This window comes from Nycticebus coucang, chromosome 14, assembly GCF_027406575.1.
Source record: "Nycticebus coucang isolate mNycCou1 chromosome 14, mNycCou1.pri, whole genome shotgun sequence".
Taxonomy (NCBI): Eukaryota; Metazoa; Chordata; class Mammalia; order Primates; family Lorisidae; genus Nycticebus; species Nycticebus coucang.
In genome coordinates, this window is record NC_069793.1 from 58,783,340 (window position 1) to 58,855,428 (window position 72,089).

Genomic DNA, 72,089 nt, shown 5'->3' on the forward strand with positions numbered 1-72,089 from the left:
GACCCAGTCACTGGTATCTCTGCAGATGGCTAACCCAGTTGCCTGCAGTGAACAGACACTCCAGGGGTTTGCACCTGCCTGAATCGCAAGGAAGTCTGCCAGGCCCCCGCAGACTGCCGCTATTTAGCAGGAGGAGATGGGGCCTGACATCTTTGAGTGCTTGATGCAGGTGATGGGAAGGAGGTGTTCACTCAGGCTTATCCCCGTCCCTGATGGATGCTGTTAACAGAACAGAACAGAACAGACAACTTTGCGGGGTTCTGTCTCGGTTCCTGCCGAAATCGCCTACAGAAGACTGGCTGTTCTGAGTTCAAACGTCTTTGCTGCTGGAGGTTTGTGTCCTCTTTGCTGCTGAAGGTTTGCGTCCGATCACCTCTCTGGGTCGGCCCCGCCCTGGAAGCTTCTCGGGTTTGTGAGCAGTGTCAGAAAATCCCCCGCTCACCAGTGGCATCCTCTGGTTGCCCAGGGAGACGGGGGTGTGGCCTCAGAATATCCAGAAGTGAGCCGTTCTGCCGTTAAAGAAAAAACGGCTGTTGCTCTGCCTCCAGGGAACTGCCGCTCTGGTGTGGGCACTCAGCCGACCCTTTTCTCCTCTGTCTTGTGCCCCGGAGTCAGCACTGAGCAGCCGCAGTTTATGCTAGGTCCATACCCCTTGAGAGATCCCCCAAGAATCCGAACTCTTGGGGGACAGGCCCCCAGACCCCGAGTGGGAGTGGGGGGGAAGCTAGAGTTTCATTCAGTTTTATGCCCAGCTGTATTGTTGCCTGCCCGGGGAGGGCTGCTGCACCGCACCACAGGGAAGTGCGACCAAGGCTTGATTTCCCCTCAGCAGAGTGCCCTGTCTTCACTCACGTGTCTCAGAGTCAGCGCTGACCTGACGCAGCTCAGGCACTGTGCACTCCCCTCGAGAAATCACCCAAGGATCCGAACTCCTGGGGGATAGGCCTCCAGACCCCGAGTGAGAGTAGGGGCGCTCAGCGGGGAAGCTAGAGTTTTATTCAGTTTTGTGCCCAGCCGTAATGTTGCCCGGGGAGGGCTGCTGCACCACACCAGAGGGAAGTGCCGCCGAGGCGTGACTCCCCCTCAGCCTGGTGCCCTCTCCTCGCTCGTGTGTCTCAGAGTCAGCGCTGACCAGTCGCGGCTCGGGCACTGTGTACTCCCCTCAAGAAATCACCCAAGGATCCGAACTCCTGGGGGACATGCCCCCAGACCCCAAGTGAGAGTTGAGGGGAAGCTAGAGTTTCATTCAGTTTTATGCCTGGCCATATTGATGCACGGGGAGGGCTGCTGCACCGCACCACAGGGAAATGCCACCAAGGCGTGACTCCCCCTCAGCCCGGTGTCCTCCCCTCACTCGCGTGCCTCAGAGTCAATGCTGACCAGTCGCAACTCGGGGACTGTCCACTCCCCTTGAGAAATCACTCAAGAATCCGAACTCCTGGGGGACAGGCCTCCAGACCTCAGTGGGCAGGAGGGAAGTGTTGGGGATTCAGGGTTGCCAGCAAAGGATTTTTAAAGTTTTATTCAGTTTTATGCCCGGCAGGAGAACGCCACGGCACCCCAGTAGGGGAGGTAGGTCCAGTTTTTAGAAGGTCTCTCCCGTGGAGTGTAGTGGGAGGGCCTTTATTTTCTGCCCGTTTGTTTAATTGTGGGGCTCTTGAGCCGGTCTCATGGGGGAGGGGGATTCCCGTCCCCTTGGTGGTGGATTTTGTACCTTTTGTTTGCGTCCTTGTGATCACAGCTTGCCTCAGCAGTGTTGATGTGTGTTCTTCAACCTTCTCTCTTGGTGTGGCTCAAGTCCACCAGGATACTTACTAAGTTCCTGTTCCTTAACTCTCCTTCTGGACGGGAGCCTCTGTTGAAAGCTGGCTTCAGTCCGCCATCTTGTCTTCCTCCTCCCCAATAATTATTTTTAAAACTCACCAGGTGATGCAAATGAAAACCATGAGCTATTACTTCACACCTGTTAGAATGACTATTATAAATAAGACAGAAGATAACAAGTGTAAGCAAGAATGTGGAGAAAGGGACCCTTGTATTCCGTTGATGGGAATATAAATTGGTACTTCCATTTTGGAAAACAGTATGAATGTTTCTCAAAATATTAAAAATAGAACTAACATATGATCCAGCAATTCCACTTCTGGGTAAATATCCAAACAAATGGAAATGGAATAGAAGAGATATCTGTACTCTCATGTTTATCGCAGAATTTTTGACAATAGCTAAGCTCTGAAATCAACCCAAGTGTTCATCAACAGATGAATAATTAAAATAAATGTAACACATGTGCACATTGAATACTGTTTAGCCTGGAAAAAGAAGATCTGTTATTTATGAACACATAGGTGAATCTGAAGGACCTTATGCTAAGAGAATAAGCCAGAAACAAAAAGACAAAGACTGCACTATCTCACTTGTATGGGAAATCTAAAAAATTTGAACTTGGAGCAGCAGAGTTGCATGGTAGTTACTAGGGACTGAGGGAAGGAGGATAAACAGGAGGGGAGTGGAGATATGTTGATAAAAGGGTACAAAGTTTCAATTAGACTTTAGAGTAATAAGTTCTGGAGATGATCTACTGAACAAGAAGTAACTATAGTTAATAATAATGCACCATTTACTTGTGAATTGCTAAGACAGTGCACTTTAAATGTGCTCACAAAAAAAATGTATATGAGGTAATGAATATGTTAATTAGTTTGGTTTTATCATTACACAATGTATACATATATAAAAACATGTTTCATACTGTAATTTATAAAATTTATAAAATGAATATGTTAATTAGTTTGGTTTTATCATTACACAATGTACACATATATAAAAACATGTTTCATACTGTAATTTATAAAATTTCACTTTAAAATGAAATAAAAACTTCAAAACTTATGACCAATACTTTCCTTGATGGTAAAAGACTTAATGCCTTCTCCCTAGATACGGAATAAGATAAGGAGATCTACTCACCTCTCCTCTGCAACATAGTTTATGGAAATTCTAATAATAAAAGAAGGCAAGGCAAGGAAATCACAGCCATACAGATCAGAAAGAAAGATATAAAACTGTTACTATGGCAGATGATGTGGTTGTGAATGTAGGAAATTTCAACAAAAAAGCTTAGAACTGGCCAGGAGGGAGAGACAAGGAGGAGGAGGAGGACTCTGCAGAAAGTCCTCACCGGCAAGAAGGTCATCACCAGAAGTCCCTTTCAACCTTGGCTCCTGGCCTCAAGAACTGAAGAGCTGTGCCAGGACCTGTGATGGGCACCCTCCCACCTCCAGAAGAGCTGCACTGGGACCGGTTATCGCACCCTCCCAGACCCCAGAAAGAGCTGCACCAGGACCCTCCCGGACCCGGTAAGAGCTGCACAGGGACCTGCTACCCCACCCACCCGGCCTCCCCATGCCCTGACGAGGAACTTGTGGAGCCGCACAACCCTGCATCCTCCCTCCTGTACCCTCCCTGCCTCCACCCTGCCTCTGCGTGGAGCTCTTCTCCTGGCCAGAGACTTTTGGAGCCTTGGGTCCTCTGTGCCAAAGTCACTGGGCGCCAGGCACCCCCAGAACTGTGTGCACCACCCCCCACCCTGTTGCTGGATCCAGGGATGTCACACTCTGGAGCTGCTCCCACAACCAGAACTCCCTGGCTGGGCAGCCCCAGAAGAGCTATACAGGGTCACTCCCTATAAAGATCCAGCAACAATAGAGTGATTCCCCCGGGTCTAATCTCAGAAAGACACCACCCTAACTCTGAGGACGGCCAGAGTGAATGGTGAAAAACAATCATGACACAAAATCAAAGGAAATACTCTAGCAATATGAATAATCAGAGTAGATCAACTCCTCCAAGGATCAATGGGGCAGACACAGCACAAGATATCATGCACAAACAAATAGCTGAGATGTCAGAAATTGAATTCAGAATCTGGATAGCAAATAAGATCGAATTAGAATTCTAAGCAGTAACCCAAAAGATGTCTCAAGAATTCGATGAATTCAAAGACCAAATGACCAAAGATTTTGACACACTGAGACAAGAAGTTGCAGCCCTCAAAGATCTGAGAAACACAGTAGAATCCCTCAGTAACAGAATGGAGCAAGCAGAAGAAAGGATTCTGACATTGAAGACAAAGCTTTTGAATACTCTCAGACTCTCAGAGAGGAAGAGAAATGGAGGGAAAAAACAGATCACTCTCTCAGAGAGCTCTGGGATAATTTGAAGAAAACCAATGTTCATCTTATAGGGATCCCCGAAAAAGATGAAGTGTCTTCACAAGGCACAGAGTCTCTTCTCCATGAGATTATGAACGAGAACTTTCCAGACATGCCAAGAGATTCTGAAATTCAGATAGCAGACAGTTTCAGAACCCCAGCACGACTCAACCTGAATAAGACATTTCCCAGACACGTCATAATCAATTTCACTAAAGTTAATACAAAGGAGAAAATAATGAAAGCAGCCAGATGAAAGAAAACCATCCCACAAGGGGAAGAATTTTAAAATAACTGCAGATCTCTCTGATGAAACCTTTCAAGCAAGAAGGGGATGGTCATCAACTTTTAATCTCCTAAAACAAAATAACTTTCAACCCAGAATCCTGTATCCAGCTAAACTGAGTTTCATCTATGATGGAGAAATTAAATACTTTAATGACATTCACATGTTGAAGAAATTTGCCACAACTAAACCAGCTCTCCAGGATATTCTCAGACCTATCCTCCATAAAGACCAGCATAATCCTCCACCACAGAAGTAAACCCAACCAGAAAATTTTGATCAAATTCCAACTTCCACAGTCGCAAAAGGATTAAAAATGTCCACTGGACCCTCGAAAGGCTTATCAATATTCTCAATTAATGTGAATGATTTAAATTGTCCTCTAAAGAGGCACAGGTTGGCTGACTGGATACAAAAACTCAAGCTAGATATCTTCTGCATACAAGAATCTCATCTTACATTAAAAGACAAATATAGACTGAAGGTGAAGGGATGGTCATCTATACTCCAGGCAAATGGAAAGCAGAAAAAAGCAGGCATTGCAATCCTATTTGCAGATGCAATAGGCTTTTAACCAACCAAAATAAGGATTTATCCCAGGCTCTCAAGGCTGGTTCAATATACATAAATCTATAAATGTAATTCAGCACATAAACAAACTAAAAAATAAAGACCACATGATTCTCTCAATTGATGCAGAAAAAGCTTTTGATAATATTCAGCATCGCTTCATGATCAGAACAATTAAGAAAATTGGTATAGAAGGGACATTTCTTAACATAGCCTTCCTGGCATTTTCTTAGTTATTGTGCTAAGACATCTATATTCTACATTTACTAAGTTTCACATGTACTCTTGTAAGATGCACCGTAGGTGTAATCCCACCAATCACCCTCCCTCAGCCCAAGAAAGCCTTTTAAACAAATGGTTCTGAAGCACTTGGACACCTGTGGATTTGGGGCATCTGTGGATAAATGTCAGTCCAAGTCTCATATGATATACAGAAATTTACTCAAAATGGATCACTGACCTAAATGTAAAATTCAAAATTGAATAACTTGAACAAAAACATAGGAAGGAATATTTGGCATCTAGGGCTGGACAAAGATTTCTAAGAATTCACACCTAAAAATATTCTTTAAATAAAAAATTGATAAATTAGATTTTATCAAAATTAAAATATTTGATTTGTAAAATATCTTGTTAAAGGATCAAAATAGAACGTGTGAGAGTATACAGGACGACCATAAAGTTCAAGGGCAATTTAAAATAGTGTGCAATTTAAAATTGTAAAAGAACTTTATGGCCACCCTATATTTGCGAACCAGGCAGAACTAGGATCTAGAGTATATAAGGAACTCTCAAAACACCAATTTAAAGAGAATAATCTGTCAATTTGTAGAATATAAGCAAAATATATGAAGAGACATTTCAATGGAGAGATACATAGGTGGATAATAAACACATAAAAAAAGGGTTCCTTTTGGCTAGCTTCTAAGGAAATTCAAATTAATCCACAGTAAGATCATGATATAACTATCAAAAGCACTAAAATAAAAAATAGTGACAACATTCAATGATGGCAAGAATGTGGAAAATCTGTATCAGACATTTCTGGTAGTAATGCAAAGTGGAACAGCCACTCTGGATAACAGTTTGAAAGTTTCTTTAAAAAGTGAACATTCAATTGATGTATGACTCAGCTATTGCACTCTGTATTTTTCCCAGAGAAATTAAAATTTTATGTTCACATAAAAACCTTACACAAATGTCTATAGCAGCTGTGTTACTAATAGCCCTGAAGTGAATCTGCAGAAGATTATGCTGAGTGGAAAAAGATTCCAAAAGACTACATAATATGTGATTCTATTATAGTATAGCACTCCTGAAATGGCAAGTTAAAGCAACGGGGGACAGATTATTGTTGCAGGGGTTAAAGGAAAGTTCAGGGCAGGAGAGAAATGGTTCTGCGTACAAAAGGGCAACATGAGGGCTTTCTGTATCCTGAACATATGTGTGTGGATATATACAGATAATGTACTATGGTTTTGTAACACATTATCATGTGAGAAACTTGGCAAAGGGTACCTGGCATATTTCTGTATTATTTCCTATAATAATCTAACAATTTTTAGCTTAGTACTCATATATTGCATAAGCATGATCATATTATATGCAACTAATATTTTTTCACCTATATTTTCAATATTTTTAAATGTCATGTTGTCTTGTGTTGACAAAAATTGCCAAAGCAATATGAAATAACAGGGATAGAGAGTATTCTTGCCATCTTCTGTTTTAATAAAAACTTACCTAGTAATTCCCCATTTCCTATATCCATTTGGTTTTAAATAGGTACAGAATCCACAAGCAATCTGCAATTCCAAATTCCAAGCACCTTTGAAAAGAACAGTTTTTTCCTAATTTTGGAGCCTAAACTGACAAAATCTATCATGACTTGATATGATATTGTTTATGGTCTTTATTTATTTCATGTTGTAAAAATAGTCACATGTTTTCATGTAGAGCTATTAGTATGTTAGTTATAGGATGCTGCTTCAGAACTGTCTGGGTTTGAAAATGTATAGTATATGCGGTATATTGCCTTTTTAAAATTGGAAATATCCAATTTGTTGTGAATAAAGAAATATGGACCTATATTTACCTAAGACTATGACCCCTCTATCATCATGGCTGTTGAGTTTATTATATGAGTTGAATATTACATACATTGAAATGGTTATGGTTTAATTTATTTAGCCTATTAATGTGGTCTGTTGACTCATAATAATAACCAACGGCAATCTGACATCTGATATCTGACATCAACCTTAATAAATCTAAACTATTGAAAACATCCCTCATTTGGGGAGTACTAACATATCGACCAAATCAATACCAGTTCAACCAGTTGCTGGCTTTGATGGTTTTTCAACTAACAGTATAGTAATTCACACACACACACACACATATAATCTACACACACAAAAATGTATACACACATACACACATTTTTGGCCTTTTTTCAAAATAGAGTTTATTACAACGTTTATGGCGTATGATTTTTATTTGCAGGTAGTCTTTTATAACCTACCTTTCTTTGCACCTGCTGCTTCACTTTCTTATGGCTTGGTCAGTATCCCATGACTTCATTAGTATCTTTTCCATTCCCAAAGTTTTGCTCCTATGATGAGATCTGTGAGATTTATAAGTAGCACAATGACATAAGCAATGATACTGCCTAATCATGCTCATTTGGTTCTAAATTATTTAAATTTCAAGAAATTTTTTCTCCCAGTTACTTATGAGAATCCTTCTTCAACTCAAAATCCTTCTTTTATTTCTAATATTTCAATATTACCACTAATAATTTCTCTCCCTCCAGTCTCAACAAATATTTCTTGAACAATACATAACATTTATTAAGAAATACTTCACTTAGGATAATGGTCTCCATTTCCATCCACATTGCTGCAAAAGACATTAATTCATTTCTTTTTATGGATGAGTAGTACCCCATGGTGTGTGTGTGTGTGTGTGTGTACACCACATCTTGTTAATGATGTGGCAGTAATGAGTTGTCTAATACTTTGGAACTAATTGATAGGAACACATAGGCACAGAAAGAAGTAAAAATCATTGGAAAACAAGAAGTGGAGTGGGAGCATGACAGAAAGAAATGGAGCCTTCCGGGAACCAGAAGGCAAGGGGGGAAACTATGAGGTGGGTGTTGTGACACACTTTCCTTCATGAAACTTCCTAAAAAACTTCTGTTTCCTGAGTGTCCTGAACATTTCCTTCCTCTGTCCTCTGCTCTGCCTCTTTTTTCCCTCTTGTGCCTCTTTTGGTCTCTTAAGCTTCTGCCTCAGAGTCATCCCAAAGCATCAGAGGAGGAGGGCAAATGTGACGAAGGAAGGGAGGTGTAAGATAAAGTTGCCTTTCCTTGTTTGACATTTCTCTGGCCATGGGAGGAAGAAAAGGTGGAGTCTTCATCCTATCTTTCTTTCTTCTGATGCTTCAACTTTCTTTCCAGATGAGTCCCCACATTATCTCCTGATAAACCAACCTGATTATCTCAAGAGGACCCTGATGAGTCAATGATATCTGAATAAAGTGAGTAGATTCTGTTATCTGCTGATTCCTCTTCAACTGGTCAATTTTCCTATGTTTTCTTTACTTCTATCCAATCCACCCATCTTATTATTCCTCTCTACTTCTTTTTTTTTTTTTATTCCTCTCTACTTCTAATAAAACCCCAAAGCACCCAATATTTTCCATGTCTGGTCTATTCTGTTAACACTGAGTCTGATATCACTTTCCTCATCTTTTCCAGCATAGCTGCCTTCCATCCCTACACTCTTTCTGATCTGCTATTCCTTATCTCTCCTTGAGACATATTCTGGCTATGTCCACCTAATCTTCTTTCATTGGGTCTATTGTCTATATAGCAAGCTCATTCTATCTAAATATCATACCTCTTAGCCATTGCAATTCAATCTTCCTGAACTTAATCTAACTTCTTCATGTTTTGTCTGGTCCCTGAAGCTCTACAATCAATGTATATTTTCTTTACATATTAATTAAACTCTGTTATATCTTCTGGTAATCCACTTAAATTCTCTGTTTTGAATCATTTATATCCAAATTATTTTTACATTCTGCTTTTTCTATATTCCATTCCTATTATCTGCAATTCATCTGTTGTGCCCATATTATGGCTTCCTCTATTTTTCCATTCACATACAAGTCATTAAAAATCAGTAAGTAAAGCATATCCTGTAATAGCAATTATTGTTAGAAGAAGAGACAGGCATAGCAATAAATAATCTATTCTGTAGAAGTATGTGTAGTTTTGGAGAGGTGATAACTAAGAAACTAGGGGGGAGGCTGTAAAAGTATAGGAGAAAGGGGACAGATGTGTAAGACAATTTAAGAGACAGTTCAGATAGGACTTGGATCAGCCATGTATGGAATAGGTGGTGGGTGTGAGGATAGGATAGATAGAAAAGATCTAGGAAGTTTCCAGATCTCTGGCATAGCTGACTTCATGGAAGCTAATGTCATTCATTATAATAGAGGAATATCATGCATAGAAAAGATTTTTCTAAACATTGTATATTTGAAAAATCCATTTGATATCCAGAGAATTACTTCCACTCCTCGTTATAACTTTAAGGACATACATGGCCACTTCAGCTACATAGTTCCTCCTTTACTATCAGAGCAATAGCAGTAGTGATACAGCAAGTAAAATGACTTACAGGATTTCATAGGCTCTAGGTAGGAATAGTATTTAGAGGAACCTCATCAAACCTATGAAGAGAAAGGGGGGAAAAAAACACAAGGGGGAACTCATGTCTCTATGATGAGATGCCACATAAACCAAGACTGGAAGGCTAATAAAAGTTAGCTGTGCTCATGGAGATTGTGACGGGAGCAGAGCTATAAAGTGATATACATGTTGTGTTCTGAGAGCTGACTGGTATAAAATACAGTGTTGATGGTGGCAAGAGAAAAGGTTTTAGAGAAAGTAGTGAGCGGCCTTTATAAATGGTTTGAACATTATTATGTAGGCAAACAGACACTATGGACAGATCTTAAGTGGGGAAATAAAATGGTTCTATTTAACTTTCGTGGTGAGAACATGGGCAAAGAGACCAGTTAGAAGTCCACTTGTGAAAGGCTAACGTTTTTCAAGTGTGCGGCACATTAAATATGAAGGTAGAAAATGCTAAAGAATAAATATGAAGGTCAGAGGTCAAGAAGATCAAAAGCACCATGAATGGCATATGAGACAGGTATTGAGAAGAAAGGATCAAGGCTGAGTTAATAAATGGCAACTATGGATGTGAGGTTCCCATTTATGTATGTGTGTACATGCATGGTGTGGGGATAGGCATGGCATCTTAGACTTTCAGGGATGAGATGATGAAGACGTGTCCCTACTGCTAGCTTATGAGTTTCTTGAAGACTAGGTACATGTCTTCTGAATCTTTCAGGTACCACCATTCTTGGGCCATACTGTAGTCCCCAAACCTCTAGACTGTGGACAGGTACTTGTCTGTGGCTTGTTAGGAACCAGTCTAAATAGCATCACTGTCCCATCCTCTTCCCAACCCCCATCTAGAACATAACTGATAGAGCACTAATTCCAAAAAATGAGATAATGGGTATGGATGGTAAGAATGAGAGTGATAAGAAATTCAAACAATGCAGTTGCATTTCAATCCTGAAGTAGTGAGAGAAGTTTCAAGGGCTCCTGTACTGGGTAATGCTCAAGTACTGACAGCATGGCATAAGGAGAAGAGAAATTCCGGGAGAAAACAATCACAAGGTTGAAGATTGATTTATCAATACATTCTGCCTCTGCTAACCTCATAGAAATAGATCTAAGACCAAAAAGTAAAAAATCTTCTGAGAGGAAATAGCATCCAGATGTTTAACTGAATGTGCTCTGTCACCCTTTCTAATCTCTATACTCTCTCCCAATGCTACAACAACACAGGGACACTGGGCAGAAATAACTTTTGTTTGTATCAACTCCAATGTGGAAATTCTAATGTCTGTTTTACGTGAGACCCAGAAAGGACTTGAAGTTTTGAAAGAACAAAGTGTTTTCTTTGATACCAAGGTAATTTGGGGTTCTTTTTTTTTCCTTTTTATTAAGACTAATACACATAGATCATGAATGTATTTATGCATTTGTGGGGTACGATGTGTTGATTTTTCATACATTTTGGAATGTTACATCAAACTAATTAATACAGCTTTCACCTCATTTACTTAATTATTGTGTTAATATATTTATGTTCTATACTTAATAGATTTGACTTGTACCCTTGCGATTTGCTCCATAGGTGTGGTTCTTTATATTGGTCTTGAAGCTAAGGGAGATGCTGTACCCTGATTCCCAGTTAGTACAACTTTTAGAACTGATGGAATTCTAAATCCTTTGGCCATCCAGCATCCATTTCCTAATTTAATTTCCAGGTGACTCTCAAGTATTGGGTTCTGTCGGACTTTCATTTTACTGGTACTGTGACTTCCTTGTGTTCCCCTTTAGTCTTTCTTCCTTGTAGAAGGGAATTGCTTCCCTACCTGATTCTCAACTATTTCCTCTCTCCGTTGTAAATCTAGGATGTATTTCATAGCCCCTCCTTCATGTTTCCTGAATGTTTTTGAAGCTCTGAGGTCCCAACTTCCTTGTTCCACTTCTTACTATATCTGTGACCCTGCTAGAATAAGTCCTTTAACACTCTCTGCTTCAGTTTCTTTTAACATTAAGTATGGACTTTAAACAGTACTAACTCACAGAATTATTCTGAAGAAACAAGTGAATTAATTCTGAAAACTCTTCAGAATTCTGTCAGTACTTATAACATATGGTAGATATTGTGTTCTGTATATTAACATTATTATTGTTTCTCCTTCATGGGTAACTTATTTTCTTAAAACAGAGTCACAATCCAGCTCACAGGCAAATTCTCACTTTAGCACAATTTTTATTTCTGCTTCTTATCTATGTTCTTTGGGACCAACTAGTGTCATTTTTACCTGGGATTTCTCTCTACATGCCTTTCCAAAGGTCAGAATAGATTCCTATCCTATCCCCATCACAAAGTCATTTCTTTTTGTTTTTGTTTGCCTCAATTTCATTCCAGATTTAAGAGAAAAAAACATGGCCTCAGCTCAGTGATTAATTATATACACTATAGACATTCCACCAGTGCAAACCCACCTAGAGAAAGGCTGGGCTCTTGTTGCTTTCTCCTGAAAACGCTTATTTTCATCTCCTGAAGAGCAGTGGACAGGATTGAAATGATGGAGAAGAGAAACCATAGTGGGAGAGTGAGTGACTTTGTGTTGCTGGGATTCCCAGCTCCCCTGCCACTGAGGGCACTACTGTTCACCGTTTCACTAGTGGCCTATGTGTTGGTGCTAACTGAGAACATACTCATCATTGTGGCAATTAGGAACCACTCCACCCTCCACAAACCCATGTACTTCTTTCTGGCTAATATGTCCTTTCTGGAGATCTGGTATGTCACTGTCACTATTCCCAAGATGCTTGCTGGCTTCATTAGTTCTAAAGAGGGCCGTGGGCAGCTAATCTCCTTTGAAGGCTGTATGACACAACTCTACTTTTTCCTGGGCTTGGCCTGCACTGAATGTGTCCTTCTTGCCGTTATGGCCTATGACCGCTACGTGGCCATCTGCCATCCTCTCCATTACCCTGTTATTGTCAGTGGCCAGTTGTGTGTCCAGATGGCAGCTGGCTCGTGGGCTGGAGGTTTTAGCATCTCCATGGTCAAAGTCTTTTTCATTTCTCGGCTGTCTTACTGTGGTCCCAACATCATCAACCACTTTTTCTGTGATGTCTCCCCATTGCTCAACCTCTCCTGCACGGACATGTCCACAGCAGAGCTTACAGATTTTGTCCTGGCTATTTTTATTCTGCTAGGACCACTCTCTGTCACTGGGGCCTCCTACATGGCCATCGCTGGTGCTGTGATGCGCATTCCCTCTGCTGCTGGACGCCATAAAGCCTTTTCCACCTGTGCCTCTCATCTCACTGTTGTGATCATCTTCTATGCAGCCAGTATCTTCATCTATGCCCGGCCAAAGGCACTCTCAGCTTTTGACACCAACAAACTGGTTTCTGTCCTCTATGCTGTCATTGTACCATTGCTCAATCCCATCATTTACTGCTTGCGCAATCAAGAAGTTAAGAGAGCCCTACGCTGTACTCTGCACCTGTACCAGGGCCAGGATGCTAATCCCAAGAAAGCTAGCAGAGATGGGTAGAAGGGAGGTATGATGTCTGATAAAATGCTATTAAACTTGGAACCAAGGTCTTCTGTGAAGGCCAGTTGAGGGCTTAAGGCCTAATTTAGGGTCTAAACTACAAAGTTTCACCGAGGATCTGGAAATTCTTCCTTATAACTCATCTGCAAAGAGGGAAAAGGGATCAATTGCAATCTACAAACTGAATTTCTATAATTTCTGGTGATACCAACACCTGTCTTAACTTAGAATAAATTTCAGCAATCATCTGACCTTTAAAATACAAGCTAAAGGTCTTATGTTGTCTGCTTCACTGTAATTTACATAGATACTGTGCCATTCAATGAAGCACAGGCTTCTTTGTGGAAAAGCAGCAGGAGGCTTCCTGATGAGAACTCTTCCAGGCACAGCCTATGGATTGTAGCTAACGAGGTAACAGAGGCCCCGGATCACCCAGGAGGTGACCATCCCAATGGGAGTTACAAGGCAGGGAGACAAGAAACCAAGAATTTTTGTGCTAGGAACTTATCGTACTTCCTGAACGACAAAGGTTTCTAGCTTCATTTCTTAATTTATTGAGGTCAATGTCCACATTGAACTACTAATTGCATGCATTTATTTCCTTCACCTTCTCTTTCCCTAACTAGACTATAAACATCATGGAGATAGGAATTTGCTTGTGTATCATTTTATTCCCATGGCACAGAACAATATGGAGCATAAGATTGTTCCTTCTGGAAGGATGTTTGGAGACTATTTAGAGACCTAAAAATAGACCTGCCATTTGATCCTATAATTCCTTTACTAGGTTTATACCCAGAAGACCAAAAATCACAATATAACAAAGACATCTGTACCAGAATGTTTATTGCAGCCCAATTCATAATCGCTAAGTCATGGAAGAAGCCCAAGTGCCCATCGACCCACGAATGGACTAGCAAATTGTGGTACATGTATACCATGGAATATTATGCAGCCTTAAGGAAAGATGGAGACTTTACCTCTTTCATGTTTACATGGATGGAGCTGGAACATATTCTTCTTAGCAAAGTATCTCAGGAATGGAAGAAAAAGTATCCAATGTACTCAGTCCCACTATGAAGCTAAATTATAGCTTTCATATGAAGGCTATAACCCAACTATAGCACAAGACTATGAGGAAAGGGCCAAGGAAAGGGAAGGGAGAGGGGAGGTTAGGGTGCAGGGAGGGTAAAGGGTGGGGCCACACCTATGGTGCATCTTAGAATGGGTACAGGCGAAACTTACTAAATGAAGAATACAAATGTCTACATACAATAACTAAGAAAATGACATGAAGGCTACATTGAACAGTTTGATGAGAATATTTCCGATTATATATGAAACCAGCACATTGTACCCCTTGATTGCACTAATGTACACAGCTCTGATTGAAAAAGATTTCTATGAATATTGAATATATTTATATTAAAGAAATATAATTAGAGGACGTATAGGCAAGGCATATGTGGTTATGCCTATGTATCAGATTGGCAGGGGTAGGAATTAAACCCCTCATACTTCACCATGGTATGGGAAGGTACAAATTGACTCAGGCTTTCTGGAAGGAAAGTTGACATGTACCACATGTACCATATGTGCCAGAAATTTCAAAGATTCTGAAATCATTTTGAATCTGAAGAATCAGAAAGATTTTTGTAGGTGGGCATTTTTATTAACAATGACAAAAATATGGAAATATGCTTAACTTTCTTAAACAGGACATTGGTTAAATAAATTATAGCTTGCATACCAAATGAAACACTGTGCAGACATTGAAATAGTATGACCTAAATAAAGCTAATAACAGAAAACATTATTCCTAATACAATAAGTATTAAGATTAGTTATGTGACAGTATAAAAAGTATCAGCCTTATTTGACTGTTTAAATAAGAAAGGAATGTGATTAAAACATTGACTATACTATCCAATGGATCTCTTACAATTTGGCATTTATAACAAATGGCAAAGCATTGTTATAAACACACATTTATTTAAATAAACTTTTCTTAACCAATATAAGATATATGACTTTATTTATGTGCACTGATCGACACTTAGAGGGTGTGTCAGTATTTTCAGAAATTTAGCTCCTTACTGTGTCACCCAAGAACCAGAACCTTGAAGACAGTGAAGATTTTATTTCCAGATGTGGGACACAGCTGTTGTCATCTGTCTCTTTATAGTTTTCTTCTGCTTAATAAAGTCAGCACAAAGCTGATAGATAGTATATGAGGCATTATTTGCTAGTCCATATTTATTTAAAAATTTTACATAATATATATAGCTTATTTATGCCAAAACAATTAAGTATCTTAATAACAATTATAAAATGACTAGGCATAAATTTTATAAAAAGTCTACCTACCAACTGTCCCCATAGACTAAATTTCTACAATGGGGTAATAATACTCTGGTTTCTCTTCAGATCGCATAAATCTTCGCCTTTTACTAAAATGGGGTAATGATCTCGATGGGAAGGTCCATCTCTAGATGTTGCTATTACAACTATTTTATGAACTTTCCTCATTTTCTCCAGTTGATAGAAAATGAAAAAAGGATGATATTCAATCTCTTCATTGTATTGTTTTTTATTTTCCAAGCTTTTTATTAATACAATAAAATGCATTACTTTTCAATTTCTTCTTTTTTAAATTTCAAAATATTAAAAGGCTACAAATGTTTTTGTTATATGGATAATAGAGTTTTTATTTATTTCATGGCTCCCATAAAATGATGTGCTGTCTTTTTCTTTTGTGTTATACTGGTGTGTACAGCCAAAACCTTACTTTTATTTAAAAACATTTTTAAAATTTTTAGAGTTTCAATTCTTGTGAGATTTATGTATTGATGTTTTAATTTAGCTAGTTGATAAGGGAGAAGTATTATAAAATATAATTGAAAGAATTACTGCTTTACAAATTTAGAAATTCTAAAATGTTATACCAGCTCTTTCAGATATCACAATTTAATGCTAGCAAAAATGAGTAGACAGTTCCATGAGTGAGGTAGAGAAAGAGACCCTATGGGGGAAGTGTCTTCATTTTCTCTTAGAATCATTCCTTGGGGAAAGATTTTGCCTTCTCTGATTTTCATGTTCTATAGTCTCACTTTATGAAAACCAGTGGTCCCATCCTTCCCAGAATTGATGCCAATGCACAATATGCCTTTAGACAAAGAATATAGCTGGATGATTCCAGTTAGTCACACATAGACCTTCGAATCCTCAAGTACATGTGAAGGTTTTCTAAGATTTCTCATCTTTTCAGGCCTTCACTTCATCCCCCTCTAGCTGCCTTTGGCTATTCACCAAGACACCAGTGTATCTCCTAGGCCATCATTCTTATAAAGCTGCTAGCAGTTGATTCTGCATTTGATGGTTACTTGGGGCAGAGACTGAGAGATCACTAGGCCATGGACAACATGACAGAAAGAAGGGACTGTCACTTCACCCTCTTCTTAGAATACAGTTAATGCTTCACAAGTGTTCATTAAATGAGTGAATGCTTCCTAGAATCCAAGGATGTGGCATAACCTGTAATCACTGAGGAGGCTTGATTATTCTATGGCCTCATGTTTTGCTGTCAGTAATCTCTGTTCTTTTCTGTGTTAGTATCTCTGCAGTGTAAGCCCTCTTCCTTCTTTTCCACTGATTAAGTCATGGCTGTAGTTCATATTCCAGAACAGGCAATATTGTACATTTGAATGGTTATCACAAAGTAGGTTTAAAGCTGCTTTTTTAGAATTTGTTCCTGCTTATTAATAAGTGTGATTTATCTATAGTTTTATCCCCTACCCATTTATTGAGTTGTGGTCAACAAATAAAAATTTTATGTATTACAGGTGTAAAACAGGATTTGATATATGTTTACATTGTGAAATGATTACCACAAGCGTGGGGGGAGAGAGGGTGCCTTACTGTGTGTATATAGCAAGGATAGTTGAGAATATAGTAAGGATAGTTGAGATCTGCTCCCATAGCAAATTTTAAGTATATAATATATTAACTGTCTTCACTGTGCTGTAGATTAGATCCTCACAAATTGTTCATCTTAGAACTGAAAATTTTTAGTCTTTTACAATTTCCCATTCCCAACACACACCACCCACCCACTCCTGAGCTCCTGGCAACCACTATTCTACTCTCTGGTACTGTACATTTATTAAGCTTTCACATGTAAGCAAAATCAGTCACTATTTGTATTTCGGTGTCTGGCTTATTTCACTTAGTGTAAGTCTTCCAGGTTGATATAAGTAAAAGTAAATGAAAGAATTTCCTTCTTCTTTATTTCAAAATTTTAAAGGGTGCATATATTTTAGGTTACATGTATTATTTTATTATTGCTTGAGGCCTGGTTATAGGTGTGCCCATCACTGAAATGATGTTCATTGTACTATTAGGTAGGCTATTTTCCTTCTCCAGTTGATTTCCACTGAGTTTTACTTCCCTCTGTGCATGTGTGTGCTCATAGGTAGCTCTAATTTCATAACAAGTGCATGTGGTGTTTGTTTTTCTATTCTTTAGATACTTCACTTAGGATAATGGTCTTTAATTCCATCCACACTTATTGCAAAGTTATTAATTCATCTTTTTTCATGGCTGAGTGGTACTCCATGTTATCCATCTACAATATTTTATTATCTACTCATGAATTGATAGGCACTTGGGTTGACTCCACATCCTTGCAGTTATGAACTGTGCTACAATGAACATTTGGGTGTGGGTGTCTTTTTGATGAAAAGTCTTCTTTTCCTTTGGGTAAATACTCAACCATTGAATTTCTAGAACAAATGGTAGGTCTACTTTTAGGCAAAAAATTTATGACTAAAACCTAATGGCAATCATGGTAACCGCCAAAATTAATAAATGGGATTTGATTAAACTAAACACCTTCTGTACAGTTAAGGCAACAACCAACAGAACAAATAGACAACCTATAGGATGGGCAAAAATATTCACAAGCTACACATTGATGAAGGGGTAATATCCAGAATTTGAAAAGAGCTCAAGCAACTCTGTAAGAAAAATAAAACAAACAACCCTTTTAAAAAGTGGGCCAGTAGCATTAACAGAAACTTTTCCAAAGGAGAAAGACAAATGACCAATAAACATGAAAAAAATGCTCATTGTCACTAATTATCAGGGAAATGAAAATTACAATGATAGGCCAGGTTTGGTGGCTCACACCTGTAATCCTAACACTCTGGGAGGCCAAGGCAAGTGGATTTCCTGAGCTCACAGGTTCAAGACCAGCTTGAGCAAGTGTGAGGCTCCATCTCTAAACAATAGCCAGATTTTTATTGTGGCAGGTTCCTGTAGACCCAGCTACTCAGGAGGCTGAAACAAGAGAATCACTTGAGCCCAAGAGTTTGAGGAGGTTGCTGTGCGCTCTGACGCCATAGCGCTCTACAGGGGGTGAAAAAGTGAGACTGTCTAAAAAAGAAAATTACAACCACAGTGAGATTGCACCTTACATAGTTAGAATAGCTTTTATTAAAAGTTCCAATTACCATAGATGAGTGGTTTTCAACCTGTGGGTTGCAACCCACAGGAACTGTATTAAAGGTTCGCAGCATTAGGAAGGTTGAGAACCACTGCCATAGATACTGGCATGAATGCAGAGAGAAAGAAATGCTTGTACACACTTGGTGGGATTGCAAATCAGTACAAGCTCCAAGGAAAACAGTATGGAGATTTCTCAAAGAATTTCCTTCTTTTTAAAGAGTGAATAATATTCAGTTGTACAAACATACACATTTTTTTAATCTAGTCATCTGTTGATGGACACTTAGGTTATTTCCAATATTTTGGCTATTGAGAATAATAAATGCTAAACATGGAAGTGAAAGTACATCTTTGAAACAGTGATTTTATTTCCTTTGGACATATGCCTGTAAGTGGGAATCTTGAATCATATCTTATAGTGTTATATTTAATTTTTGAAACTGTACACTGTTTTCTACAATGATTGTACCATTTTATATTTCTATGAACAGTATACAAGGGTCCCATTTACTCCATATCCTCACCAAGACTTATTTTTCTTTGATATTTTGAAATATATATAATAATTAGACTAATATGTGTGAAATGATATTTCATTGTGGTTTTGATTTGTGTTTCTCTGGTGACATCAATCATCATTTATACATCTGTTGGCTATTTCTATGTCTGATTTAGAGAAATGTCTATTGAGATCCTTTGCCTATTTTAAAATCAAGTTATTTATTTTTATGCTATTGTGTTGCTTGAGTTCCTTATGTATTTTGGATATTAATGCCGTTCTAGGATATTTGGCTTGTAAATATTATCTCTCATTCTAGAAGTAGGTTTCCTTTTCTTTCTGTTAATTGTTTCTTCTGCTGTGCAGAAACTTAGTTTATTATAGTCTCATTTGTTTATTTTTTGCTTTTATTGCCTATGCTTTTGAGTAAAATCTAAAAAATAATTGCCAAGATCAATGTCATAAGCGTTTTCTCTGTTTTCTTCTAGGATTTTTGTGGTCTTATCTGTAAGTTTTATCTGGTCTTATCTGTAAGTTTTCAATTCATTCAGTACATGTTTCAATTCATTTTAAGTGGATTTTTTGTGTATTATGTAGTAAGGGTCCAATTTCACTCTTTTGCATGTGGATACTGAGTTTTTCCAACCTCATCTATTGAAAAGGCTATCCTTTACCCATTGTGTAGTCTTGGTACCTTTATGGAAAAATAGTTCACTGTATATGTGTGGCTTTATCTCTGGGCTCTTCGTTTTGTTTCATTGGTCTATGTCTCTGTTCTGACAGTACCATACTATTTTAATTACTGTATCTGTATAAAATCATTTGAAATCAGGCAGCATGATGCCACCAGTTTTGTTTTTCTTCTCAAGTTTGCTTTAGTTATTTATATCCTTTGCAGTTCCTCATGGGTTGATCATTTGTACATGTTGAACCACCCTTTCATCTCTGGGATAAAAACCTGCTTGATTATGATGAATTATTCTTTTAATGCATTGTTGGATTTATGTTCATCACAGATATTGACCTGAAAATTTCTTTTATCATAGTGTTCATTTGTGGCTTGGTATCAGGGTAATTCTGGCCTTGTAAAGTGAGTTTGGAAGTAGTCTCATACCTTCAAATTATTGTAAGAGTTTGAGAAAGATGTCTTTAATTGGATATTTTTGATTATCAAGTCAATCTCTTTACTAATCATTGGTCTGTTCAGATTTTCTACTTATTCATAATTTAATCCTGGCAGATTATATACTTCTAGGAATTTATTCTTTTTTCCCCAACTTATCCTATTGGTTGGAGTATAATTGTTCACAGGAATCTCTTGGGAACCTTTGTGCTTTTGTGGTATCAGTTGTAACGTCTCCTCTTTCATTTGTGAATTATTTATTTAAGCATTTATCTCTCTTTTTTTCTTATTCTAATTAAAAGTTTGTCAATTTTATCTCTTTGGAAAAAACAACTCTATAGTTCATTGGTAATGATTTTTCCTATTATTTTCTAATCTCCATTTCATTTAATCTTGCTTCAATTATTATTATGTCCTTTTTCTATTGACTTTAAGTTTGGTTACTCTTATTTTTCTAATTCATTGTAGTACAAAGTTGATGGTGTACTTTTGATGTTTCTTTCTTTTTTTCCCCACGTTTTGTTTCTTTTTTCTTAATGCCTGGGCTTATTGCTACAAATGTTGCACCCCATATATTTGGTATGTTGTGTTTCTATTTTTGCTTGTCCCAAGATATTTTTTTCTTTTTGATTCCTATGTTGATCCATAAGATCTCAGGAGCATGTCCATTAATTTCCATACATTTGTGAGTTTTCCAGTTTTTCTCATGTTACTGGTTTCTAGTTTCAGACTACTTGGGTTACAAAAGATGCTCGATATGGTTTTAATCTTCTTGCAATATTTAAGGCTTATTTTGTGGCCTACCATATGACCTAACTCAGAGAATGTTCTGTGTGCTCTCTAGAAGAATGTGCATTCATTCTGAGATCCATTGCACATTATAGTGGATATAGTTAATTATAGTATATTATACATTACTGTGAGACTATTGAGATTTTGCTCCACTGAGTTGCTACACTTTGGTGTTTTGTTTTGTTTTGTTTGAGACAGGGTCATGCTCTGTTGCCCAGGCTGGAGTGCAGTGGTGCAATCATTGCATTATAGCTCTCTGTAACCTCAAATTCTTGGGCTCAAGTAGTCCTCCTGCTTCAGTCTCTTGAGTAGCTAAGATTAGAGGTACCTGCAGTCATGAATGGCTAATTTAAAAAAAAAACTTTTCTGTAGAGATGGGGGGTCTTACTATGTTGCCCAGACTGGTTTTGAATTCATGGCCTCAAGTGATCCTCCTGTTTCAGCCTCTCAAAGAGCTGAGACCATAGGTGTGAGCCACTGTGGCCACTACTCTTTTTTTTTTTTTAAAAATGTGGAACACTTCACAAATTTGCGTGTCATCATGCACAGGGGGCATGCTAATCTTCTCTGTATTGTTCCAATTTTAGTATATGTGCTGCCGAAGCGAGCACTCACTACTCCTTTTTAAATGGACACCTGACTTCCCCAAGAATTTTTTTCATTTGTCGACAGCCAATTGTTGTAAGACTTAAAGGATCTCCTTCTTTGTCATCTCTCTGAAGTCACTTCCCATATGACTTTTGATCTTAATATCATTGATAAGATATTGACAAGGAAAATATTGTTATCCCTTTTTATGGATGAATAAACTGAGGAATAAAGACACTTTTCTAAGGTTAGTTGTTTAAAAGATGAAACCTAAACGAGAAACCAAGTCTTCTAACTCATGAACCAAAATTATTTTTGACAATATTACTTCTAAGCAGTCTTCTTTCCATGATTCTGACATGACACTTCTTTGATGAACTCTTTTCTGGTTTCCTCAGTCATAAAGAATTTTTCCCTCTTTGGAGCTTTCAGAGCCTTTTGTTTGCACCTCTCTTATGGCACATGTCACATTCTATCCTAATTATGCCATTCTTCTTATTTTACTTGCAACACTGTGTGTTCTCAGAGGACAGAGATCAGGACCTACATAGTTTTAATCCAAAGACTGTACAAAAGAATGCCTTACATGTAGTGAGAGATCAGTAAAAGCAGGAAGATTATTTTATATAAGCATAGAAAAGAATGAGTGCCTCTATTACCTTTAACACACCTTTAAACAATTTCTTAGCTTGAGTTTTGAATAATTTGATGTTATATCATTTTACATATGGGAGTAAGTGAAAAAGACCACATCACATCCATAGATGTAAATAAACACGGTTCAAGAATAAACAAGAATTTATATAAATAATTAAGAGTAAATTATAAATGTCTTACCACAAAAAATAAATGAAGTGATGATTATGTTAATCAATTTGATTTCAGCATTACACATTGTATATCAAATCATCACATTGTACCCCACAAATGTATACAGTTATAATTTTAATTAAAAACTAAATAAAAAAGGATTTATATGTGAATGAAGATTTAGCTTCTCAAGTCTCCTGGACATAGTTTTGGCAGTACATACCCTACATTTCCCTAGAGCCAGGATGGACTTGTATAAGTTGACCCTTGGGGGAAAGACTCAGGGAAAAGGTAGGTAAGTGCTGAATATATTATCCCATCCCTGCTCTTGTCTTCTTGCCATAGAGCTGCCATAACTACCAAGTAGGCTGAGCACGGAACATTCAAGGTTCGTTAGTATATAAGAATCTTGTGATCAGTATAAATTTCTGAAAAATTCTTAATTATTAGAGTAAGGATAGATGGATCAGGATGAGTGGTTGGAGATACCAAGGTATTCCTGAAGAAAACTCCTAGAAAGATGAAGAAGGACTTGGAAAAGAGGCTGCAAGTAACATTCTTAAATAGCAGAATTTTGTTCTGGGAAACAAAATGGGAAAGAAAGATCTAGTACATCCAGTACATTTCCAGGGCAGAAATGATACATTTCCTGTTCTGAAAGAAGTCTGCTTGACAGTGTTGATATTGTCACTTTAGTGCAAGCATATTCAGAACTATAAAAGAAATCTTATAACATAACGACAGGATTTTTTTTTTTTTTACCTAGAATATCTTAGAAAGCTCATAGCTCAGTGTTTTTGGTTTTAAAACAGGGAAGTAGAATGAGATAATTTCGTATTCCTACATGTTTTAAACAATATCCTCTGGAGTTTCGTTTGCTGCAAAAAATGGAGGAAAATATAATGGAAACATGGGTGTGCTCAAATAATAAATGCAATTCTTCCAACAGGAAATTAGGAAAAAGTTAAGGGATGCTATAATCTTGTACTCTAGTAAACCTGGGTTGTTTTATTACACAGAATATAACAAGAAAAGTGAATAAAAGTGACAATGAATGTGTGTGTGTTTATAAATGTATGTGAGTGAAAACATGCACACATATAACTGAGTAAATATGTATGAGTCTAATGTGACATAATAACAATTAATGCTTACAGAAAATATAATAATTTTGGGTCAAGTCTTATGTTAAGTGCCTTCCATGAATTATTATATTTAATTCTCATGACACAGTCCATTTAGGTAAGCATTATTATAATTTTTCCTATTTTATATAAGAGGGTATGGAAATATGTAATTGTTATCTTTCAAGTGTGACACAGCTATTAATATTATGTGATGCAAACAAGATTGAAATATTGCTCTAACACTAAAATCTGTGCTATTAAATTCTATGCAGAGGTGAATATATTGTATGTGCGTGTATATGTATATTTGTGTGACTGATGGTGGAATTGTGGATTATAAACAAATGTCCCAGGAGTAAGGTCTTCCATATTGGTGCTGCTTCCCACTGGGGCTAGATTATGGGTAAAACTAGATACTCTCTGCCCCCAGATAAGTTTATTTTTCATAAGAAAAACATTTGGTCAAAGGCATTGAAAAACACAGCCAAGACCTCCTTATTAGTAAACTACAAATGTAGGTTGGAGGCTGAGAGTCAAATGCAAACTTTTGTGCTAGCCAGAAAAAAAAGGAAAAAAGTAGACACAAATTCAACTATTAAAAAAATAAAGAAATAAAAACACCTACCTAACAGACTAGTGATTATTTAAATATATTTAAAACTCATGGATTCTCACAGTCACCTAATAAAAATAAGTTATAGCCACACTTTTTTAAGAAAAAAGGAGTAAGAGGAACACATAATAAATCAGTTAATAATATTGATTTTATTAGATGTGATTTTATTAAAAGGACTAAAGCTTCTGCCTTCCAGCGTTACAGGATTCACTTGTCCTATACTGCATTCAGGTTTCCTCTCCCTTTCCTCAACTTCCTGGGCCAGAGCATGAGATGATGACTGATGCTTAGAAATCCTGACTTCCAAGTGAACTGAAATCAGGGCTCAGAGCTAATGTTCTCAGACCTTGTGGATATGTTTTTCATTAAAGTGTCCCAGATGTGCAAGCATTGGACGCACCGATGTACAGTCTGATAGATATTTCCTGCCTGTCACTGAAGACATAGCTATATTTCCCTTTGCCTTTAACCTATCCTGAAACTCTAAGGGATTTATTAAGCCATTTGTTAATCCATATTTATGCATATTCCTGTGTTTGCCTGTCACTGTCTTAGGCATTTGTTTCAATCATGGAGCAAGGCTCTTCAGCTTTGGAAGATTGTAGTGTAGTGGGGAGAAATCTGGATGCATGGGAAAGGTGTGCATTGGAAAACAAATGGCAATGAGGCACTTGACGCAGTTTGCATAGATGTCTACTAAATGGAATCATGAATCTCAGATCAGCAGATAAAGATAAGGAAAGTGTTTAATAGAAAGGGAGAAGGGTATTTGCATAGCCATGGAGGTAGGAATGATTATAGTGTGCTTAGTGAGCAAAACCAAGTTGAGTATGTTTGAGGCATGAAATATAATTTAGAGGGTCACAAGAAATGAAACTGGAGAAATAGGTGGGGATCAAAATAAGAAGTTCTTCCTGTATTTAATAGCTAACGCTTTGCATTTTTATGTGAAGTCAGTGCAGGAGGCATTAAAGAATTTTCCAATAGTTATTATAATTCTAAATTTTCATCAGGTTCTAATTTGAAGAAACTGTGCTGGATCAAAGCCTAGAGATTACCCAAATATTAAACTTCTGAAACTGTATTCTGACCTGATTCTATCTTCCATGTTTCCTTTCAGGCAGGATTAAATATCTGTGCAGTGAGTTTCTAATTAAACAGAGAACTGGAATCAACATGGGAGCTGGAAGTGGGTCTCTGTTCATTGACAAGGGAGCTAGGAATGATGTAAATATTGACATTCTGATCATTGTCTCCCAAGGTGAACGTGAGTTGCAGTGGTAGTGAATTTTTATTCTGGGAGACTTTTACTAGAGAACAACTTTAATGAAAATATGTGCTTCAGATGTGAAGAAGAGTTCTTACTAACAGAAATTGTTTAATACTTTGAGTCTCATTCACAGCAAATGCTGACTTATGAACTTATTTCCATCTTTTGTCTGACGCCATAGCCATCTTCATTTTTTGTGGTGTTACTGGAGAGACTTGGATCTCTGTCAGTGCTTTTAGTCATGCTGGGAATAAACATCACTGTGGTCAGTGAATTCATCCTGGTGGGCTTCCCCACAGCCCCATGGCTGCAGGTCCTTCTCTTCTTCCTTTTCTTTGTGGTTTACCTGTTAGTGGTAGTAGAGAATCTTGTTATTATGCTCACTGTTTGGGTCACTGGCTCCCTTCATAGGCCAATGTACTATTTCCTAAGCAGCATGTCCTTTCTGGAGGTCTGGTATATCTCTGTCACAGTCCCTAAGATGCTGGATGGATTCCTCCTGCAGAGACGACACATCTCTTTCACAGGCTGCATGACCCAGCTCTACTTCTTTGTCTCACTTGCCTGCACAGAGTGTGTGCTCCTGGCAGCCATGGCCTATGACCGCTATGTGGCCATCTGCCACCCTCTGCGATACTCAGTCATCATGACTACAGGTTACTGTGTACAGCTGGTAGTTTTCTCCTACATGAGTGGTTTCATGGTCTCTGTCATTAAGGTCTATTTCATCTCACATGTCACTTTCTGTGGCTCTAATGTTATGAACCACTTTTTCTGTGATATCTCACCAATCCTCAAACTGGCATGCAAAGACATGTCCACAGCTGAGCTAGTGGACTTTGCTTTGGCTATTGTCATTCTTGTGTTCCCGCTTATCACCACTGTCCTCTCTTATATCTACATCGCCTCTACCATTCTGCGTATACCTTCCGTCCAGGGAAGGAAGAAAGCCTTCTCCACCTGTGCATCCCATCTTACTGTAGTCACAATCTATTACACAGCCATGATTTTTATGTATGTCCGGCCCAGAGCTATTGCATCATTTAATTCCAACAAACTGATCTCAGCTGTGTACGCAGTTCTCACACCCATGCTAAATCCATTCATCTACTGCCTAAGGAACAAGGAAGTCAAGAATGCTATCAAAAAGACCTTGATGGGTGGCCACTGCTTCCTGCCCAGCTGAGCCTGCTGCCTTGAGGGAAGAGACAGTGTTCTCCACAGGATGTCACTCCTATCACATTTGTCATGGTTGTGTTTATTATTATTACCACTCAAATCACAGATGGAAAAAGTAAAGGAAAAAAAAGAAAAATTAAAGAAGAAACAGGATGTTTTGCATTTATTGCTTTAATCTTAAACTGTTGTTATACAATGTAGATATTCTTGGAATAATATAAGAATAAATATGTAATAAATAAATAAATAAATAATATGCTGTTCTTAGCACCTTACACAGAATACATATAATACATTATGAGTAACTTAAGATCAATCTCCTGATATTGCAAATCAGGAAAACAAAGCACAGAGAGGGTAAATAAGTTGTCCAATATTGTTTAATACCAAAGCCATTATTTGAAAGCTAATATTTGAGCCCAGGGTGTTTAGTTCTAAAATACACCATACTGAATTCTCATCTGTAAAATTCTGTAATAGCAATTCTAGAAACATATTAGCTAATAAACATTGATGTCTGGAAGGAACAAGTAATCCTGTGGTTGAAATATGTGTAGATGTGATGATAACAGATCACGTTGTTATACTAATGGAGGTGATAGCAGTGGTTGTGATTGCATCAGATTAGTGACAATGGACTACTATTAGTATTCATAATAATGTTGATAATTTCCCAGACTTCTTACAATTTTAGACTACTTCTTGGATTATAAAAGCTTACTTTTCATTTTAGAATGGGAATCAATACTTTCATGAGAAATGAAACAACTATTATCACTGCAACTTTTGCAATTTAACTGTGTCTCTTGAGACATTTGTTTTGAGGTCTTGAACTCTTATGGTCCTCCATGCTACATCATGACTACATCAGCAAACTAATGGAATATCATACATCAATTAACATCAGTATACATTGCAGCTCAAACCCTCACTATATCATTAAAATATAAGTTCTACATACAAATTAGGTGAAAAATAAATGCAAAATTTTCTAAGACGAGAATATTAAATATCATCGATTCATCTTATGACTAGATAAGGAAATGTAGTATACCAGAGAAAATTCTATAAAATTTTATTGAATTGAAACTGAATATACCTAAATGATCAGGAAGAGCTACTCTGATTTTATATTCTGACCCTCGTGAGTGGGAGTCTAAAATTGTGCTCCCATTTTCATCTAAACCACTCTCAAAGTTATTCAGCATACCTTAACTAATACTCCTTATATATTGCTCTTATGATATTTTACTACTTAAGAATTATTGACTTGAATTAAAAGGACCCACTAATTCTCTTTATTATTATTTTGAAATTTTTCTAGAATTCATGAACCTTAGTATAATCATCTTCCCACCTATTCTAGCTCAACCTTGTATTTGACTTATCCCCAATATTAAACATCCATTCTGATGACATTCATCACTTCAGTGGTTAGGGCATATCCAACTCTTGCCTTGCTCAAATTATTTATTTATAATTTCTTATACTCTTTATTCTATATCAGGCACTTTGATATCCTGTGAGGATAGAATGGTGAACAAAACAAATAGATGCCAATTCTTCCTTTAAATAGTTTAAAATGATCCAGGAGAATAAAGGCACAATTATATCTCATATTATAAGTGTGATGCTACAAGAACAGGGCATTATGGAAGCAAATAGTAGGTAGATGGCCAGGATAGTCACAGAAAATGTTCTAGCAAAAGTAGCATTTAGGTTAATGCTTAGAAATAGACAGATGAAAAACGATGGGTAGTAGTGAGGGTCAGGGGTAATGGGGAGAGGAAGGGCCAAGAGTCAAAAGAGGCAACAGCACACTGAAGTAGAGGAAGAAAAGGGTCACATGAAAAAGTAGCTTCATCTTTAATAAAAATCTTGCAATTTGTGAATTTTCTGTTATTAATAACGATTTGTGGATATACAGTAAGTAGATATACAATAAAGACATTTTTAGTTTCTGCAACTACTAGATTTCCAGCTAATGGAAGTTCTACCAGGTGAATGATAGTCACTGATGGGGCAAAGCAGGAGCAAGGTGAGTTGATGGCTTTGGCTGCAGCACCTTTTCCTTCTAAATAACAGGTATCAGTTCTCAGTTTATGCATGTGACTCTCCACTAAATTGTGAGTTCTTCTAGAGTAGGAACTAACCTTATTCATCACTGCATCTACAATACCTGCCATAGTACCTGTTACTATAGACTCTTGTGCTGATCATTCTCTATTTCTCACCCCCCATCTCCCAGTTTTCTATTCTCTGCACTCCTCTATCATTTTGCATATCCCATCTCCAAGGAGGTGAGAAAATTTGATCTCACAGACTGTATCAACCTGGTTCTATTGGCCTCTGGTTTCTAATTTGGTTGGGCCAATGGGAGGTACCAGCTGAGAAATGAAGCCTTCAGAAGAAAAGACATGAAATGTCTTCCCTGGTTTGGTTCTGTGACTCTGGTAGTGGCTACAACTCCTGCAACAAAGTCACCTCTTCCAAGGCTGCAGCTGTCACTCAGTTTCTATACTCTAGTCCGTATGTGGCTCAAGATCTTTTGTTGCGTGTCTTCACCTTGCATGGCTCTGTGAATAGTCATGACCTTTAATTTTACTCGAAAATTGCAGCAGCAGAAATTGCTTTCTGTTTCCTGCTGGTATCTTGACTGATATGGCATTTGAAATAAGAGTCAAATTGAAGTAAATCCCTGTGAGAATTCCTGGGATAAACATATCACTTTAAAAACTCTCATATACTTATATTTTGAAATCAATAACATAATATAAGCTACTTCATTTCCTACGTAAGTAGAATACTGGACAAAACTTGAATAAAGTACAAAACCAAAACCATATGTTTCACATTTAAGCTTTCAAGTATTTCTCCATAAATGCTTCTGCTTTCTTCCATCCACATGATGCCACTGCTCAGTTGAATTGATTCTGAGATGTCTGAGCTAACACAGTCAGTAAATTTAAACTCAGGTGTCAAACATATTGTGCCTAGCTTTTATGCCGTTTATGACTCTGTGAGCCCCTCAGAGGGTCATGGTTCCTCCAGAACTAGTATGAAGAAGTTCACTACCCAGAGAGCCACCCCTCTGTTTTTTTTCTTTTTAGGTAACTCTTCGTCTCTTGGCAGAGTAAATCTTTACATATTTTAAGATCTGTGGAAGACTCTCCCCAGTACATTTTCCCAGGTCCTTGTAATTCACTCACATAGACACACCATCTTCCAATAAATAGCAAATTATAACTTTTAAGCTCCCTCATTGGGAGTTGAGTATGTAGGAAAATATTGAGAAAGTGGATACATGTTGGGACAAATATTTAGCTTAAGATTCTGCCATTCCCAATGGTTAGTTTTCTGTTTTTCATAGGTTACTAAAACTTCAGTTTGGGGAGGCTTCAGTTTCCTCACTTATAAAATGTGGGTCATAATATCTACATTAAAATCTTACTATGAAGGGAAATAAGAATAAATATGTGGGAAAGCATCTGGCACAGTGCTTGAGGCATGCTATCCTAAATTATTCAATAATAATAGAAGTTAAGCAGGATTGTTTATAATATCTTTAAACTCAGGCAAGTCCTCCATGGTGGTCTCCCTATTTATTTCCAGCTTCCAACTTATGCCTATTTATCCCCACATCTGTTAAAAAAGAAACAACTTCTAGCTATATCTTGGTTTTAATACTCTTCCAGATTCTGCTTTGTACTGATAATGGTTCAAATGCACATATTATTTCTCATTGTAGGTTGTAAACTTTTTATAACATATGTTCTTAAAAATTATCACCACTTACTATGTATTCAATGGCCAATAAATAATACTTGATGCATAATTCCCTGTCTTAATGTGGATAATACTTTCAATTCTTAATCATAGTGCCAAAACTTTATGGAATACTTCCAACTTTAAATATTTTATTCTCTTTAACTCTTCCAATTTAGTTATACATGTGTATGACTGAGGCAAATATCATGCATTAGCTCTTTATATCTTCAATGCTTTCTTTTATTTTTTTAATAAAATCATATCTGTGTACATTAGTATGAGCTTTCTAATATGCCAAGGCTATGAAGCTTAAAAGTACATGGCTTTCATCCATGTTTAGGCTCTTATCTGATGCACTTACATGGATATTTTTAAATATTAAAAAAATTACACTTGATCTGAGCCAAAAGGCTGAGATACAATCATTTTAAAAATTAAAAAATAAATAATTGCATATATTTATGGGGTACAATGTGATGCCTTGATATATGTTTATAATGTGAAATGATTAAATCAGAATAATAAATTCATCATCCCACGTACTTACCATTTTTTGTGGTGAAAACTTTTAAAAACAACTCTTTTAGCAATCTTTAAATATACAATGCATTATTATTTATTGTAGTCATTGTTCTGTGCAATCGATCACTAACACTTATTCTTCCATCTATTTAGTCTTAAAAATGGGGAAAATCCTATCATTTTCAGCAACAAGGATGAACTTGTAGGACATCATGTTAAGTGAAATAAACCAGGCACAGAAAGACAAATACCACATGATCTCACTTTAATGTGTGGCAACTAAAAGTTATATGAGAATTTGATTTACAAACGTCACCAGCAGAAGAAAGCAGGCACATCTAGCCTATGTGGATCATGGCAAAAGTTCCAAAGCCAGCAGCTGATTCATTAGCCCAACAGAAGACGCAGCAGCAGCCACAGCAACTTTCTCTATGGTGGTCAAGACAAGTGGGTTCTGGGACTGAAAATTACTTCTGGGACTCAGCCAAAAGAATTCTTCTCCAGTCCTGTCAATGATTTTACAAAAACAAAACTCCTCTTACACTCTTGTTTGATGATTTTAAAAAGTTTTCAAAAGTATTGGTCAGGTATTTTGTAAAATGTACCCCAGGTGGGATTTGTCTTATGTTTTTCCCAGGATTAGACTAGTGTTATGGGTTTTGGGAAGAAAAAGTACTTAGGTAAAGTTATTATACCTGTCACCTGACTAGTAAACTTACTAAGGGAAGAAATCATATATTATTATCATCACTTTTGTAACCTTAGTAGGTAGCCAGCAAATGTTCTTTGGCTGAGAATCAAGAGGTGGATGCAGACCAAAGGTTGAGGGGGTACAAAAATGTTTGTAATTTATTAAAATATATGCACTGAACCCTAACAAGGAAACTATTCATATAGCTGCTCAAATTAAAAAATAATCATAATGCTGATTCACTATTCATTATTTAATTCTTCTATTCAGGGGTCTTTTCTTTTTTTTTTTTAATTGTTAAATCATAGCTGTGTACATTAGTGCAATCAAGGGGTACAATGTGCTCTTGAAAACTTTTTAAGATCATCAAACAAAGGAAGTCTGAGAAACTATTAGCCAAAAGACCCTAAAAAGACATGATGACTAAATATAGTATAGTATCCTGGATGAGATCCTAGAACAGGAAAGGATATTAGGTAAAAACTAAGAAAGTCTGAATAAAGCATGAACTTTAGTTAATAATGTATAATATTGGTTTATTAATTGTAACAAATGTGCCATGCTAGTATAAGATGTTACTGAAACTATTTTTGTAATTTTTCTGTGAATCTAAAACTTCTAATAGAAACAGTTTACAATAAAAGTAAAATAATTATAGATGCTATTCTTTGATATTTAATTAAAACACATTTCTTCATAAAAAAAAATTCCTCTTATACTCTAGCAATCTAGAGTGGATTCCATTATTTGTAATAGAATGTTGACTAATATAGTCATCCTAGGAATATTACTTGTCCTCAATTTTAATTTTTTTGTTTGAAATCTGGGAATATGAAAAACATTTTACAGAATTGTAGAAAGTTTAAACTACATACACATATGAAGTTTGTAGCCAGAGGAGGCACACAGCTCATCAACATAAGACTCAGTCTTTGTGAAGCCTTCCTCATATGTATTTACGGATGTCCTTATGGTCTTACCCATGGCCATTCTCACATTTTTACTTTTTATTTATTTATTTATTTATTTATTTATTTTTTAAATAGAGATGACCTTAAGCATCTGACTGGGGAGTACTAACTCAAAGGAGTTACACCTTAATATTCAAAGGTTTCTGGTTTAAGTGATTGATTGAATAGATAGTTTTACTAGTCCCTGAAGTATTTAGAGTATCTTAAAGTGGACATGTTTTAGCTATTAATAACTAAATTAGCCAAATCAGTAAACCTTATGAATTCTGAAAAACAGAGTTCTTTATTACCACACAGAGAACAATATCATGTGAAGCTATATATTAGATGAATGACGAAAATAGCAAAGTAAATATAGTAATAACTTTTTCTGTTGAATTTTATAATTATTTTACCCATTTTATTTTTCATAAAGGCTATTAATTGAGAGAATAAGTTGATGCACTCTTTATAGCTCTCTATGTTTTTATAAAAATACAAATGTATGTTTTAACAAAATACATCTGTTCTCACTCATGAATTTTAGTGCACCAAATATTTTTACATGAGTACTGTAAAGATGGCACCAAATTTCTCCTTATTAATATATTTGTATTTGTTGGTCTTATCTTTAATTGAATAGTATTGAACAGAGAACTGAGAAAATCTCCAAATACTGTAAAATAACCTTAAGCCGCTACCAGCTCATTTGCTATTGCCAAAGAGAGATAAATGCAGAGAAAAATTGTAGGCAAAGGCACATTTTTGTCACACATTAGATCTAGACCACCTAATTTGTGAGTAGGCCTGGGCCAGATCTTGTTCCACTGACCAAATTTCTTGAGATTGAAAAGCCTGAGAAATATTCTTGTAGTTTTTCTCAGACACATAGTCTAATCATCCATCATTCTTATGGTAAAAGGAAACATGGAAAGATTGTTAGAGGAACTAGAAAGTTGCAACCTAGGTAAGAGCAGAAATACTATCAACTGCCTATTGCTGTCCTTTGCCTCATCTCCCACCCTTCACTTTCATTTGGTCTTGTTTTCTTCTTAGATCTCTAGGAAAGAACATTTCTCCTTGTAAATCACTCTCTCAGGTTTTTCTCAATGACTGTTAACATAATACAGAAAAGAGAACAGCAATGTGAAACAATCCCCTGAAAGGAAAAGTCAACACAAAGGAAGTCTCTTTTAAAGATAAGAGAGAGAATTGAGCTATGCAGGAGATAACACTTTTATTATTGCTAATTATTTCTTAAATTTTATTTCACAAAATTACAGGGATACAAAATTCTTTTTGTACTGTTTGAGTCAAAGTTATAAGTGTGCCTATCACACATGGCTCATTGTGCCCATGAGGTATAATTTACCCATCCCCTTCTTCTCCCACAACTACTTGATTTTTAATAAATGTTATTTCCATATGTATACATAAGTGTTCTTCATTTAGTTCTAATTTAATAGTGAGTACAGGAGTTTTTTGTTCTTCCATTCTTTTTTTTTTATTAAGTCATAGCTGTGTATATTGATATAATCATGGGGCATCATTCACTAGCTTCACAGACCGTTTACCAAGTTTCACATATACCCTTGTAAGATGCACCGCTTGTTCTTCCATTCTTGTGATACAGACAGACAGGAAGACTTGTACACTGTTGGTGGGACTGAAAACTAGAACAACCTCTATAGAAATTAGTATGGATACCTCAATGAAATAAAAGTAGACCTTTCATTTGAACTAGCAATCCCATTGCTAGGTATTTACTCACACCTGCACTTGAATGTTCATAGCAGCATAATTCACAGTTACAAAGATGCAGAAACAACCCAAGTGCGCATCAATATATGAATAGATTAATAAAATGTGGTATAATATGTATATCATGGAGTACTAGTCAGACATAAAAAAAATGGTGAACTAATACCTCTTATATTAGTGGAACTAGCAACCATTCTTTTAAGTGAAGTATCACAAGAACAACTTTTAAATTTGCTTTACCTATCAAAGCTAAATTCCCTAGCCCTATGTACAGTTCTACATCTTTGATGCTTAGTTAGAAGGAACGGGGAGAAAGTTTTGCTTTAGCATTATCAACACTACTAAATTCTTCTTTTCTGTATTTTGACGCTCTCACCAACATCCCTGCCAATAAAATTAATACCTTAAAGAAACAGGTCACGTGTAATAGTTACTTCTCCAAAGAAAGAAAGAAAACTCAAGGCTTAAGGTTAGTCACCAGACTGATTTTCCATGAACCTGTTGCTGCTTTCCTCTGTTTTTTTTTTTTTTTTTGTCTGATAATTATCTAGTATTATCTCTGTTGACCCGTGGAGATCACTAGGGGGATTTCTCTAACTTCTTTGCCTTTTTGCCCTTGAAAGTCCTATAACATTTCTGAATCAGATCCCTAGGGATTTGTCTTTTAAAGAACAGTCATTCTTGCCAAGCAGTGGGCTCATTGTTACCCTGGATTCATCCAGTTCTAGGCACTACTGTCTGGGTGAAACTATGGGAGAAGTCTATATATAAAGAGTCAGCCCAGGTCCTTGGCAGAGAAACAGATCTATAGTGAGAGTGAGACAGGACTGGGAAGAGACACACAGTGAAAAGAAATAGAAAAAGAAAAATAAATATAAATAGAAAACCTCTCCCATCTTGGGCTCTTAGCATCCAACAGGGGCATTTAACAGGTCCAAAATAACCTATAAATTTTAGATTTAGGAGTCTTTGCCACATATATGAATTGAGGTGATGTTGCATTTTCTTTGATTAAGCAGAAAAACTTTTCACATTCTGATGATCCTTCTGGAGCCCAAAGTCTTTCCCAGGCAAGGAGAATTACAAAGTCCTGCAACTCTTGAACTTCATAGAACACCAGTTTTCTAGGATTTAGATTAGGCTATGCTAAAGTCTTTTAGTTTTTTCTTCTATTTCCTTTCTATCTCCTTTTAGCAACTCATTTTAAGAGGAGAGGTGAAAGCTTACAATGTGATATGGGCTATGCACTACACCTCTCCACAGACCTGACCATTGGACAGTTGAACCAAAATATCCATGTCAGACTCAACCAAGAAGACGTAATCCACCATGTTCCTAAAGAGAGAAAAACATAATGGATTATGGTGAGAGATCTGGTCTTTTATTTTTTTTAATTTATTATTTTTATGGGTACATAGTATTTGCATAGCTTTGTAGGTTACATGTGATGTTTTGATACAGGCATACATTGTGAATTAACCAAATCAGAGCAGTTGGAGTATCCATCACTTCAAGTGTTTAACATTTCTTTGTATTAGAAATATTCTAATTCCATGCTTTTAGTTATTTTAAAGTATACCCTAACTTATCATTGGTAATAGTCACTTTGTTGTTCTACCAAATATTGTTCATTCTATCTAACTATTTAACTATATTTTTGCACCCATTAATCATCCCCACTTCATCTCTCCTCCCTGCTACCCTTCCCAGCCTCTGGTAATCTTCATTCTACTCCCTTAAACATCACAAATCATTTATTTACTGAACATCAAACATCTACTAGGAGTTGTCTAGATACTAGAGATAAAATAAACATGCCAAAAATAGGATGAAATGGTATTTTCAATGAATTCATAAATCTAGTAGTGATAGATAAGCAAAATGATACCTGTTATCATGAAATGTAAGGTCCAACATGTTATAAATCTAGAGGTGGCACTGAATGATAGCAGGGGATGATGGACAGAAGATGAATAGTGGGAGTGAATGGTTATGGGTGATTTGAAAGAGAGGATGAGATCTGAATAAGCACTTTCCAGGTGACAAGTGTTATAATGAACTTCAAGTAGAGAACAGGGTATGTGCAATTGCACACCGCCTTGAAGGGGGATGTTGTATTGAAGAACTGCAAATTCTTCCATGAGCATGAGCTTGAGTTGAGTGTCTGACAAAGGCAGAAGACTAGGATATACAGGAATGTGGTGGTTAGACTATGAGAGACTGGCTATGCAATGTAAGGAGTTCAGACTTATAGGCAGCCATAGGATTTGAACTGGAGAATCACACGTTAATATTTATAATTTAGCAAAGGCACTCCTTCTGGACATTAGAATGCTAGTAGACTTAGTATCTATTAAGTGTTGTCTTAAATGGACAATTAACGCTTTTTCTGTCCTTTGTATGGCACCTTGAAGAGCATGCCCATTATTTCTCTGCTAAGACTTGGACTTTGGATTTTCCTTTAAATCCTCCATTTACCCTAATTTAAGAATCTCTTTCCCTTTATTTGCACTATTCCCCTAGTTCTCATATAACTACCTCTTCCTTCTAGAGAAAACCTGCTTCCCACTGGAAGCATCCCTCTCAGTAATCCACATCAATTCTACTTCTGTGACTCAGCAAGTGAGCCCCTTCTCTGACTCAGCCATCACCCTATTTCTACTAAAGACTTTCAGAGTTAGGGAATGGGTAGATCATATCTCATCAGTGACTGGATCAGGAATTAACTTACAGTGCTGGGGAGAGTTACATAGATTCATAGTATAAACACGTATGGGTTTTCAAGTAGGCCCATGATAGGCCAAATAGGCAAAGGGCATCACAGATATTAGCAGTCCTTGAATGTTATATAGGCCTGGGAGGTAAGTTTCTCATGGAAAACAACTAGACAAATCAGGTTTAGGAACTTTCAATTGATTATAAAGTCTTAGGGTGTAATGGTTAAATTCAGAGGTGAGATGTTTATACATAAAAGACTTGAATGAAAGAGAAATAGCTTTCATTACAAGGTCAAGACAAAGGATTGGGGATCAGGATAGTGGACAAGATGGGAAAGAGCAGACTACAGACACATAGTATATGAGGCAAATATTGGAAGCATGGCAGCAAGCAGAGAGAGAGGTGGAAAGTAATATTCTTTTTTTTTTTTTTTTTTTGTAGAGACAGTCTCACTGTACTGCCCTCAGGTAGAGTGCCGTGGCGTCACACAGCTCACAGCAACCTCCAGCTCCTGGGCTTACGCGATTCTCTTGCCTCAGCCTCCCGAGCAAAGGGGACTACAGGCGGCCGCCACAACGCCCGGCTATTTTTTTTGTTGCAGTTTGGCCGGGGCTGGGTTTGAACCCGCCACCCTCGGCATATGGGGCCGGCGCCCTACTCACTGAGCCACAGGCGCCGCCCTGGAAAGTAATATTCAAAGATGGAAAATTATTGCATGGTAGAAAGAGTTTAGATTTTGGAGATTGAGTGCCGTAGGTAATTCCATCTCTGCTACTTTTTACTTGTATGAATTTGGCCTAATTATTTACCTTATTATCTTTAACATGGGACTTATAATATCAGCCTTCTTAGGTTTTCATAGAGTTTAGCAATATAATGTCTGGAAAGGATCTTTTGCAAAATCTGCCATATGGTAGATACCCAGTAAATGATAAATATTGTTACTGAACAGATTATGTGGGTGTGAGGATAGCAAAGGAAAAGATGAGTGGCAAAGACGAAAGCAAAATAGGAATGCTTGGTGAATCTGCAGCAGGGAGAAAGTGCAGCACTGGGATCCCAAGTGGCCCTTACTCATTTATGCCAAATAGAGGGGTATAGGCAGAGTTCTAGGTAATGCCCATAGCAATGCAGTCCTTTGAGTCTATTCAAAGTTTCAAGAATAAAATAAAAATTTTAAAAATCAAGAGAGCAAAGGCTAATATTAGAGAACATATAAATGGGATTTATCTCATTTTCCACACTAGGCCAATGTGACAAGAGATATTCTGTCAGATGTTGTTTGACTCAGTGTGTAGAAAATAGGGAAAATTAGTAGAATGTTATGGGAAAAGATACTAAGCAAGAGGGATAATCGAATACATAACCTCAACCTCCAGCCTTATCTCTTTCTGTTTCTTTCCTCCATGCACTCAATTCCTTCTAATATAAATGAAAATAATTCTACCATTAATTTTACCATTATATTATTATCAGAGTATAATTTTAAATGTATACTCTGCTCCTATACATTTTTTATTTTCTCTCCTTGATTTATATATACCCTCCAAAACTCTACAATGCATTCTTCAGTCCAAATGGCACCTTCTTGGTAAAGACTTTCTGGGTTCCCCGGAGAAAAACTATTATTCTCTACTCTGGATTCCCACTATACTCAATATTCTATTTATTGAGTATTTATTACAATCGGTTACAGCGTCTCCTTTGCTAGACAACTCCAATGTCTATTTCTCTTGGTATTTTCTGTGCTTAGAACTATTTGGCCCATGATAGTGTTAAAGGCATAGGAAATGGAGTGAGAGGAGAGGGGGTCAGGGAGTGAGAAATTTTTAAGATGGGAAAGATCTGAATATTGCCAGTGAAGTAACAAGAGTGGAAAATAAGCAGTGGAAAGATAGGAAAGAGGGAATAATTGATGGTACCCTGTTCTGGAAAAGATACAAAAATGTAACCAGTAAAGAACCAGTAGAGAGGATTCTGTTTAGAAAGAGATAATTGAGTGACTTTTTTTTTTTTTTTTTTTTGAGACAGAGTTTAACTCTGTCACCCTGGGATTGAGTGTCATGGTTTCATAGCTCACAGCAACCTCAATCTTTTGAGCGCAAATGATTCTCTCTCTCTCTTTTTTTTTTTTTGTAGAGACAGAGTCTCACTTTATGGCCCTCGGTAGAGTGCCATGGCATCATACAGCTCACAGCAACCTCCAACTCTTGGGCTTAAGCGATTCTCTTGCCTCAGCCTCCCGAGTAGCTGGGACTACAGGTGCCCGCCACAAACGCCCAGCTATTTTTTGGTTGCAGTTCAGCCAGGGCCGGGTTTGAAACCACCACCCTTGGTATATGGGGCCGCCTTACCAACTGAGCCACAGGCGCTGCCCTCAAATGATTCTCTTGCCTCAGCCTCTTGAGTAGCTGGGACTATAGGAGCCTGCCACAACGCCCAGCTATTTTTAGAGACAGGTTCTTGCTCTTACTCGGGCTAGTCTCAAATTCCTGAGTTCAAGCAATCCGCTTGCCACGGCCTCCCACAGTGTTGGAATTACAGGCATGCGCCACCATGCCAGGCTTGAGTGACCATGTTTAAAAGTTGTAGGAAATGATTCAGATCAGAAGGACCTGTCAGAAGAATCTTAAAATAACTAGAATGGTTTTTATGAATTATTAAAATACCAATAATTCTCAACTGCTCAAAACCTTGCACAATTTCTTAGTCCGCTGAGTAAAAGCCAATATGTTTACAACTGCTTGGAAGGATCACAATGATCTATTCATCACTTCCCCATCCCTTACTTCTATTGCTTCACTTCTTCATTTCTTATTTCTATTGCTTCATTTCACTTACTCTGTTCAAGTTATGCTGGACTATTTAGTCCTCACTTTGCACCTTACCTTAGTGTCTCTAAACTACCTGTTCAATTTGTCTAGAGGTTGTTCCACTAGAGAGCAGATGGCTAATGCTGTTACTTTCTTCATGACTCTTCTCAGTGAGGCCCCTTTCTACTATTCTATTGTAAAAATCAACCTGCCACCACTTCCTGCACTCTTAATTTTCTTTATTTTAGTCTATTTATATTTCCCATAGAGCTTATCAATTCCTACATTTATATCTTTATTGCATTTCTTGCTTATTTCCTGTCTTCCTCCACTAAGATGTAACTACTTTAGTTCAGGGCTTTTTGCCATTTTTATCTAAATACTAACTATTCTATTCTAAATGTCTGAAATAGTACTTGTCAAATAGTACATTACTCAGTGACTATTTGTGAATAGAATAAATTTAACATACATAAATAGGTTACATGATTGATGAGTTTCCTGAGAAATGAGATCTACAGATGGAGAAATTGGTATTAGAAAAGAAGCAAAGGAAGAATAAACAAAGACATCAGAAGATGAACATTAATGATTTTGTAATGGGAAATTAAATTACTATCTGATAGCATCATTTGTCCTTCTGAAATAGGAGGTGACACTGCTGAGAGATGGGGGAGAGAGATTAGAGATGAAAGACAAGAGTCTTTGGGAGAAATGGAGAGTGAATTGACTGATTCCACATTGTAGTATGGCCAGTCATTATTTACAGCCTAGTGGAACTCCATGACCATAAATTTATGGCAGTAGCATCTGTCCTCTTACATGATTTTTCTCTAACAGGGCTTAGTTGCTCAGGTGCAGCTAAGGATAAAGTCCTGTTGTTTTCTTCTAAGGACCCATCTGCAGGCAGTGATAGGTTCTTCTTCCAATGGACTACCTGGGGAAATATCTTGTGGCTAAAACACATTGAAATATAATGCCTTGCTTACTTGTTTGGCTCCTTCTCAAGATTTTGAATGGGAGAATTTGACATTTTTGTCTTTATATTGTCAACATCCAGTGTGGGACAAAGGCCCCAAGTAAGTATTACCTTATTAATGATATTTTAAGTATCATAAGTACATAATATACTTTACTTATGATAAAGTAATAGATCTTTATCATAAGCATTAATAATGCTATAAATTTCTACATTCATGATTTGGTAGCCTTTTTAGTATTATAATATAGCCCCTCTTCACCCACAAGTGAATTTAAGTTTACTTTAGATTATAAAATGAATAAGTGATACATAATTAACTAGAATGCAGGCCTTCTGATCATTTATCCCACCCGTATGTACTTCTTTTAAGGCTTTAGTGCATACTTTAAATATTGGGATTCTTTGTCCAAGTTGAATCTCTTGTCTTCTTACTCCTTTCTTATGTGATTCCTGAAAGATCAGACATTACTGAGAATGCTTTCATATAAAAATTCCTTCATAACTTTATTGTGTAAATGTTTGGATTTAGGCTATGTGCTTCCACATTGCCTTACACCTTTTCTGCAAAATTTACCTACTTGAGAGAATTGTCAAAATTAACTGAATGATAATTCTTCTTAGTGGAGAAAAAAAGCCATATTTAAGCCATATTTAATTTATTTCATTATGGCAATTTTTCCAACACGTTTAACCAACTCTTGGTGATCTAGTGGGTTTAGGCCATAAAGTACAAAGAAATCAGAAACAACCTCAAATATTTATGGTTGTCCAGGAAATTCTGCATCTTCTTCTTTCTAGTTACATGAATGTTTCCTTTACCTGTCATTGTTTTTGTTTCCATTGAAGAGTCTGTATCTCTCTTTAGTTTCTTATTTGTTCATTTAATTATTTATTTTAGAGATAGGGTCTTTCTCTGTCACCCAGGTTAAAGTGCAATGGTGTGATCACAGCTCACCATAACCTCAAATCCCTATGCTCACCCCTGTTCTCTCACCTCAGACTCCTGAGTAGCTGGAACTACAGATGAGCACAGCAGGCTTGGCTAATTTTGTATGTTTTTTAGAGAGATAGGGTTGGGTCTCATTATGTTGCCCAGGTTGGTCCTGAATTCCTGCATTGGCCTCTCAAAGCATTGGGATTACAGGCCCAGCCAGTTTCATTTTATTTATAACTTCAAGCCAACTTGTATCTCTACTTTTCTCTTTCTATTATGCTCACTTATGAAAAATGTGTTTTTAAATGTAAGTTCTTTCCTCGGATTATATTGTGCCCTTAAAAGCCCAAGACACTTATGAGTCATAGCACCTCCTGACTCCCTGCTTTCAAGATGGCTCCTTATGTAAAAATTGTCTTCAGGCAGCATCCATAATAAGAAAGAGTTTCAATCAAGGAATAGACAAAATTAATCAAGAGACATCTCTTGGAGCATAAAATTTGAGTCAATCTTTGAAGAGGACATAGATAATTACACAAATTAATTTGAGATCAAATGTGAACTACCATATGTACATATAAATGTAACTATAGATACTTACATTAATATAACTACTATATAATATTATTCATATTAATAAGACCAATGTAAAAAGTCAAAATATATTTAACTATTATAAAATGCTAGGTATTTTTTCACTTGATTTTTTAAGCCATGGCCCTAAACATAGGCAGAAAATTATTGACTACTATTACCAGAGTTTTTAAAATACATCCAGCATAGCTGAGGAATAGGCCAGAGTCAGTGATTCTCCTGACCAGGAGGGTTTTTCCAATTAATATAGTGGTTCTATTTTCTCCAGGTTTTGAATTTCACCATTATCTGCCTTGCTTTCTGCACTGTCCTTCTCACTTGTTCCATCCACCCTGGTATCCTGCCTTACAAATGCCTCTGAAATCTGGAAATACACCAGAAAGGAAAGTACTTCCTTGAAATACTACCTAAAGACTTTTTTCTGATCCAGATCCAAAGGCCCAGGCTCCGAATCTGACTTCATGATCCTGCTTTGACAGTCTTAGCTTTGTGTCTGTGGTGAATTTTTTTTAGGTCCCATGCTGACTCCTATATGTCAGGAGAGGATCTGTGGCATCTCACAATTCCTAAATCATACCCTAGGTCTAGAGGGTGTCAATTGGGTTAAGTGTAACAATAAAGTACCTGTAGCCTGAGGGCTCCATGCTGCTAAGGTGAATCCCACTCTTCAATTTGATGTAATTGAGTCTCTTGTCTTTTGGTGTCCTAACCATGTGGAAGGAAAATATCACCAATATCAGCGAGTTCATCCTGGTCGGCTTCCCTACTGCTCCTTGGCTGCAGGTTCTTCTCTTCTTCCTCTTCCTCATCACCTACTTATTTGTGCTGCTGGAAAATGTGGTCATCATCTTCACTGTGTGGGTCACTGGGTCCCTGCATAAGCCCATGTACTATTTTCTAGGTACCATGTCCTTTCTGGAGGCCTGGTATATATCTGTCACAGTCCCCAAGATGCTGGCTGGATTTCTACTTCATCCCAATACTATCTCCTTCCTGGGATGCATGACCCAGCTCTACTTCTTTATCTCCCTCGCCTGTACTGAATGTGTGCTTTTGGCGGCCATGGCCTATGACCGTTATGTGGCCATATGTTGGCCTCTTCGCTATCCTGTCATGATGACCACAAGGCTTTGTATCCAGCTGACCATCAGTTCCTGGGTAAGTGGCTTCACCATCTCCCTGGCAAAAGTACACTTCATCTCCCAAGTTGGTTTCTGTGACAATAATATCTTGAACCACTTTTTCTGTGATGTGTCACCTATACTTAAACTGGCCTGCATAAACTTATCTGTGGCAGAGATGGTAGACTTTGTGCTAGCCATCGTCATACTTGTGTTTCCTCTTTCAGCCACTGTCCTTTCCTATGCTTTCATTGTCTCTACCATCCTGCACATACCCTCGGCCACTGGACAGCGGAAGGCCTTCTCCACCTGTGCATCTCACCTTACAGTGGTGGTCATTTTCTACACAGCTGTGATCTTCATATATGTCCGACCTCAAGCCATTTCTTCATTTAATTCTAACAAATTGATTTCAACCATATATGCAGTCTTTACTCCCATGCTCAACCCTATCATCTACTGCCTGAGGAACAAGGAGGTCAAGGATGCCATCAGAAAAACCATAACAAGTGTCCGATCCCTGTTCTTGAGAGATTCTTTTTGCTGAACAGACTCACATTCCTTCTCCTTTCATCATTTGCCATAACCTCAAAAAACACCTTCTTTAGAAGAAGTCAAAGGATTGTTAACCAGTGTGATGAAAGTGTGTCAAACGGTCTGTGAAGCTAGTGTATGATGCCCCATGATCATATCAATGTACACAGCTATGATTTAATAAAAAAAAAAAGAAAAGAAAAAGTCAGTAATCATAAACGTACTTATTTAGTACAGTGATTTAGGATATGGAACCAGAAATCAAGGAAAATTCCCATTTCTGTGATGCCTTAATTGTTTCCTTTTATAAATCAGTAGGTAAAATATTAAAAACTCTAAGAATCACAGATTAGTAAAATAGTTATAAAATAATTTTTATGAAGAAGATGTTAAGAATTAATTGGTTACTATCTACCTGCTGGTCAGGCTTCTGTTGGTAAGGTTATTTAATTTTGACTTATTTTCTTTTAAAAGTTCTCTCTGTATTAGGAGAGGTATACAAAGAGAGGTCTTTCTGTAGTCAATGTCATGTGTATTATGATCTGTTTATTGTTTCCAAGGAGGTTAGGGGATGGGTTGGATCATTTTATAATAAATTAATGTTGATTATATTTCATTTTAATTGTTTTTTTTTTTTTTTTTTTTTGCAGTTTTTGGCTGGGGCTGGGTTTGAACCTGCCACCTCCAGCATATGGGGCCAGTGTCCTACTCCTTTGAGCCACAGGTGCCGCCCTACATTTTAATTGTTCTTAAAATTTGTGAAAATGAGAGAAAAACTTTCCTAAATCTCTAACAGAAACATTACAGACAAGTGCTTACTTATTATGGCAAAGAAAAAAGTGAGATTTTATATACAGTGCATATATATGTCTATAATTTTGTATATATTGTTTAATTACTTTTATATTCATTTTATATATACATATCTATGTGCTTTAATTGTGTGTATTAAATTGTTATACATATATGTATGTGTGTGTATGTGTGTGCTATAGTTACCTTCCTTTGTTGTAATTTTTACATATAATTTTTTGGTGAAATAGTTGGGAGGACAGACCATGGGAAAACTAGCGGCTGTTCATTAAAGCTCATTTCTTTACTCATAAAGGAAGCTTTGGTACTGACAGGGGGCCAGGGGCTTTTCCTTACATGGCACTGCCTAGATGGGAAGAGTTTTTCCAGGTTCCCCAGAACATCCTTTTTCTCTCTTGTTTTCCTTTTGATTTTGGAACGGTAGACACAAGATCTTAAGGAATAGTATATGCTTTCACTTAGCCATTATAAAATGGTAGAAGAAAGTTCTGTCTGGCTCAGCAAGAATAGTGGATAAGTGAACTGATGAAATATGGTCTTCTAGGAGTTAAAGAATGACAGACATACTATTTTATTCCAACACTTTGGAAACCACATTTTATAAGTTTAATTAGGCTATTGATTAATAGATGATATATGCTTTGTTTTTACTTTATTTACCTTGTACTTATGTGTTCTTTCTAAGATTAAGATGTTTTAAATAAAAAATGGTTTGATTGTACTTTTATATAAATTAAGATAATTTAAAAACTATGGGGCAGCGCCTGTGGCTCAAGGAGTAGGGCGCCAGTCCCATATGCCAGAGGTGGCGGGTTCAAACCCAGCCCCGGCCAAAAAAAAAAAAAAAAACTATGGTAATTTCCAATTAATCTAAATTTGTTAGATTCTCTTGGTAGTCATTACTTTTAACCTAAACAGTGTGTTTTCATAAGAATATGTACCATTTTCCTTTAGTCAATAAAGTATCATAACTCATGGCCCTGATAAGGACACTAAAAGTAATAAAAGATGCTTTGTCTTGAATCATATTACGATTTATTTCAATCCTAGAATTTTCTAATATTTTTGTCAAAAGAGTAGAGTTTGTGCTGTATGTATTTTTCTTAAAAACATTTATTAATTACTAATAAACAATTATTTCTATTTTGAAATCTCACATGATTATTTTTGTCATATTGTCACCACAAAAATGATAAATAGGTGAGATCATGGATATGTTAACTAGCTTGATTTAATCATTCCACAATATATACACATATATCAAAACATCACCTGGTACCTCATAAATACATACAATTGTTATTTATCAATGAAAAATAAATTCTAAGAGCTAAAAGTAGACCTTTCATTTGATACCACAATCCCATTATTACTTATCTATCTCAAAGAAAATTTCCTTTTACCATAAGAACATTTGCACTAGACTGTTCATCATAGCTCAATTCACAATCACCAAGGTGTGGAATCCATCCAAGTGCCCATTTAACATGTGAATGGAAAAATAGACTATGGTATATTTGAACTATGGAATACTATTTAGCTATAAAAAAGATGGAGACTTTACATCTTTTGCATTAACCTGGATCGATCATCTAACTCCAGTAATGGTAGCCCACATAACAAAATCTCAAAACTATAGATGTTGGCATGGATGTGGACAGAAGGGAACACTTCTGCACTGCTAGTGGGAATGCAAGCTAATATGTTCCTTATGGAAAGAAGTTTGGAGAACACTTAGGGAACTAAAAGTAAACCTGCCATTCAATCTGGCAATTCCTCTACTAGATACATATCCAGATGACCAAAAATTGTTTTATAACAAAGATATTTGCGCCAGAATGTTTATTACAGCCCAATTCATAATTGTCAAGTCATGTGATATTATTTTAAATGGAGTTATTTTCTTGATTTTTTTTTTCTGGTAGTTTACTATTACTATATAGAAACACAACTGATTTTTGTATGCTGATTTTTTTTTATTCTGAAATTTTGCTGAATTTGTGTTATCGTTCCACTTTTTTTTTTTTTTTTTAGTGAGGTCTTTAGGATTTTATGCACATCTTCAAACAGACATTTTGCTTCTTTTTTCCAATTAAGATGTCTTTTTTCTTGCCTAACTGATTTAGTTAGGATTTTAAGTACTATGTTGAATAGAAGTAACAAGAGTAAGCACCCTTTTCTTTATCCTCATCTTAGAAAGAAAGATTTCAAATTTTCATCACTGAATATGATGTTAGCTGTGGGGTTGTCATATATAGCATTTGTTATTTTGATATATTTAATGTATTTAATTTGTGGAGAGTTTTATCATACTTATTTTAAAATATTTAGGGGTATTAATGCTTTTTTGTTACACAAATAGTTTAGTCTCTTCCCTGATGTGGATGATTTTATTTCTTTCTCTTGATTGATTGCTCAGGCTAGGACTTCTGGTACTATGTTGAATATACATGGTGACAGTGGGCATGTTTGCCTTGTTCCAGTTCTAATGTGAAGGATTTGAACTTTTCCACATTTAGTATCATATTAGCAGTGAGTTTTCCACATATAGCTTTTATTATTTTAAGGTATGTTCCTTCTATTCTTAGGTTGTTCAAGATTTTTTTTTTCTTAAATACTAAATGAATTATTTTTTTGCTTTTTTATATTCTTTTTTAAAATTTTTTTATTATTATTAAATCATAGCTGTGTACATTGTGCAATCAAGGGGTACAATGTGAAATATTCTCATCAAACTGTTCAACGTAGCCTTCATGGCATTTTCTTAGTTATTATATGTAGACATTTGTATTCTACATTTAGTAGGTTTCACCTGTACCCATTGTAAGATGCACCATAGGTGTGGCCCCATCCATTACCCTACCTCCACCCTGACTTACCCCCTCCCTTCCCCTCCCTTGGCCCTTTCCCCAAATTCTTGTGCTATAGTTGGGGAAAGGGCCAAGGGAGGGGAAGGGAGGGGGTAAGTCCCCCTATAGTTGTGTTATAGCCTTCATATGAAAGCTATAAATTAGCTTCATAGTAGGGCTGAGTACATTGGATACTTTTTCTTCCATTCTTGAGATACTTTGCTAAGAAGAATATGTTCCAGCTCCATCCATGTAAACATGAAAGAGGTAAAGTCTCCATCTTTCTTTAAGACTGCATAATATTCCATGGTATACATGTATCACAATTTGTTAGTCCATTCGTGGGTCAATGGGCACTTGGGCTTCTTCCATGACTTAGCAATTATGAATTGGGCTGCAATAAACATTCTGGTACAGATGTCTTTGTTATATTGTGATTTTTGGTCTTCTGGGTATATACCTAGTAAAGGAATTATAGGATCGAATGGCAGGTGTATTTTTAGATCTCTAAGTATTCTCCAAACATCCTTCCAAAAGGAACATATTAGTGTGTATTCCCACAAGCGGTGTAGAAGTGTGCCCTTTTCTCCGCATCCACGCCAAGATCTCTGGTTTTGGGATTTTGTTATGTGGGCTACTCTTACTAGCATTAGGTGATATCTCAAAGTAGTTTTGATTTGCATTTCTCTGATGACTAAGGATGATGAGCTTTTTTACATGTGTTTGTAGATAGTGCATCTGTCTTCTTTAGAAAAGTTTCTCTTCAAGTCCTTTTTATTTCTTTTATTATAGTATCCATTTATGGCTTGGTATCAGACTAATGCTGGCCTTATAAAATGATCTTAGAAGTCATCTCATACCTTCAAATTATTGTAAGAGTTCTTTATTTGGATATTTTTGATTATCAAGTCAATCTCTTTACTAATCATTGGTCTGTTCAGATTTTCTACTTATTAATAATTTAATCAGCAGGTTATGTACTTCTAGGAATTCTTTTTTTCCCAAGTTATTCTATTGTTTGGAGTATAATTGTTAACAAGAATCTCTTGGGATCCTTTATGTTTTTGTGGTATCAGTTGTAATGTCTCCTCTTTCATTTATGGTTATTTATTTAAGCATTTATTCTCTCTTTTTTTCTTATTCTTATAAAGTTTGTCAATTTTATCTCTTGGAAAAAAGCAACTCTATGGTTCATTGGTAATGATTTTTCCTATTATTTTCTAATCTCCATTTCCTTTAATCTTGCTTCAATCGTTATTATGTCCTTTTTCTACTGACTTTAAGTTTGGTTTATTCTTATTTTTCTAACTCATTGTAGTACAAAGTTGATCGTTTACTTTAGATCTTTCTCTATTTTTAATGCCTGCACTCATTGCTACAAATGTCTCCCTTAGAAATGCTTTTTTGCACCCCGTCAATTTGGTATGTTGTGTTTCTATTTTAGCTTGTCCCAAGTTATTTTTTAATTTCCTTTTTGATTCCTATATTGATCCATAGGATGTTAGGAGCATGTCCATTAATTTCCATATTTTTGTGAGTTTTCCAGTTTTTCTCATGTTACTGGTTTCTAGTTTCAGACTGTTTTGTTCGCAAAAGATGCTTGATATGATTTTAATCTTCTTATAGTTTTTAAGGCTTATTTTGTAGCCTAACATATGACCTAACTTGAAGAATGTTCTGTGTACTTGGTGGAAGAATGTGTATTCATTCTGAGATCCATTGCACATTATAGTGGATATAGCTAATTGTAGTATATTATACATTTCAGAATTGCTATTGTATAGTATATTATACATTTCAGAAAAAAACTATTGATATTTTGCTCCACTGAGATGCTACACTTTGGTTTTTTGTTTTGTTTTGTTTGAGACAGGGTCATGCTCTGTTGCCCATGGCTGGAGTGCAGTGACGCAATCATTGCATCATAGCTCTCTGTAACCTCGAACTCTTGGGTTCAAGCAGTCCTCCTGCTTTAGCCTCTTATTAGAGGTACCTGCAGCCATGAATGGTTAATTAAAAAAAAAAAAAACTTTTCTGTAGAGATGGGGGTTCTTACTATATTTGAATTCATGGCCTCAAATGATCCTCCTGCTTCAGCTTCTCAAAGCACTGAGATCATAGGTGTGAGCCACTGTGGCCACTACTCCTTTTTAAATGGACCCATGACTGCCCCAAGAGCTCTTTTCATTTGATAACAGCCAATTGCTGTAAAAGTTGGCTGTTATCTCTCTGAAGTCACTTCTCATATGACTTTTGATCTTAATATCATTGATAGGATATTGAAAAGGAAAATATTGTTATCCCTTTTTATGGATGAATAAACTGAGGAATAAAGTAGGGCCAGCACCCTACTCCTATTCTAAGTTTAGTTGTTTAAAAAATGAAACCTAAATTAGAAATCAAGTCTTCTAACTCATGAACCAAAGTTATTTTCAACAATATTACTTCTAAATGATGTTCTTTCTTTTTCTTTCTTTTTTTTTATTAAATCATAACTGTATACATTGATATGATCATGGGGTATCATACACTCGCTTCATAAACCATTTGACACATTTTTATCACAGTGGTGCAGCTTCAGAAACCATTTGAAACATTTTTGTCACAGTGGTGCAGCTTCAAAAATACACTACTGGGACTTGATCAAACTAAAAAGCTTCTGCACAGCTGAGAACACAGTAAGCAAAGCAAGCAGACAGCCCTCAGAATGGGAGAAGATATTTGCAGGGTATATCTCTAAATGATGTTCTTTTCATGACTCTGACATGACACTTCTTTGATGAACTCTTTTCTGGTTTCCTCAGTCATAAAGAATTTTTCCCTTTTGGGAGCTTTCAGAACCTTTTGTTTGCACCTCTCTTATCACACATGTCACATTCTATCTTAATTATGCCATTCTTCTTATTTTACGTGCAACAGTGTGGGTTCTCAGAGGACAGAGATCAGGACCTACATAGTTTTAATCCAAAGACTGTACAAAAGAATGCCTTACATGTAGTGAGAGATCAGTAAAAGCAGGGAGAATATTTTATATAAGCATAAAAAGAATGAGTGCCTCTATTATCTTTTTTTTTTTTTTTTTAGTTTTACTCTTGGTTTTATTTCCTAATTAAAGTAAACAGTTGTCAACACAGGTACATTGCACACTTTTCTGGGTGAAGGGCACACCTAAAACTTTGACTTAAAATATACAGAAGCAAACGAGGTAACCAAATTGTCTGTACCCCAATAATATTCTGAAATTAAAAAAAAATCGTCAGGGTGAAAGCAGTGAAATGTCCCAAGGTCGCCATACATACATACCTAGGGAAAATAGGAAATTGTAGCTAAATGTACCCTTATTTATAAAATATTCATTACAAAATTTTATAAAACATTTCTCTACATGTTGATATATAAATATACATATAAAATATTTTATATACAATATTATGAATAATATAAAATACAACATGAGTTTGTCGCTTTTCCTATGTGTGACAACCTTTGGGACACCCTGTACCCTCCTCAGGCCTTTAAAAGCCAAGGATACTGGATACAGAATGTTGGGGGCAGGCCATTGACCCTCTAGAAACTGTAGTAATCTATTATTTATTTATTTATTTATTTATTATTTATTTATTTTATTAAATCATAGCTGTGTACATTGATATGATCATGGGGCATCATTCATTAGCTTTATAGACCGTTTACCAAGTTTCACATATACCCTTGTAAGATGCTCTGCTGGTGTAATCCCACCAATACCTTTCCCTCTACCCACCTCCCCTCTCCCTCCCCTCCCTTTCCCCCTTCCCCCTATTCTTAGGTTGTAACTGGGTTATAGCTTTCATGTGCAAACCCTAAATTAGTTTCATAGTAGGGCTGAGTACATTGGGTACTTTTTCTTCCATTCTTGAGATACTTTACTAAGAAGAATATGTTCCAGCTCCATCCATGTAAACATGAAAGAGGTAAAGTCTCCATCTTTCTTTAAGGCTGCATAATATTCCATGGTGTACATGTACCACAATTTATTAATCCATTCATGGATCGATGGGCACCTGGGCTTCTTCCATGACTTAGCAATTATGAGTTGAGCTGCAATAAACATTCTGGTACAAATATCTTTGTTATGATGTGCTTTTTGGTCTTCTGGGTATATGCTCAGTAGAGGGATTACAGGATTGAATGGCAGATCTATTTTTAGATCTCTAAGTGTTCTCCATATATCTTTCCAAAAGGAATATATTAATTTGCATTCCCACCAGCAGTGCAAAAGTGTTCCCTTTTCTCCACATCCGCGCCAACATCTCTGGTCTTGGGATTTTGTGATATAGGCTAGTCTCACTGGAGTTAGATGGTATCTCAAAGTAGTTTTGATTTGCATTTCTCTGATGAATAAAGATGATGAGCATTTTTTCATATGTCTGAAGGCCACGCACCTGTCTTCTTCAGAGAAGTTTCTCTTCAAATCCCTTGCCCAGCCTGCAATGGGATCCCTTGTTCTATTCTTGCTAATGCGTTTGAGTTCTCTGTGGATTCTGGTTATTAAACCTTTGTCAGAGACATAACCTGCAAATATCTTCTCCCATTCTGAGGGCTGTTTGCTTGCTTTACTTACTGTGTTCTTGGCTGTGCAGAAGCTTTTTAGTTTGATCAAGTCCCAGTAGTGTATTTTTGAAGCTGCTTCAATTGCCCGGGGGATCCTCCTCATAAAATACTCGCCCAGCCCGATTTCTTCAAGGGTTTTCCTTGCACTCTCTTCTAGTATTTTTATAGTTTCGTGTCTTAAGTTCAAATCTTTGATCCAGTGAGAGTCTATCTTAGATAATGGTGAAAGGTTTGGGTCCACTTTCAGTCTTCTACAGGTTGCCAGCCAGTTCACCCAGCAACATTTGTTAAATAGGGAATCTTTTCCCCATTGAATGTTTTTAATTGGCTTGTCAAAGATTAAATAACGGTAAGTAGCTGGATTCATCTCTTGGTTCTCTATTCTGTTCCAGACATCTACTTCTCTGCTTTTGTGCCAATACCATGCTGTTGTGATCACTATTGATTTGTAGTATAGTCTGACGTCTGGTAGCGTAATTCCTCCCGCTTTGTTTTTGTTTCTGAGTAATGTCTTGGCTATTCGAGGTTTTTTCTGATTCCATATAAAACGAAGTATTGTTTTTTTCCAGATCTTTAAAGTATGACAGTGGAGCTTTAATAGGGATTGCATTGAAATTATATATTGCTTTGGGTAGTATGGACATTTTAACAATATTGATTATTCCCAGCCATGAGCAAGGTATGTTTTTCCATTTGTTAACATTTTCAGCTATTTCTTTTCTTAGAGTTTCATAGTTCTCTTTATAGAGATCTTTCACGTCCTTTGTTCCTTTAAATTCCCAAATATTTCATCTTCTTTGGCACTACTGTGAATGGGATAGAGTCCTTAACTGTTTTTTCAACTTGACTGTTGTTGGTATATATAAAGGCTACCGATTTATGAAGGTTGATTTTGTAACCTGAGACACAGCTGTATTGCTTGATCACTTCTAAAAGTTTTGTAGTAGAGTCCCTAGTGTTTTCCAGAAATACTATCATATCATCTGTGAAGAGCAAAAGTTTGATCTCTTCTGACCCTATATGGATACCCTTGTTCGCCATTTCTTCCCTAATTGCAGTGGCTAAAACTTCCATTACAATGTTAAAAAGCAATGGAGACAATGGGCAGCCTTGTCTGGTTCCTGATCTGAGTGGAAATGATTCCAATTTAACTCCATTCAATATGATATTGGCTGTGGGTTTGCTGTAGATGGCCTCTATCAGTTTAAGAAATGTCCCTTCTATACCGATTTTCTTAAGTGTTCTGATCATGAAGGGATGCTGGAATTTATCAAAAGCTTTTTCTGCATCAATTGAGAGAATCATATGGTCTTTGTTTTTTAATTTGTTTATGTGCTGGATTACATTTATAGATTTACGTATATTGAACCAGCCTTGAGATTCTGGGATAAAACCGACTTGGTCATGATGTATAATTTGTTTGATGTGTTGCTGGATTCTGTTTGTTAGGATCTTGTTGAATACTTTTGCATCTATATTCATTAGTGATATCGGTCTATAATTTTCTTTTCTTGTTGGGTCTTTTCCTGGTTTGGGGATCAGGGTGATGTTTGCTTCATAGAACGTGTTGGGTAGTCTTCCTTCTTTTTCTACCTTTTGGAACAGGTTGAGTAATATAGGTACTAATTCCTCTTTAAAGGTTTGGTAGAATTCAGACATGAAACCATTTGGTCCCGGGCTTTTTTTTTTAGGGAGGTTTTGTATGGTTGATGCTATTTCCGAACTTGATATGGGCTTGTTCAATATTTCCACTTGATTCTGGCTAAGTTTTGGAAGGTGACGTGCTTCCAGGTATTGGTCAATTTCCTTCAGATTTTCATATTTCTGAGAATAAAGTTTTTTGTAATATTCATTAAGGATTTTTTTTATTTCTGAGGAGTCTGTTGTTATTTCATCTTTGTTGTTTCTGATTGATGAGATTAGAGATTTTACTCTTTTTTTTCCTGATTAGGTTGGCCAAAGGTTTATCTATTTTATTGACCTTTTCGAAAAACCAGCTTTTTGATTTATTGATCTGTTGTATTATTCTTTTGTTTTCAATTTCATTTAGTTCTGCTCTAATTTTGGTTATTTCTTTTCTTCTACTGGGTTTGGGGTTGGAATGTTCTTCCTTTTCCAGTTGCTTGAGATGTCCCATTAAGTTGTTAACTTCCTCTCTTTCCATTCCCTTGAGGAAGGCTTATAGTGCAATAAATTTCCCTCTTAGAACTGCCTTTGCGGTGTCCCAGAGTTTCTGACAGTTCGTGTCTTCATTGTTGTTTTGTTCCAAAAACTTGGCGATTTCTTTCTTAATCTCATCTCTGACCCAGCTATCATTCAGCATAAGGTTATTTAACTTCCATGTTTTTGTATGAGTATGCAGATTCCTGTTGTTACTCAGCTCAAGTTTTATTCCATGGTGGTCTGAGAAGATGCATGGAATAATTTCTATTCCTTTAAATTTACTAAGGTTAGACTTGTGACCTAAGATGTGATTGATTTTGGAGTAAGTTCCATGGGCTGATGAGAAGTATGTGTATTCAGTTTTGTTGGGATGAAATGTTCTGTAGATGTCTGCTAAATCTAAATGTTGGATGGTTATGTTTAAATCCAAGATTTCTTTGCTCAGTTTCTTGTTGGAGGATCGATCCAACACTGCCAAAGGAGTGTTGAAATCTCCAACGATTATGGAGCTGGAGGAAATCAAGTTGCTCATGTCTGTTAGAGTTTCTCTTATAAATTGAGGTGCATTCTGGGTGGGCGCATAGATATTAATAATTGAGATCTCATCATATTGAGTATTACCCTTAACAAATATGAAGTGACCATTCTTGTCCTTCCTTACTTTCATTGGTTTAAAGCCTATTGTATCTGCAAATAAAATTGCAACACCTGCTTTTTTCTCATTACCATTTGCCTGAAATATAGACGACCATCCTTTCACCCTGAGTCTGTATTTGTCTTTTAAGTTAAGATGTGACTCTTGTATGCAACTAATGTCTGGCCTGAGTTTTTGTATCCAATCAGCTAACCTATGCCTCTTTAGAGGACAGTTTAAGCTGTTCACATTAATGGAGAATATTGATAGGTCTGGGGAAGTTTTGGGTATTGAGTTTTTCAAAAGTCCAGTGGGCATTTTTAATCCTTTCGCCAGTGTGGATATTGGAGTTTGATCCGAAGTTTCTGAGTGAGTTTACTTTTGTGGTATAGGATTGGGTTGGTCATTATGGAGGATAGGTCTGAGAATATCCTGAAGAGCTGGTTTTATTATGGCAAATTTCTTCATCATATGAATGTCATTAAAGTATTTAATTTCTCCATCATAAATGAAACTCAGTTTAGCTGGATACAAGATCCGTGGTTGAAAGTTATTTTGCTTTAGGAGATTAAAAGTCGGTGACCACCCTCTTCTGGCTTGAAAAGTTTCAGCAGAAAGATCTGCAGTCATTCTAATATTCTTCCCTTTGAAGGTAATGGTTTTCTTTCTCCTGGCAGCTTTGAGGATTTTTTCCTTCATATTAACTTTAGTGAAGTTAATTATGATATGCCTGGGGGATGTCTTATTGGGGTTGAGTTGTGCTGGGGTTCTGAAGCTGTCTGCTATCTGAATTTCAGAATCTCTAGGCATGTCTGGAAAATTCTCTTTCATAATTTCATGCAGAAGGGCCTCTGTGCCCAGAGAGGCCACTTCATCTGTTTCTGGAACCCCTATGATTCGGATATTCGCCTCTTTTGAATTATCCCAGAGCTCTCGTAGAGAGTGATCTGTTTTTGCTCTCCATTTCTCTTCCTCTTTGAGAGTTTGGGAGCGTTCAAAGGTTTTATCTCTGATGTCAGAAATCCTTTCTTCTGCTTGCTCCATTCTGTTGCTGAGGGATTCTACTGTATTTTTCATATCTTTGAGGGCTGCAAATTCTTGCTTCAGTGTGTCTAAGTCTTTGGTGGTTTTGTCTTTAAATTCATTAAATTCTTGAGACAGCTTTTGAATTTCTCCTTGAATTCCTAATTCCACTTTGTTAATCTTGTCTGCAAACCAAATTCTGAATTCGATTTCTGACATCTCAGCCAGTTGTTTATGAATGGGATCTTCAATTGCATCTGCCATATCTTTCCTTGGGGGAGTTGATCTATTCTGGTTATTCATGTTACCAGAGTTTTTCCGCTGATTCCGCCCCATGGTTATTTTACTCCCTCTGATTTTTTTCCCCTGGAGCTTTGTCAAGGGCCCATACAGTGTTGTGGCCTGGGAAACTGGGGCCCTGTCTGGTGTGGTGTGGCTAAGTGGTTCTGTCTTGTTTTCAGCTGGTTTCTGTTCCACCCTAGTGAAACAGATACTTTGGATTGAAGTCTTAGCTGTGGAGAAATATCAGCAATTAAGTCACCCCGCCCTCCACCGGCAAACAATTGGAGAAGAAAAATCAAACCTTCACCGTGCATCCAGGGCACCACCTGATTTGTCCTCAGGCGATTGGTTCAGTTCAAAAAGGTCCAAATCAATTGTCTCCATCTGCACCTGTCTCAGGTGAGAGAGTTTAAGAGGTCTCTGGGAACTGGATCATAGAGGTCTGGTAACTACTCTGGTGTGGCTTGCTCCAGTGCTGCGTGGAGTCAGGAGAAGCCACCCAGCCAATAAATCAGTCTGGGAAGGTTGCTGCCTCCTTCCCCACCTTGCACCACTTCACATCCAGTCACTGATAGCCCTGCAGTTCGCTGACCCAGTTGCCTGTAGTGAATCGGTACTCCAAGAGTTTGTACCTGCCTGAATCACAAGGAAGTCTACCAGGCCACTGCGCTCTGCCTCTCTCCAGCAGGAGGAGGTGAGGCCTGACAACCTCGGGTGCTTGATGAAGGTTGGGGTGTTTTCACTCAGGTCCAGTCTCGCCCCTGATTAATGTTACTGACAGAACAGAACAGAACAACTCTGCAGTTCTCCTGCAGAAGAGAAGCTGAATTGAGCTCCAAATCAGCTTGTCTTTGCTCCTGTATTGTCTATAGGCTGACAATCCCCTGAGGGCCAGGTGCATCTTAGGTTTAGTGTAAAGCCGACCTCTGGGTCAGCCCCACCCTGGGAGTTTCCCTGGTTTGCAAGTTGGAGTTGCCTCAGGCAAACTCAGAGTCTCTGGTTGCCCAGGGAGACAGGGGTTGTGGCTTCAGAATATTCGGTAGTGAGCCATATTGCTAGTAAAAGAGGGCCACTGCTTTATGGCTCAGGCAATGGCCGCTCCAGCGTAGCTCCCCTCCGGCCAACCGTCCTCTCTCCGCTCCTGTACCCCACAGTCTGCACCAACAGGCTGCAGCCCAGCACTGTTTACACCCCTTGAACAATCGCCCAAGAGTCCGAACCCCTGGGGGACAGGCCTCCAGACCTTGGAGCGACAGCAGAGGGGAGCGCAGGGAGCGCTGGAAGCCTGGGGTTGTGGGCAGAGAACACACAGAGCTTTACACAGTTTTATGCCTGGCCGTATTGTCACCAAAAGACGGCTGTCACACTGTGCCTCAGGGAACTGCCACTCCGGTGCAGTCCCGTCTCTGCTGACTGACCGGGACTGGCCTCTAGACCCCAGTGTGAACGAAGGGGAGCGCTGGGAGCTCAGAATTCCATGTAGAGACTATATACAGTTTATACAGTTTTATGCCTGGCAGGAGGACGCCATGGCACCCTAGTAGGGGAGGTAGGTCCAGTTTTTAGGGGGTCTCTCCCGTGGAGTGTTAGTGGGAGGACCTTCGAACTCTGACCGGTTGTTTGTGGGGCACTCTGAGCCGTTCCCATGGGGGAGGGGACTCCCGTCTGCTTGGTGATGGATTTTGTACCTTTTGTTTGTATCCTTGTGGTTGCAGCTCACCTCAGCGGGGTTGACGTGCGTTCTACAACCTTCTCTCTTAGTGCAGCTCAAATCCACCAGGTTACTTGCTGAATTTTTGTCCTTTAACTCTCTTTCTGGACGGGAGCCTGTGTGGAAAGCTGGCTTCAGTCAGCCATCTTGTCTCCCGCCTCTATTATCTTTAACACACATTTAAACAATTTATTAGCCTGAGTTTTGAATAATTTGATGTTGTATCATTTTGCATATGGGAGTAAGTTAAAAGGACCACATCATACCCATAGATATAAACAAGTTTCAAGAATAAACAAGAATTTACACAAATAACTAAGAGTAAATTATAAATGTCTTACCACAAAAAAAAAAATGAAGTGATGATTATGTTAATCTATTTGATTTTAGCATTACACATTGTATATCAAATGGTCACATTGTTCCAACAAATGTATAGTTATAATTTTAATTAAAAACTAAAAATAAGGATTTATACGTGAATGAAGATTTAGCTTTTCAAGTCTCCTGGACAATACATACACTACATTTTCCTAGAGCCAGGATGGACTTATGATAAGTTGGCCCCTGGAGGAAAAACACAGGGAAAAGGTAGGTAAGTGCTGAATATATTATCCCATCCCTGCTCTTGTCTTCTTGCCATAGAGCTGCCATAACTACCAAGTAGGCTGAGCAGGGAACATTCAAGATTCGTTAGAGTATAAGAATCTGCAGACCAGTTTACTCTCTCGTGATCAGTATAGCTTTCTGAAGAATTCTTAATTGTCAAAGTAAGGATAGATGGACCAGGATGAGTGGTTGGAGATACCAAGGCATTCCTCAAGAAAACTTCTAGAAAGATGAAGAAGGACTTGGAAAAGTGGCTGCAAGTACCATTCTTAAAGATGTTTTACTTTTTTTTTTTTTGGCCAGGGCTGGGTTTGAACCTGCCACCTTCAGTTTATGGGGCCAGCAACCTACTCCTTGAGCCACAGGTGCCACCCACAAGTATCATTCTTAAACAGCAGAATTTTGTTCTTGGAAACAAAATGGGAAAGAAAGACCCCGTACATCCAGTACATTACCAGGGCAGAAATAATACATTTCCTGTTCTGAAAGAAGTCTGCTTGACAGTGTTGATATTGTCACTTTAGTGCAAGCATATTAAGAGCTATAAAAGAAATCCTGTAACATAACGACAGGATTTTTTTTTTTTTTTTTACCTAGAATACCTTAGAAAGCTCATAGCTCAGTGTTTTTGGTTTTAAAACAGGGAAGTAGAATGAGATAATTTTGTATTCCTATTATAAACCATAGCTTCTGGAGTTTTGTTTGTTGCAAAAAGTGGAGGAAAATATAATGGAAACATGGGTGTGATCAAATAATAAATGCAATTCTTCCAACAGGAAATTAGGAAAAAGTTAAGAGATGCTATAATCTTGTACTCCAGTAAACTTGGTTTGTTTTATTACACAGAATATAACAAGAAAAGTGAATAAAAGTGACAATGAATGTGTGTATGTTTATAAATGCATGTGAGTGAAAACATGTACACATATAACTGAGTAAATATGTATGAGTCTAATGTGACATAATAACAATTAATGCTTACAGAAAATATAATAATTTTGGGTCAAGTCTTATGTTAAGTGCCTTCCATGAATTATTATATTTAATTCTCATGACACAGTCCATTTAGGTAAGCATTATTATAATTTTTCCTATTTTATACAAGAGGGTATGGAAAAATGTAATTGTTATCTTTCAAGTGTGACACAGCTATTAATACTGTGTGATGCAAACAAGATTGAAATATTGAATTGTGGATTATAAACAAATGTCCTGGGAGTAGGGTCCTCCATATTTGTGCTGCTTCCCACTGGGACTAGATTATGGGTAAGACTAGATACTCTCTGCCCCCAGATAAGTTTATTTTTCCTAAGAAAAACATTTGGTCAAAGGCATTGAAAAACACAGCCAAGAACACCTTATTAGTAAACTACAAATATAGGCTAAGAGTAAGAAGCAAACTTTTTTTGTTAGCCATAAAAAAGCACTAAGTTCTGCAAATGTGTGCTGCTATGGAAAGGAAATAGAGGTGCCAATAGTATGTAGTTGAGCACCTCCTCATTAAATCCCTTGCCATGAGCTAGGGCCAGAAGATCTCTAGTCCAGGGGAAGGATATTAGAGGGAATCCTGAACCGTGCCAAGGGAACATATACCATGACTCCCCATGTGAGAGGGACTTTAACAAATGCAATCAATGTAAACTAATTCTTTCTACCCTCAATGAGTCCCAAACAATAAAAAAAAGGAAAAACAGCAGACACAAATCCAACTATTTAAAAATAAAGAAATAAAAACACCTACCTGATAGACTAGTGATGATTTAAATATATTTAAAACTCATTGATTCTCATAGTCACCTAATAAAAATAAGTTACAGCCACATTTTTTAAGGAAAAAAATAAGAGGAACATATAATAAAATCAGTTAATATTATTGATTTTATTAGATGTGATTTTATTAAATGTACTAGTTCATAAAACTTCTGCCTTCTAGCATTACAGGATTCACTTGTCATGTACTGCATTCAGGTGCCCTCTTCCTCTCCTCAACTGCCTGGGCCAGAGCATGCGATGATGGCTGATGCTTAGAAACCCTGACCTTCCAAGTGACCTGAAATCAGGGCTCCGATCTAATGTGCTCAGCCCTTGTGCATACACTTTTCATTAAAGTGTTCCCAGATGTGCAAGCACTGGACACACCAAAGATGTACAGTCTGATAGATATTTCCTGCTTGTCAGTGAAAGTGAAGACATCTCTATCTTTCCCTTTGCCTCTAACATATCCCGAAACTCCAAGGGATTTACTAAGCCATGCATATTTCTGTGTTTGCCAGTCACTGTCCAAGGCATTTGGCTCAGTCATGGAGCAAGGCTCTTGAGTTTCAGAAGATTATAGTGTAGTGGGGAGAAATCTGGATGCATGGGAAGGGTGTGCACTGGAAAACAAATGCCAATGAGGCACTTAACAAAGTTTGCATAGATGTCTACTAAATGGAATCATGAATCTCAGATCAGCAGATAAAGATAAGGAAAGGGTATAATAGAAAGAGGGAAGGGTATTTGCATAGCCATAGAGGTAGGAAGGATTATAGTGTGCTTAGTGAGCAAAAACAAGTTGAGTACATCTGAAGTATGAAATATAATTTAGCGGGTCAGAGCCTGCTAGAGCCACGTGTCCTGTGCCCTGCCCTCTGCACCCAACAAGCCCCCATCCTGCACCCGCCCAGCTAGAGTGGTGAGCCCAGCGCTTTCCTTGCCGAAATCACCAGGCACCAGACACTGCCAGAACCATGTGCAGCATCCCCCGCCTTGCTGCTGGATCTGTGTGCCCCGTGCTCCTGGAGCTGCTTCTACAGCCAGAATGCCCTGGTTGTGGCAGTCACCTGGGAGCGGCACAGGGTCACTTCCCACAAAGATCCAGCAATAGAGTGATTCTGCCGGGGTCTCATCTTGGAGAGACACCTCCCCAACTCTGAGGACTGCCAGAGGAAACCAGAACTCGTCTATAGGGATACCAGTGCTACAGAGTGGCAGGGGCAAAGTTGTGGTGGCTGAGGGAGAAAAGCATTTGCTGATTTATTACCCTCAGGATTAGACTGAGTTCAAGTGGAACACTTACCAGTGGCTATTGAATACCCAAGGCAGGCAGGCCTCAGCTCCCCCAGCCGGCTGGTAGCAGAGGGTAGTGGCCGGGACACAGGGGCATTGACCTTCCTTTGACTTAGACAGGCGCAAAGCCCCAGCACATCTGCTTATTGGAGGGAGCAAGACCTCAGCCCTGTGGGATCACCAGTGACTGGGCATGAAAGAGGAGCAAAGTGGAGAAAGAGACTCAGCCCCTTGGCCCAACTCTGCAACCAAGCAGGCCTTTCTGACTCCACAGAGTACTGGAGTGAGCCAAATTTGGGCAGCCAGTACACCTCCACCATCTAGTTGCTGGAGACCTTTTGAACTCTCCCACTTAAGAGTTCATACTGACTATGTCAATTGGTTTGGAACTCCTAACCTGGGCCAATCACACAAGGACCCTCTTGGGTGGTACCCTGGTTGTGTGGTAATGGGAAGGGTTGATTTTCCTCTTCCAGTTGTCCATGGGGGGTAGGGTGTCTTATTTGCTTATATTTCTCTACAGCTAGGACTTCACCAGAGTCACTCATCTACTAGGATCGAACAAGAACCAGAATAAGAGACAGAAGCACCTAACCCCACCACACCAAGCAGGTTTCCTCAGCCTCAGACTGTAATACTGTATGGGTCTTTTGCAAAGCTATAGGGGGAAAAGCTGCAGTCATCAGTCCCACATCCTTGACAAAGGGCTGGTTAACCACAACTCCAGGAACTCCCAATCCAACTTACATGCCCATCTAGCCAATGGTGAAAAACAATCATGAGGTGGGAATAAGTGGGAAAACTCTGGCAACATGAATAATCAGAGTAGATCAACTCCCCCAAGGAACAATATGGCAGACATAGCACAAGATCCTATTCATGAACAAATGGCTGAGATGTCAGAAATCGAGTTTAGAATTTGGATAGCAAATAAGATCAACAGAATGGAGGTAAAGATAGAATTAGAATTTCAAGGAGTAATTCAAAAGATGTCTCAAGAATTCAATGAATTCAAAGACAAAATCACCAAAGATTTTGAAACATTGAGGCAAGAACTTGCAGCCCTTAAAGATCTGAGAAATATAGAAGAATCTCTCAGTAACAGAATGTAGCAGTCAGAAGAAAGGATCTCTGACATTGAAGACAAAGCTTTTGAATGCTCCCAAACACTCAAAGAGGAAAAAAAAGTGGAGAACAAAAACAGATCATTCTCTTAGAGAGCTCTGGGATAATTCGAAGAGATCTAATATTTGCTTTATAGGAATACCTGAAGGTGAGGAGGTTGCTGCAAAGGATATAGATGTTTTACTTCATGAAATAATCAAAGATAATTTTCCAGACATGCCAAGAGATTCTGAAATTCAGATAGCAGACAGTTTCAGAACACCTGCATGACTCAACCCAAATAAAAATACTCATAGACACATTATAATTAGCTTCACCAAAGTTAGTATGAAGGAGAAAATTCTGCAGGCAGCAAGATGTAAGAAAACCATAACCTATAAGGGGAAGAACATTAGAATGATTGCATATCTCTCTGCTGAAATCTTTCAAGCTAGAAGAGGGTGGTCATCGAACTTTACTCTCCTTAAACAAAATAACTTTCAAAGCAGGATCCTGTATCTAGCTAAACTGAGTTTCATCTATGATGGAGAAATTAAATACTTTAATGACATTCACATGTTGAAGAAATTTGCCATAACCAAACCAGCTCTTCAGGATATTCTCAGACCTATCCTCCACAATAACCAGCACAATCTTCCACCACCAAAGTAAACTCACTCGGAAACTTTTGACCAAATTCCAACTTCCACAGTGGCAAAAATGTCCACTGGACTTTGGAAAAACTTGATACCCAAAATACAATATGGCTTATTAATAATCTCAATTAATGTGAATGGCTTAAATTGCCCTCTAAAGAGGCATAGGTTGGCTGACTGGATACAAAAATTCAGGCCAGATAATCTGCTGAATTCAAGAATCTCATCTTACCTTAAAAGATAAACATAGACTCAGGGTGAAGGGATAGTCATCTATAATTCAGGCAAGTGGAAATCAGAAAAAAGCAGGTGTTGCAATTTTATTTGCAGATACAATAGGCTTTAAACAAACAAAAGTAAGGAAAGATAAAGATGGTCACTTCATATTTGTTAAGGGCAACACTCAACATGATGAGATTTCAATTATCAACATTTATGCACTCAACCAGAATGCTCCTCAATTTATAAGAGAGACTCTAACAGGCATAAGCAACATGATTTCCTCCAGCACCATAATTGTCAGAGATTTTAACCCTCCCTTGGCAGTGTTGGGTAGATCCTCCAAAAAGAAGCTAAGCAAAGAAATTTTAGACTTAAACTTATCTATTCAACATTTGCATCTAACAGACATTTACAGAACATTTCATCCTAACAAAACTGAATTCACATTCTTCTCATCAGCTTCCGGAACATCCTCCAAAACTGATCACATCTTAGGTCACAAGTCTAACCTCAGCAAATTTAAAAGAATAGAAATCATTCCTTGTATTTTCTCAGACCATCATGGAATAAAAGTTGAACTCAGTAATAACAGGGATCTTCATACACATACAAAAACATGGAAACTAAATAACCTCATGCTGACTGATACCTGGGTCATAGATGAGATTAAGAAGGAAATTACTAAATTTTTGGAACAAAATGATAATAAAGACACAAACTAGAAGAACCTACCACAAAGGCAGTCCTAAGAGGAATATTGATAGTGTTGCAAGCCTTCCTCAAAAGAATAGAAAGAGAGGAAGTTAACAACTTAATGGAACATCTCAAGCAATTGGAAAAGGAAGAAAATTCCAACCCTAAACCCAGCAGAAGAAAAGTAATAACTAAAATTAGAGTAGAACTAAACGAAATTGAAAACAAAAGAGTCATACAACAGCTCAACCACTCAAGAGTTGGTTTTTTGAAAAGATCAATAAAATAGATAAACCTTTGGCTAACCTAACCAGAAGTAGAAGAGTAAAAATCCTTAATTTCATTAATCAGGAATGATAAAGGCCAAATAACAACAGACTCCTCAGAAATTCAACAAATCCTTGATGAATATTACACAAAACTTTATTCTCAGAAATATGAAAATCTGAAGGAAATAGATCAGATTATTGATCTGATCTATTATTGGAAACATTACACCCTCCTAGACCTAGCAGAAAGAAGTGGAAAAGTTGAACAAGCCTCTAACAAGTTCTGAAATAGCATCAACTACATAAAATCTCCCCCAAAAGAAAATCCTAGGACCAGATGGCTTCACATCAGAATTCTACCAAACCTTTAAAGAGGAACTAGTACCTATATTACTTAATCTTTTCCAAAACATAGAAAAAGGAGTACTACCCAACACATTCTATGAAGCAAATATCACCCTGATACCCAAACCAGGAAAAGATCCAACAAGAAAAGAAAATTATAGACCAATATCTCCAATGAATATTGATGCAAAAATATTCAATAAGATCCTAGCAAACAGAATCCAACAACACATCAAACAAATTATACATCACAACCAGATTAGTTTCATCCCAGGGTCCCAAGGATGGTTCAATATACGTAAATCCATAAATACAATACATCACATAAACAAATTAAAAAACAAAGACCATATGATTCTCTCAATTGATGCAGAAAAGGCTTTTGATAATATCCAGCATCCTTTCTTGATCAGAATGCTTAAGAAAATAGGTATAGAAGAAACATTTCTTAAACTGATAGAGGCCATCTACAGCAAACCGTCAGCCAATATCATATCGAATGGAGTAAAATTGAAATTATTTCTATTCAGATCAGGAACCAGGCAAAGATGCCCACTGTCTCCACTGCCTTTTAATATTGTAATGGAAGTCGTAGCCACCACAATCAGGCAAGAGAAGGCAATCAAGGGGATCCAAATAGGACCAGAGGAGATCAAACTGTCACTCTTCACAGATGAATGATTATATATCTGGAAAACCCCAGGGAATCAACGACAAAACTCCTAGAAATGACCAGGGAATACAGCAACATCTCAGGACACAACGTTAACACCCACAAATCTGTAGCCTTTACATATACCAACAATAGTCAAGGGGAAAAAACAATCAAGGACTCTATTCCCTTTACAATAGTGCCAAGTATCTAACTAAGAATGTGAAAGATCTCTATAAAGAGAACTATGAAACTCTGAGAAAAGAAATAGCTGAGGATGTTAACAAATGGAAAAATACTATGCTTGTGGCTGGGAAAAATCAACATTGTTAAGATGTCTATACTACCTAAAGCAATCTACAGATTTAATGCGATCCCCATTGAAGCACCTCTTTCATACTTTATAGACCTGGAAAAATTAGTACTCCATTTAATATAGAAGCAGAAAAAACTTTGAATAGCCAAGACGTTACTCAGAAATAAAAATAAATCTGGAGGAATCACACTTCCAGACTTCAGACTATACTATAAATCGAAAGTGATCAAAACAGCATGGTACTGGCACAAAAATTGAGAGGTGGATTTATGGAACAGAATTGAAGACCAAAAGGTGAACCCAGACACTTATCATCACTTGATATTTGATAAGCCTATCAAAAATATAAACTGGAGGAAAGATTCCCTATTCAACAAATGGTGCTGGGTAAGTTGGCTGGTGACCTGTAGAAGACTGAAACTAGACACACACCTTTCTCCTCTAACAAAAATTGACTCTCACTGGTTAAAGGACTTAAACTTAAGACATGAAACTATGAAAATTCTTAGAGAGAGTGCAGGGGAAATGCTTGAAAAAATTGGCCTGGGAGAATACTTTATGAGGAGGACACCCAGGGCAATTGAAGCAACATCAAAAATACATTACTGGGATCTGATCAAATTAAAAAGCATCTCCACTGCCAAGAACACACTAAGTAAAGTAAATAGTCAGCCCTCAGAATGGGAGAGGATTTTGGAAGTTATGTTTCCAACAAAGGTCTAATAACCAGAATCCACAGAGAACACAAACTTATTATTAAGAAAAAAACAAGTGATCCCATTTCATTGTGGGCAAGAGACATGAACAGAAGCTTCTCTGAAGAAGAAAGGTGCATGGTCTACAGACACATGAAAAAATGCTCATCATCTTTAATCATCAGAGAAGTGCAAACCAAAACCACTCTGAGATACCATCTAACTCCATAAGAGTAGCCCACACCACAAAATCCCAAAACTACAGATGTTGGTGTGGATGTGGAGAAAAGGAAACACTTCTGCACTGCTGGTGGGAATGCAAGCTAGCAGGTTCCTTTTGGAAGGAAGGTTGGAGAACACTCAGGGGCTTAAATGTAGACCTGCCATTTGATCTTTCAATTCCTCTTCTAAGTGTATATCCAAAGGAAGAAAAATCATTTGGCAATAAAGATATTTGAACCAGATTGTTCATTGCAGCTCAATTCATAATTGCCAAGTCATGCAAGAAGCCCAAGTGCCATTGATCCATGAATGGATTAATAAATTGTGATATATGTATACCATGGAATACTGTGCAACATTAAAAAAATGGAGACTTTACCTCCTTTATGTTTACATGGATGGAACTGGAAAATAGTCTTCTTAGTAAAGTATCTCAGAAATGGAAAAAAAATATCCAATGTACTCAGTACTACGGTGAAAACATTTTATAATCACTCACATTTGCATATGAAAAATGAAACACAACTATAGCCTAGGATGAAGGAGGGAAGGGGAGAGAGGGGGGAAGAAAGGAGATGTGTCAATAGAGGGAGGGTTAGTAGGGGACCACACTTATGGAGCATATTGCAAGTACAAGTTGGATCTATCAGGTGTAGAACACAAATGTCTTAATGCTGTAATTGGGTAAATGAGGTGAAAGCTATGTTGATTAGCAGGCTGTAGGCACTCCAATTTGTACAAATAATCAACACATTGAATCCCATAATAGCATAAATGTATTCATGATCTATGTACAAATGACTTAATAAAAAAAAATAATATTTACACCAGGAAAAAAATAAAATGAAATAAAATAAAATTGTGCTCCCATTTTGACCTAAACCACTCTCAACGTTATTCGACATACCTTAAGTAATACTCCTTACATATTGCTCTTATGCTGTTACTTTACTGCTTAAGAATTATTGATTTGAATTAAAAGACCCATTAATTCTCTTTATTATTATTTTGAAATTTTTCTAGAATTCATGAACCTCAGTAATATCTTCTCTCCACCTATTCCAGCTCAACCTTGTATTTGACTTATCCCTGATATGAAACATTCATTCTGATGACATTAGTCACTTCAGTGGTTAGGGCATATCCAACTCTTGCCTTGTTCAACTTATTTATTTATTATTTCTTATACCCTTTATTCTATGTCAGGCACTTTGATATCCTGTGAGGATAGAATGGTGAATAAAACAAATAGATGCCAATTCTTCCTTTAAATAGTTTAAAATGAGCCAGGAGAATAAAGGCACAATTATATCCCATATTATACATGTGATGCTACAAGAACAGGGCATTATGGAAGCAAATGGTAGGTAGATGGCTAGGATGGCCACAGAAAATGTTCTAGCAAGAGTAGCATTTGGGCTAATGCTTAGAAATAGACATATGAAAAATGATGGGTAGTAGTGAGGGTCAGGGGTAGTGGGGAGAGGAAAGGCCAAGAGTCAAAAGAAGCAACAGCACAGTGAAAGAATTGTAAGGTAATTGGCATATTTGGAGTATAAAGGGGCATGAGGAATAAAAGGGTCACATGAAAAAGTAGCTTCATCTTTAATAATAAAAATCTTGCATTTGTGAATTTTCTCTCTCTCTCTCTCTCTCTTTTTTTTTTTCTTTGAGACAGAGTCCCACCCCTACTCTGAGCAGAGTGCAATGGCATCCTAGCTCACTGCAACCTCAGACTTTGGCTGTGGGCATCCCGCTGCCTCAGCCTCTGGAAGCTGCTGGGATTACAGGCGTTTGCTGTGACACCAGGCTGGTTTTTTCATATATTTAAGAGTCAGGGTCTCACTCTCACTCATGCAAGTTTCAAACTCCTGAGCTCAAGCAATTCTCCCTCCTCAGCCTCCCACAGTGTTGGGATTATAGGCGTGAGCCACCACACCCAGCGAATTTTCACTTATTAATAAAGATTTGTGGGGGGGCAAGACATGATTGCAAGAGGGACTTTACCTAACAATTGCAATCAGTGTAACCTGGCTTATTGTACCTTCAATGAATCCCCAACAATAAAAAAAATAATAATAAAATAAAGATACAATAAGTGGATATACAAGAAAGACATTTTCAGTTTCTGCAACTACTAGATTTCCAGGTAGTAGCAGTTCCACCAGGTGAATGATAGTCACTGATGGGGTGAAGCAGAAGCAAGATGAGTTGATGGCTTTGGCTGCAGCACCTTTTCATTCTGAATAACAAGTATCAGTTTTCAGTTTATGCATTTGACTCCCCACTAAATTGTGAATTCTTCTAGAGCAGGAACTAACCTTATTCATCACTGCATCTACAATACCTGCCATAGTACCTATTACTGTAGGCTCTTGTGCTGGTCATTCTCTATTTCTCACTCCCATCTCCCAGTTTTCTATTCTCTGCACTCCTCTATCATTTTGCATATCCCATCTCCAAGGAGGTGAAAAAAATTGATCTCATAGACTGTAACAACCTGGTTCTATTGGCCTCTGGTTTCTCATTTGGTTGGGCCAATGGGAGGTACCAGCTGAGAAATGAAGCCTTCAAAGAAAGAAAAGACCTAAAATGTACTCCCTGGTTGGGTTCTGTGACTCTGGTAGTGGCTACAACTCCTGCAACAGAGTCACCCCTTCCAAGGCTGCAGCTGTCACTCAGTTTCTATACTCTAGTCCTTATGCAGCTCAAGATCTTTTGTTAGCTGTTTTCAACTTGCATGACTCTGTGAATAGTCATGTAGTCATGACATTTAATTTTACTCAAAAATTGCAGCAGCAGAAATTGCTTTCTGTTTCTTTCTAGGATCTTGACTGATATGGCATTTGACGAATAAGAGTCAAATTGAAGTAAATCCCTGTGAGAATTCCTGGGATAAACATACCCCTTTAAAAACTCTCATATACTTAGATTTTGAAATCTATAACATAATATCAGTTCCTTCATTTCCTACTTAAGTATAATATTGGACTGAACTTGAATAAAGTAGAAAACCATTTGTTTCACATTTAAGTTTTCAAGTATTTCTCCACAAATGCTTCTACTTTTCTTCCATCCACACGATGCCACTGCTCAGTTGAATTGATTCTGAGATGTCTGAGCTAACACAGTCAGTAAATTTAAACTCAGGTGTCAAACATATTGTGCCTAGCTTTTATGCCGTTTATGACTCCATGAGCCCCTCAGAGGGACATGGTTCCTCCAGAACTAGTTTGAAGAAGTTTACTACCCAGAGAGCCACCCCTATGATTTTTTTTTCTTTTTAGGTAACTCTTCTTCTCTTTTCAGAGTAAATCATATTTTAAGATCTGTGGAAAAATTTCCCCAGTACATTTTCCCAGGTCCTTAAAATTCACTCACTTAGGTATACTACCAATAAATAGCAAATTGTAACTTTTAAGCTCCCTCATTGGGAGTTGAGTCAGTAGGAAAATATTGAGAATGTGGATACATGTTGGGACAAATATTTAGCATAAGATTCTGCCATTCCCAATGGTTAGCTTTGTGCTTTTCGTAGGTTACTAAAACTTCAGTTTTGGGAGGCTTCAATTTCCTCATTTATAGAATGTGGGTCACAATATCTACATTAAGATCTTACTATGAAGGGAAATAAGTCTGAGGTCTGGTAGCATGATTCCTCCTGCTTTGTTTTTATTTTTGAGTAATGTCTTGGCTATTCGAGGTTTTTTCTGATTCCATATAAAACGAAGAATTATTTTTTCAAGATCTTTAAAGTATGACAGTGGAGCTTTAATGGGGATTGCATTGAAATTATATATTGCTTTGGGTAGTATGGACATTTTAACAATGTTGATTCTTCCCAACCATGAGCATGGTATATTTTTCCATTTGTTAACATTCTCAGCTATCTCTTTTCTTAGAGTTTCATAGTTCTCTTTATAGAGATCTTTCACGTCCTTTGTTTGATAAACTCCCAAGTATTTCATCTTCTTTGGCACTACTGTGAATGGGATAGAGTCCTTAATTGTTTTTTCAACTTGACTATTGTTGGTATATATAAAGGCTACCGATTTATGAATGTTGATTTTGTAACCTGAGACACTGCTGTATTCCTTAATCACTTCTAAGAGTTTTGTAGTAGAGTCCCTAGAATTTTACAGATATACAATCATATCATGTGCGAAGAGTAAAAGTTTGATCTCTTCTGACCCTATGTGGATACCCTTGATCGCCTTTTCTTCCCTAATTGCGGTGGCTAAAACTTCCATTACAATGTTAAAGAGCAATGGAGACAATGGGCAGCCTTGTCTGGTTCCAGATCTAAGTGGAAATGATTCCAATTTAACTCCATTCAATATGATATTGGCTGTGGTTTTGCTGTAGATGGCCTCTATCAGTTTAAGAAATGTCCCTTCTATACCAATTTTCTTAAGTGTTCTAATCATGAATGGATGTTGGATGTTATCAAAAGCTTTTTCTGCATCAATTGAGAGAATCATATGGTCTTTGTTTTTTAATTTGTTTATGTGCTGTATTACATTTATAGATTTACGTATATTGAACCAGCCTTGAGACCCTGGGATAAAACCCACTTGATCATGATGTATGATTTGTTTGATATGTTGCTGGATTCTGTTTGTTAGAATCTTGTTTAATATTTTTGCATCTATATTCATTAGTGATATTGGTCTATAATTTTCTTTTCTTGTTGGGTCTTTTCTTGGTTTGGGGATCAGGGTGATGTTTGCTTCATAGAATGTGTTGGGTAGTCTTCCTTCTTTTTCTACCTTTTGGAACAGGTTGAGTAGTATAGGTACCAGACCTCAGACTATACTACAAATCGATAGTGATCAAAACAGCATGGTACTGGCACAAAAACAGAGAAGTAGATGTCTGGAACAGAATAGAGAACCAAGAGATGAATCCGGCTACTTACCGTTATTTAATCTTTTACAAGCCAATTAAAAACATTCAGTGGGGAAAAGATTCCCTATTTAACAAATGTT

The 72,089-nt window shown here is 37.3% G+C and overlaps 3 protein-coding genes and 1 non-coding gene across 4 annotated transcripts; 3 read left to right on the top strand and 1 right to left on the bottom strand.

Annotated features, from left to right (window-relative positions):
- Positions 1-12,321: 12,321 nt before the first annotated feature.
- LOC128565538 (olfactory receptor 226-like) lies at positions 12,322-13,305 on the top strand. The gene has a single exon (XM_053562049.1). It carries the CDS (start codon positions 12,322-12,324, stop codon positions 13,303-13,305), a length of 984 nt encoding a protein of 327 aa, XP_053418024.1.
- Positions 13,306-21,729: 8,424 nt separating this feature from the next.
- Positions 21,730-21,835, bottom strand: LOC128566124 (U6 spliceosomal RNA). Its single transcript, XR_008374420.1, has one exon. It is a non-coding gene; the product is annotated as a U6 spliceosomal RNA (small nuclear RNA).
- A 4,041-nt stretch (positions 21,836-25,876) lies between these two features.
- On the top strand, positions 25,877-26,821 carry LOC128564416 (olfactory receptor 6-like). The gene has a single exon (XM_053559899.1). The coding sequence runs from the start codon at positions 25,877-25,879 to the stop codon at positions 26,819-26,821; it is 945 nt and encodes a 314-aa protein (XP_053415874.1).
- A 16,437-nt stretch (positions 26,822-43,258) lies between these two features.
- On the top strand, positions 43,259-44,215 carry LOC128564417 (olfactory receptor 6). Its single transcript, XM_053559900.1, has one exon. It carries the CDS (start codon positions 43,259-43,261, stop codon positions 44,213-44,215), a length of 957 nt encoding a protein of 318 aa, XP_053415875.1.
- Positions 44,216-72,089: the final 27,874 nt, after the last annotated feature.

Coding starts and splice junctions, on each gene's coding strand:
- LOC128565538 (XM_053562049.1), top strand. CDS start 12,322: ATGGAGAAGAGAAACCATAGTGGGAGAGTGAGTGACTTTGTGTTGCTG.
- LOC128564416 (XM_053559899.1), top strand. CDS start 25,877: ATGCTGGGAATAAACATCACTGTGGTCAGTGAATTCATCCTGGTGGGC.
- LOC128564417 (XM_053559900.1), top strand. CDS start 43,259: ATGTGGAAGGAAAATATCACCAATATCAGCGAGTTCATCCTGGTCGGC.